Below are 72,089 nucleotides of genomic sequence, written 5' to 3' on the forward strand. Positions count from 1 at the left end.
TCACTTATTCTCACAATCGCTCACGCTTTCCATAGTTCCACGTGACTGGAAAATAGCTAACGTAATACCTGTTCACAAAACTGGTGATCGCCAACTAATAAGTAATTACCGTCCCATCACTCTCACTAGTGTTCTATCTAAGCTCATGGAGCATATACTTTACTCAAATATAATAAACTTTCTTGACTCTCATAACCTTCTTTTTGAACATCAGCACGGATTTCGTAAATCTTGCTGTTGTGAAACCCAGCTAACCGCCTTCCTTACTGATATTTTGCTCAAGCTTTGATTCGAATATTCAGACCGACGCCACTTTCATTGACTTCTCCAAAGCATTCGATAAAGTGCACCGCCAACGTCTATTAACAAAGCCTAACAATATTAATATTCATCCCTCTGTTGTTAAGTGGATTTCTGAATTCCTAATTAACCGTAAGCAATATTCCTCCGTTAACAACGTAAAATCTCCTACCTCTACCGTAACGTCAGGTGTCCCCCGGGGGACCGCACTGGGCCCCCTTCTGTTCCTAATCTATATTAATGATCTCCACCTTAATATCGCTTCTTCTGTGCGCCTGTTCGTCGACGATTGTGTCATTTACCGACCCATTCTTTCATACCATGATCATCATGCTCTCCAGGAAGACCTAGAGTCTGTAATCCATTGGTGTGAAAAATGGCAGATGACATTAAACTTTAATAAATGTAGATCCCTATCAATTTCCCGCAGTTCGCGTGCCACACCATTTTCGTATTACCTCTCTAACACTCAAGTAATAGCATGCGCATCTTAAGTACCTGGGTGTTCATCTCACCTCTAACCTATCATGGACTACTCACATAACTTCCGTTATTTCTGATACTAACCGTTCTCTCGAATACTTGCGCCGTAACCTTAAACTTGCTACACCCTCCGTAAAACGACTAGCGTATACTACTCTTATAAGATCGAAATTAGAATACGCCCCATCTATATGGTCCCCATGGCAGTCCTACCTTGAAAATAATCTAGAATCCGTCCAAAACAGAGCCCTTCGTTTTATTTATAACAACTAATCACCCTATACCAGCATATCAGGATTACACCAATCAGCTAACCTTCATTCACTTTCCCTTCGCCGCCGAGTATCCCGAATTTCTCTCCTCCATCGAATTTTTAATCACAATAGCCACCTCAAAGAATCACTGCTACCACCTCCCCATCGTATTTTCCCGCGTCTAGATCACCTTTGTAAATTACGTCCAATTCGATCATCAACTGTTTCTCACCAGACTTCCACACTACCATTGGCCATCGAGGATTGGAATTCACTACCTCATAACATCGTTTCTATTAATGATACTATTAAATTTGTTGAATCCATTACCCTCTCTTTATCTAATTTAACTAGCTAGCTTACAGTGTTATAATTGTGCTTACTGTTCTATTTGTTTTTGTTCTATTGCCACCCCCTTGTATAATGCCCCACGGGCCCTCAAGGAAAATAAATGATGATGAATATTATCCGAAAGAACCCAGCCTTAGTCTAATACAGATGCTTTGGCCGGACAGAGACACAAAAGTCTGACACAATACCACTATAAAGACAGGAAATAGAGTGTATGTGAGGAATGAAATACACCATTCAAATAGGCAACAATCACTCACCTTGAAAACTTGCCATGAGCGGTAAAGACCCGCAATATGACGGAGGCTTATTGCGGAGAAGGCGCCGTGTAACCGAGCTTTCGGTTGCACGTCAAAAGATCCCCAGGTGGTCGAAAATAATCCTCAGTCCTCCGCTGGGGCGTGCCAGATGCCCGTTGTAGGTTTGGCACGTAAAACCCCCTAAATTTTTATGAGCGGCAAAGAGCAAACTTCTGGTTTTGATTCGCAGGTGTTTGCCACCAAGACCTTGCATGTATAAGAAAGAGCAAGTCTCAGTCAACGTTGGGTGTTTTTGCTGAAGAGAGACAACAAAATACTAATGTAAGACCACTACACATAGGAAATGGCATGCAATTGAGGAATGGAAAACAAAACTTATATAGGCGGGCCATAGCCCACCTTGAAAATACTTGCTCTTGGTGGCCGAGAATAAACTCGTATTCCTGATTGGCAGCCATTTGCTGCGAAGAATACCTGCACATATCCTAAAGAACCCGGTCTCATACTCCGTTTCAAACATAGCGTGCAACGTAGTCAAAGCTAGCGCGCCGGTTTGCACAGCCGACCGCAACTACGTTCGCCCCACAGAATAGTGCGGCCCCTGAAAATAAAAAAAAGTCGAAAAGTGTACATCTTTGTAGCTAATAACTAATAGTGGCGTTATGATTTTGAGGGAACAGTGATTCTTTTTCAATAAAAAGGAAAAAATAATGTAAACTACTCCAAATTATTTTCCGTTTTCGTTCCTGCGGCACTCGCACTCGCTTCGGGTTTTCGGGTTGTGCGGCTGCCTCTGCCTCGCCGGTTTCGTGAGGATGGCGTCTTACGCGGGAAGCTTTCTTTTCCTGCTCGGATATTTTCGAAGATTCGTTGTGTGAAGATCTCGCAAAAGTGCAAGCAGGTGATCGCCAACGTGTACGCGAGTTCAAGAACGTGTTTCCCGGAGACGTCGGTCCGTGAGGTCCTGGAGACGGTCAGTAACGACACCGGAGTGTCTGGCCAGGTGGCGTCCCCGAAGCGAAGACCTCGCAATGTGAAAGTTCCGAGCACGCGGACAGTGTTGTGAACTGCCACCTGTTATTTCTGGTGTTGCAATCGGCCTTATGGCTTCAAAGTGAAACAAGCCTCAAGAAGGAACTGTGTCGGTGATGAATCGTGCCTACGGCTCCGTCTGCTTGCGGGACCTTACAGCAGGCGGTGCCCGTGATTGCATTCCGAAGCGTCTGGGTTCTTCTGCCTGCGGGACCGTAACCTTGGTCGGCTCCGTCTGCCTGAGGCACCTTAACTTTAGTCGGATAAGTAAACGACGCACATGCCCGTGCCTGTATTCTGAGGCCCCTGCTTTCCTCGAAAAGGAAACAACACTCGATCCTGATCTCGAGTGCCGTGTGTTGTGTACGCGTCTATTGTGAATCACTCCCGGTTCATGGGGGCGCCGGCACCAGAGCACCGAGATACTGCCGTCTGGATGACTTCTTCCAATACACCGGCGAGTATTCCGACTCTGAAGGAAACTTCCATGAAGTCACATCACGTGAGGGAATGCCAAGCCGTCTGACCAAGGGCAGTGCGGTCCCCTAATCACAGTATTCGTTATATAAAGGACCGTCCACCACACTCTCAAGGTACTCTCTGATTTTCACGCTACCATGTAAATAAACGGCTTTAAATAGAGACGCCCTGGATCTCGACCGTTCTTCCGTTTTGACGAGGCCGGTGCAAGTTCAAGCGGAACACCAGCCGCTAGTCTACCTTCTTATAAATAAAAATCAACAAGAAAAATTTAAATATGCACTTCAGCAATACGCACAATCTTGCACAAAAAATAGGTCGAATAAAAAAAAAAAAACCTTTGCGCTCTAAGTGGATTCGAACCACCGCCACCGAGACGCCGGCATCGCCAGAGCAGCGCCTTGTACCGCTCGTCCACGAAATCTCGCGGAGTAATACATTTTTTTATGTTTTTTCATGCGCACTACTTCAGTAGCTTTCCCAGCGTTGCACGCGATGTTTGAAACGGAGTATAGTCTAACACAGATGCTTTGGCCGGACAGAGACACAAAAGTCAGATACAAACCAGAAAAAGCAGGAAATAGTGTCTGCGAGAGATGAAAACAGACCCAGGTGGAGAGGCTCGTTCTGTTTCATCTTAGTGAAATAGTGTATCTCATTTTTCTGACACAATGCATATTTGCTAAAAAAACAGTGCAATATATATTTGGCCTCAATTAGCAGAGTTTACTGCCCAGGGTATCTGCACACCAGAACAAATCAAACTTAGTCACAGTTTTTTTTTTTTTTTTTTTTGATGAGCAACAACAGAATTCTAAACGGGTGATGAAACAAAATATGAGCCCAGCGAGACAGGTTAGGTGCCTTGATGCAAGCACAGCGCCGCGGCCAACAAATGAAGTTCTATTCTTGGTCACTTTCCATATTTGGTAGGTATAATAAAGTAAATATTTGATTTTTTTTTCATAATTTATACGCTAATTCACCTTTAGAAGCGTTTTAATTGTACTCCGCGGCTTCCTAGTGCTCGTAATAGATTATCAGTAAGAGCGGCTTTAAATTTTTTTTCTTGCTCTTGCTACTGCTTGCTTTCTCACCTTTAAAATGTTGACAATTCGACACAAAAGTAATAAAAAATATGTTTCAAATGTGATGAACATCAGCATTTCCAAGTCATACCCCTGCTTCATGCCCCGACCATGCAACCCTACCATACCTCGGTGCAGCGTCGAATGGTCCCAGGTCAGTGACCCGACCGTATATGGCCTTACGATGTGGTGCGACTCATGCAACACCTATGCTTCGTGATGGAGCCAGTGAGCGAGGTGCGACCTGCTATAGCTGTGCAAGTCACAGCTGTACAACCTGCAAAGGGTGGGAAGAAGCCTTTCCCTTTGCAGAGCTTGAAATAGCTCACCATGAAGATATCGCAAGCACTGGGGAGCAACAAAGTGTGAATAAGCAATTCTGAATGGTGAATCAGTTTGTAAATTAAGCGTCTATACGTTAAAACTAAACAATATATATATATATATATATGCGTACTAAAAAAAGGCCTAAAAAAACGTCTCCACGTGGGCTGGAACCCAGAGTTCCACTGCTCTTGATTTCCGTTCCCTAAGGCCCGCTTCAGAAGGGGCAACTTTTCCAGTAATTTGGAGGTTGCTGGCGGCTTGTTCCAAAGGTTTTTCCAGATCAACACGAATAGCTCAGATCGGGTTCGGCTCGAAACTGACGAGCAACTCGAACAACTAGAAGACGTGTGAAGCGGCAGCAGCCAATCAGGACGCGATATTTTCACGTGACACCCCTGTGGTGGTGATGATGACTGCTAAAAACCTGGCTCTGGTTTGAAGTGTATCGTTTTTGGAAATGAACTGTATAAAAAAGATGAGTTATTATTCTCAGCACAATTTCAGGATATAAAACACCCAGCCAACAAGGCCCGCTTCAGACGGAGCTATTTCACCCAGCAACTTGACGTCACAACACCAACAACACGGGCCGCCCGTGTACATACGCGGCAACCGAATTGCTGCGACTTGCCATCATCGCCATGAAATTTTATTTTTCTCGCACTATTTAGGTGCACAGTTATATATATAAAAACATGTTTTTATACCTTTAAATTGTGCTGCGAATACTAACTCATCATCTTGAAACAGTTCATTTCCAAAAACAATCCATTTCAAACCACAACTAAGTTTTCAGTTGTCATCATCACCACCACAGGGGTCTCGTGTGAAAATATCACATTCCTGATTGGCTGCTGCTGCTGCAAACGTTGCTCGTCCGCTTCGAGCCGGACCCGATCTTAGCAATCCGTGTCGATCTAGGGAAAGCTAGAGAACAACCCGCCAGCAACCCCGAAATAGCTGGAAAAGTTGCATCATTTGAAGCGGGCCTAAGACACCCTATTGCCTGGTACAGAGACCATTTAGGAACGTTCGGGTGTTTTAACGTTGTGCTAACCTTTTTTTATAGAAACAAACAAACAAACAACAGCAGAAAAACACATTGCAGAGGGAAAAGTTGAGGAAGGGATTGTACCATTATGTTCAGTGAAGTTTGGTGACAAGACTCTGGACTCGAGCAGGAAATGCCGTTATCATTGGTGTAACCCTAAGATATTGTCTTGCTGCCTTTGCTGGGATTTATCGAACTGAAGTACCTGTACAAAAAGTAGAAGAAACATAAGTGAATAACACTCATTATTCACAAGAAAACTTGTCAACATCCAAAATGACCCATGGAGAAAATTATGCGAGAAATCTTTCGGCCACGTTGGCCGAGTCACCTTTCGTGGCCAATGTTTAATAGCAACTTTAATTGTAAGGAACAGTTATAGGGTATATTACAAACTTAGCGCAGTTTCGTTTTGTACGAAACTACAACACAGAAAACAGCACTCTAATACAGTATGTTGAAATAGCTCTGAACAAATTCCAGGGTTTCATGGTACCTCCATCAGATACCTGATGTTGAACATGAAATAAGTGCAGCAAGGAGTCAGCAAGCAGTGCCTTCCAATTATTCTCAAGCACCAGCGACATGTTGACAAGAAGTGCAATGTGTAGAAGGTCGCCAAAAATTGTGCAGCCAAGATGAAAAAGCAAGATATAGCGATATCAGAATAAGATCACACCAAAAAGGCTCCGTTGTAGTGAGACAATCTACAATCTACGCACAGTAATGAGTCGACCGAAGAACAGCCGCGATTCACTTTGTGTTGATTGAGGTGAAACATGGCCAACAGAAAAATAAAAAACGCGTTCTTTTTTTTTTTTTTTTTTTTTTTTACACCGGTTGCCTTGCGCAGTTGATAGCAGGGCAGCTGGGCGGCGTCACAAAAATCTGACCCACTCACTTGTGTTTCTCAACTTCGTTCGGCGCCAGTCGGCACCACAGATCAGGGGTCGGCATTCATGGTCTTTCCGGGAGGAAAAAAGTACGCGCTCAGAGCCGAGTGTCGATCGCGACTTTCCTGAAGAGAAGCTCCGGTAACACTTCGGCGACTCGTCAGCTTCAAACAACGCCTCTTCGAACGAGCCCGCGAATCCAATGCGTGAAACGGTCGCGGCAGAAAGCACGCCGGAAGGAAAGGGGCTGGTGGCTGAGTATCCGAAAGAGACGCGGCGCTGGTTTCTACGTCTATTTCGAACATGAGATAACAAGATAGCGAAGCTAGCCGAGTGTGAACACTGAGTGACGTTACGTTAGAGTACACGCAGCCGAAATGACGCCTGCAACAGAGCACAGCTAGAGGTTTTCAACAGGGGACACGTGTGTTCAAATAAGCTGCGATTTCAAAACTTCATGTCTCCTTTCTGTCCTTCGGTGTTTACGTTGATCCGTGTATACCAGGGGTGGCCCGACTGACCCGGCCTAAGAGCAGCAAACAAAACCACGAAACTTCCAAGAGCTGCGGGGGGGGGGGGAGGGGAAAGCAAACTTTTGTTTAGAGTAATAAACGAAACTTTAACAACTCTAAATGTATCCGGGTCAAACCAGTCAACTGTACGTAACGTAGCAGTAGCAGAAGACGACTGAACAGCATCCTGTCTTTCGATTTCAAACGCGTTCTATTTCTCGAGTGTGCGAGTGTGTGTGTGCGTGTGCCCGGGGGGGGGGGGGGGGGGGGGAAGGGAGGGAGGTGGAAGTTGGGGATTTGCGAGCCGCGTTTTAACACGCGAAGAGCCGCATGCGGCTCGCGAGCCGCACCTTGGCCACCAAAGCACTCAATGCTGCAAGTAATAAAGTCGTGTATCCACGAACTCATCTCTGTTACGTCACGCCGCGGTGATGGCGCGTCGGACGCACTTCCGGTCCGGGGCTGTGGGCGGAAGTGCCCATGTGAGACGTGTATTCGTGCGTTGTTTTGAAAGGAACCGGACAAAAACCTGCCTTTTCGTCAAAATGCTGCGACTGGGGCTGTACCAAAAGTGTCTAGAAAGATTTGAGGGATCAGTTTTCACGCGCTCGGTTCGTCCGAGAACGCGGATATGTGCCGTGAATAGGGAAAACCAGACGCCGTCGGACCACTATTGCTTGGGCGTGAAGCATTTTGGGTTGAATTCACGGATACTACTGGCCATCAAATTTATTTGTATTGTTCCAAAATGAACGCCGGAAAACCGTCAAGTTGTACGGACCACCTGCGGACTACGTTCAGTGCGTCTTCAAGTTCAAACGGCCGCCTGATCGTTCGAACTGTCGTCTGCTGTTTCAAACGTTTCTGCTTGTCGTCTGGTCTTTTAGAGGACACCGCCCCGTAGATCAAACGTGGGCCCGGTACTTGCGATAAGAAGTTATTGCAGGCCTCAAAAGACTTAAGTTTGAAGGTTGGTAAGCAGGCTGGACGTAAACAGTAGATACAAGGAGATGTTGATCATTGTTACCAGTGGCCATCACCGACTTGTTATGCCTGATTCACTTGGTTAGATCCTGCTTGCAATTTTCAGTATCAACGTCGACATCTCAGCTACGGTTCACGCTTTTGCAGTCCGAGCGACGTCGCTACTAAAAATTGCGAGCGAAATCTCATCATGTGAATCAGGCTTTAGCGTACATTCTGCGGCGTCCACGCTGAATGAATCGCCGCATGTCAGATGATTCACGCGAAGTTTTGCGGTGTCACGAGCCTCGGTAATTTCGCTGACGCCGCTCAAGTAGTCAGACATCGTTAGGAGGACGTAGAATTAACAATTTCAACGCCAAAAAGAGCGCGGGGATTCGCACCGACGCCGACAACATCGCATTTCAATGGTTTGTTCATGGGCGACGGCGAGCTTCTTGCCCACACCCCCAGCGCGCATGCGCGGCGCCGTTGGCGGCCGCTAAGGGCGCTCCGGGCGCTCCGGTTTGTTTGTGAACATGAGTTGGTGTATACGTATGTACCTTTCAAAGCGATTGAAAGTCCGTTGGCTTCGCTTGGTGCCCACGAGCAAAGAGCGCGACGAGCTGTAATCCGTCGGTCGCGCCGGCGGCGCCGGGTTGCGCGACTGACGTCCGGCCGCGGCGCAGTGCGGATGCTCGGCGGCTCGGCTGGGTGGCTCTCTCGGTCGCAATCGGTTGGCCGCTCGGCTGGCTCGGCTACAGCAGGCTACAGCGCAGGCTCGCTCCCTTCGAACTGCATGCGGAACGTGAGCTGGCGCGCGCGCGGGTTGACGATGGAAATTTATCTCGAAAAACGGGACTGTAACGTATCGTTTGATCGCGCAAATGCACATATTTTTCACGTCCTTTGTTATACAGTGTGTGAATTTCGCAAAACAGGCGACGAAGAGTGGTGGGTGTAATGTGCTCGCATGTTGTCGTGGATTTTGTGCACGACGTAGGATTACCCAGAATGGTGGGTCAATATCAATAAATGCGCGCGTAAAACGCAACTACATGCACGAAACCTGTCAAACCTATTCAGGCTCATTATTTTATCGTGCGAACCGACATTGTTGCGTATCACGTTCGATTTGGGTCGCAACACCGGTAACCTAGAATTATATATCGTGTTCGATGTTGTATATCCCACCGTCGGTAACTTTGTATTGATATCGTATTCGATGTTGTGTCCCGAAACCGCTAGTTTCTTGTAGCATTGCGATGTTGTGTTGCAACATCGAATTGTTTTGCGGTACGTTGAGTTTATCGTTATGCGATCAACCTTTGTTGCATTGCAACAACTGCAATAAACGTTTGTTGGAAAACGATCACTCCAGTAAGCACGTCGTTACTGGGTTTTTTCATTCAAGGTAGGTCGCGGGTGTTCCAGCTAGGTTATTCTGAATGGTTTGCGGGTTGTCTAGCATTTTAAGCGCGTGAGGCTGTGTGTACTGTGTACCGTACCAACAGCTCTACATACTTGTACTGTCGATCAATGGTAATGGTTTCGCAACGTAGAACGTTTGTGTTCCGTGTGTATCCACACCCAATATCTTTCTCTCGCGTATTGCCGTATGGCAACTCGTGCTGTTTTACGATATCATTCACGCGATGTCGTATATGTGGGCATACCGATATCCCCATGTTGCTTCACGAAAGCTCAATATCGTGTTACGTTTCCTCTTAGTCCGTGGTATATGCCGACGTAATTCATATTGGTAACTTGGCATCCGTTCTGAGATATATGCACGCAATATCATATTGCATTTCCTTTGGGCCCGTGGTCGGCAACCGATATTTATATATCGTGTGGCCGTACAGTATGTCTATGTCAGCCACCAATATGCATGCGATGTCGTATTCTATTCCAATAACCGCGCGTTATATTGGGGTCTTGTGCTACAATATCGTGTTGTACACCAATAACCGCAAGTTCTATCGGGATATTGTGCTCCGATATCGTGCTGTATACCAATAATTGCAAGTTATATCGCGATATTGTGCTCCGATATTAATTCCCATCGTGCGTATTGGTTTAATCGGATAAGACTAAGTTTTTATTGATTTCCATCAACTCCATTGGAATGCAATATTTTCAATAAGCCGAGTTCATATTGGCCTTTTTCAATAGGGTATGGAGTGCCCACGCGATGTTCGTGTTCAATGCTTGTGACGACGACGATAATTCTTGCGAAGGAGACAGAAATAAAAAGAAAAGTCCGCTGTTACTCTTAAAAAATATAACAATATCAAAAGTCCGTCGAACAACATTGGTGGTCGCGATTGCCCGCCTGGTGGTGATAGGGGGAACACATTGGTCTTAAAAGAGTGGGAGGAATCATATTTTTTTTCAGACTTAAGCTAGGTGGCGCAAGCTACCGCCCGTTACATAGGTTATACACCAACTCATGTTTCCGAACAAACCGGAGCGCCCTTAGCGGACGCCACCGGCGGCGCGCGAGCGCGATGGGGGTGTGGGCAAGAAGCTCGCCGTCGCCCATAAACAAACCATTGGAATGCGATGTTGTCGGCGTCGGTGTGAGTCCCCCTGCCCTTTTTTCACGTTCGAATTGTTGATTCTACGTCTTCCTGACGATGTCTCACTATTTTAGTGGCGTCAGCGAAATTACCGAGGCTCGTTACACCACAAAACTTCGCGTGAATAATGTGACATGTGGCCTGATTCGCATGATGGGATTTCGCTCGCAATTTTCAGTCGCGACGCCGCTCGGGGCTGCAAAAGCGTGAACCGTAGCTAAGATAGTCAACTTAGATACTGAAAATCGCAAGCAGAATCGGACCAAGTGAATTAGGGATAAGTCGGTAATGGTCACTGGTAACAATGATAAAAAATCTCATTGTATCTATTGTTACATCGAGCCTGCTTACCAACCTTCAAATTTACGTCTTTTGAGGCCTGCACATCGTAAGTACCGGGCCAACATTTGGTCTACGGGCCGGCGTCGTCTAAGAGAGCAGACGACAAGCAGAAACGTTTGAAAGAGCAGACGACAGTTCGAACGATCAGGCGGCCGTTTGAACTTGAAGACCCACTCAACGTAGTCCTCAGGTGGTCCGCACAACTTGACGGTTTTCTGGCATTCATGTTGGAACAAAACAAACAAATCTGATCACCAGAATTATCTGTGAATTCAACCCAAAGTGCTTCCCGCCCAAGCAATCGTTGTCCGACGGCGTCTGTTTTTCCCTTTTCACGGCCCATATCCAGATTCTTGGACGAACCGAGCGCGTGAAAACTGACCTTCACACCTTTCTCGACACTTTTGGTACGGCCCGAGTCTCGGCGTTTTGACGAGTTGAGTTCGTGTATAGGCTTTAACATCCATCCAACATCCATGGACACGTGGCTCGTGATTAGATTGGAATATTTACCAAACGCTAACGCGGTGCTTGTGTTCAGTACAGGCTAAACGTTTGTGAGCACGCGATAGCAGACAGCCGTTGGCGCGGACTTTCAAAAAAGTTCCATCACACCCCGACAAAGAAGCGTCTTGGTCAGTGGCATTGCGTGTAAGCACACTTGGGTCGCACTAGACTCACTGAATGTTTCCGGAGTATCGCAGGCGACAGCGTCCGTTGTGACCATTCTATTTTAGCGTCGATCGGCCACTCGGTCGCCGCAACATATATGGTGGAGGGGATTTCACGGATGCCAGCCTCCGTCTCCCAGGCGGATGCAACGCGAATTACCGCCAAACTTAGGACGCGCCTAGGTTAGGACGCGCTACCTTAAATCACCGGTGAGGCTGGTGGTATAAAAACAATATTAATTGTGTCGCAAATCCTTGTAAACTAGAATTTCATGAAAACATCACGCTCTTGTTATACTATACTATTCTCCAATAAACCAATAAATGTTCCTACAAAAAGAATCGCTTGCCGTTTGTTTTTGCGCAAAAACACGCTTTCTAAACGCTATTGGTGACCACAATAAAAACAGGATTGAGCCTCCGTTTCGGTGCCATCGAGCCTGGGAGTTTTGGTACTCTGGGAACATTCAGTGACTCTAGGTCGCACGAGTTCCAGTGAGATTGTGTAAAGTGAGAAAACAATCCAGTGGAGTAATGTTGCACGGCTCATTTAAGCAGATAAGATTAAATAAAACGCAATTACATAGTCCCGCCATGCATTTGTATAATTGTTGCAATCATTATTAGCTACGTTTATGCATAATTGTTTGCTACTGTTTATGTCGCTTGAACCAAACGTTGCAGGCTTGCAAACAAATATTATTGCCAAACTAATTTAGACTGTACAAAACAAACACTAGTTCCGTGAATTGATTTTGATGCTTATCATTTACGCATTTTACCGTAATCTCAAAAGAAATGCCCCACCACCGAAAGATGGCCCATCCCTATTTTTTGGCCTAATTTGCTATTATTTTTTAAACACCGAAAGAGAGCCCACTTCTAGTTATCATAGTGTTCGGGTCGATGACGGTCCTGCCGTAAGTGCGGCTAGTTTGCTATGGCGGGGTGTAAGCGAACGTTGCTGACTGGGAAGTGAAGTCATTTTTGCTTCATTGAACCTCGCCGTGATAACAAGATTATCAAGGACACATGATATAACAAGATATTTTCTTGTTACCTTCCTTGATCGCAAACCGAAAGTTACCAAGCTCGTTATTTTCACGCTATTTGCTTTCAAGTTTAGGTGCACTATATCTCGGGATATTACGGTAGTTTCCCCCACTGCATGTGCATTTTATTAAACCACAATCCGCAATTGTTAAAAAAAATTTCCAACTTATGTTACATTATAGCCGCTGTCAGCTAATGAAATGCCGGATGTAGCGATATCCGAGTCACTTATTATGGCTTTACATCCTATTCAATTGCGGCATTCGCCAATAAGAACGTCGAGGAGCGAATCACAAAGGAAGTGTAAACGTATTATGACTTTTGAAGTTTCACAGAGATCACTGCAATATTTTTATTACGCTGTAGACGTGCAAAATGTTTATTTTAGTAGTTTATCTTAGTGTTTATTTTAATCCGAACATATCTTAAAAAAAGAGTGGTAAGATCTAGACGGGTGCCGTCTTCACCATGCATTTATCAGACTGGGCGTATATGAAATAAGATAAGCCGTCATGTTAAGTAATGTCCCTGTCAGACTTGCAGTTTCATGTCAATTTTATTGAATAACGCTTGAGTGATTGGCCTATCAGGGCGCGGCACTCCGAGCGCAGCGCATTCTACGCGCGACAGATCGCGAGCCGATTCTTCGATCGCACAAATGTCGTTCGATGAACCTGACGTTAACTTTTCCATGTAGAAGATGTATTAGGCAATCTATTGAAATAAGTTAAATAGTTTTGTCTAATCGCTCGTTTTATAGTCATGTTGCAACTGCGGCATTGAGTGCCCTTACGATTGATGGCTGAACAGAGATAAATCAATATTACGATTCCAGTGGACTTCCAGACATTTAGTGCTCGGTTTTTGCCGTTTTTTGTCGCGTGATTCTTAAACCATAATCACTAAAAGCTTGGACTATACTAGGTCTCACCTAAGCATGAACTAACCACGAATGTTGTGCTAGCAGCAGCGGCTAGCCTTGATTACTTGGAGCACTCGCTGCACGAGCGCTCGTGCAGCCGCCGAGGCTTCATTCAAAGTAACTAGCTCGCGCTTTTAGCACGCGCGGCTAATAATAGTCCATACCAACGTGAGACGAAGTATAGAACGGGAGGGAAGAGTTTCGCTTGTTTCACCTACCGCGCGAGCTTCCCCCCTCAAACAATACTTGGGAGTATCATTTGCTTGGAGCGTTCACGCGCAGTGCGTGCACGGTGGCAGTTACGAACGCATGAGAAACAGGCGCCCTGCTGTTCTCAATCAGCGCAGGAACCTACGGCCACGATGATGCATAGAAGGCTGACGTTGTCATTTCTTTTCGCACAATGTCATCATCTCTGCATAGTGTCTTTTTCTCTGAAGGCCGATGCAACACCACCAATGCGACAAGGTCTGCTCAGATGACGTCATTGTAAGTGGGTCCCCGACCTGCCCCACATGGCAAACACGCCGAAAGCTTGGCGACCGTATCCCACAGAGCGGCAGACGCGTGCGCCTGCCGTCGCCGCGTGTTAGCGTCTCGCTCGTTGTGAAGCGAAAGACGACGCGCTCACGGCGACGCTGACGGCGACGAGGACGCGAGCTAGATGGCGCTGCCCGGCTTCCCAAATGATGCCGCTAATGGGGTATCCACACGAGGGAGAAATCCGCCTCTTTCCTCCGCGGAGCGCGCATCACGTGAGACATACGTCATTCCTTTTTTGACGCCTCGCGGCGCCGTTCTCCTCCGTGGCGCAGGCGCGGAGGCTTCGTGCTGTCAGCACGAAAGCCCCAGGTGCACGCGGCAGAGCCGGAGACGGAGTTTCCCGGGGTGTTGACGTCACGACATCCGTCCGCTGAGTTCTCCTTCGTGTGGATACCGCTTTAAGGGGTATCCACACGAAGAACTCCGCGGTAAACCTTCTCTTACCTCTCTTCACGAAGGAGAACTCCGCGGTACACCTTCTCTTATCTCTCTTCACCTTGGCTGTGGGACACCTTGGCTGTGTCCCACAGCCAAGGTGAAGAGAGATAAGAGAGGGTTTACCGAAGTGTTTCAATATCATCTGTTAGGCTAGTTGGTTAGACATGATCAGATAAAATTACCGCAAACGACAAGAGAAGAGAAAGGTAGGACAGGACAGGACAGAGCGCTCTGTCCTGTCCTGTCCTACCTTTCGCTTCTCTTGTCGTTTGCGCTAATTTTATCTGATCATTACCGAAGTGTCATTGTCCTCTTGTCATATGTGTTTTTTTTTTTTTTTGTTTTTTTTTTTGTAGAGGCGGCGTTGGAGATGGGGTATATAAAGCGTGTTCGAAATAAACTTTGCAGCTGAGTTTGAGACGTTGCCTCCTCTTTTACTACCTTCTGTCGTGTTCTCTTCCTGCCCCAGTCTCAGGTTTACAATCATGTTCTGTTATATTTGCTCAAAATTGTTCATTTTTTGCGTTTCTCGAATGAAGCATTAATGCTCTCTTAATATTTTGGATGCCTTTCAACAAAACCTGAGAACCACGCACCTCGCCCTTTTCACCTCAAGCGTCACTTCTCTTTTCCGGGTTGTTGTGTCCATAATATGTCAAGTAAATATAAAAATGCAAAAAATAGCGATAACTACCTTCTATCCTTCCAATCAGAGCCAATCAGAACTGGGCGTCGTTCAGACGTCAAGGCAACCCCAGCGCAAGAAGCAGGCGACTAGCTTGCTCTCTTCATTCAATTTGCCATTCATTGCCTAAAAACTGAAAAGTTAATAAAATAACCCCTAGATCCTTTTTTACTCACACCGCTAGTGTGCGCATACAGTTTGTTCCTTGCATCACCTTGCTTTTTCCAGGTGTGGTGCCATACTTGTCGGCGCACACCGCAGTTGTTCCAATACTTTATGCAGCATTTGGCGACAGTTCAAATCTTCAGCGACTAAATTCACATGCGTTGCAGAAACTTCTGTTTTACAATGCAGAATTTTACACGTTCGACGTCACTTCGAAATTCCAATAACCTTACAGTCCAATAGTTCATAAACAAACAGGCTACAACCCATCTTTCCCTGAATATGTGTACGTACTTTCCTGTGCCCGTTTAGTATGTGACTTTGGAAGCGCATTGGCGCATTCAAGCACAAATCAATTCCAAGTGCGGTCCGAATTTCCCGCCGTAACAGGGTACTTCAGCAGACCGTTTTCACTGTCGGCTCCTCTCGGAGGGTGTCAAACTGTATGCGCGGAACGCTTCGCCGGAATTGAGAGCGGAGCTTCAGGAAAAGTTTCTAGTATACCGTTTTTCTTCAGCGTAAAGCCGCGTTCACACTGGCGTTAGAAATGCAATTGCGAAGCGGATCCGCTTGATTTTATCATCAAAGGCGCGTGAATTTCTACCGCGTTCGCAACCGCTTTGCGAATGCGGTTCAGCTGCCAGGGTAAATGTGGCGTTATGGTGTGTTCCCACTGGAAGCAAATCCGCAAACGCGAAGCGCATACGCGCTCTCTCAACCGCAAAGCGGCTGAGATCGAGCGGTTGGAGCGCGTTTTTGCCAACCGCTTTGGGACCGATTTGCCCCAGCTGCTTTCGCGAACTGCGAAACGGAAACCAATCGCAACGCGACGCTGACGTGATGTCGGTGGCTCTCGAAGTAAGGTGGCATCTTTCGCTGGTGAGGCGTCCAAGGCCTTGTGGTCCTAGCGTTACTGCAGGCAAATCAACGGAGAAACGTGATGTTCACGTCCGTCACTTTAATCCGCCGCGAAAAGAATTGACTCGTAATCTTGACGTGTTCCATACCGTTGATGTGGTTCGGGTAAGAGCTTGTTTATTGTTTTGGGTGCCAAAGCCCGAAGCTCGCTGCCTTGTTAGTCTTTGCCCGTAGAACGTCGAAACCCGCCCTTGATGAACCTAAATGTCAGCTTTTGTACCCACTAAGGCAGTCGCGTGAACTATTGAAAGCTTTCGACACCGTGCTTGACCACTGCGGAGGCCAATGTAAACGTCGTGAGCCTGATTACGCAGCCAACGCGCTACCGCGGAGCTGGCACGGTACCTGTGCTAGCGCGACCTGTAACGTTTACTACTTTGAAAATCAATAAAGGAAATATGTTCAAGATATAAAGTGTACGTACCAGACGATGAAGAGGTAATTCATACGGCGTTTATTTGAGATTAATGCCATACAAACAATCGACTCGATCGACGTGTGAGTACGAGAGGAAAGTCCGTCACCAACGAAGCCACGACCGGCTAGCACCGAATGTCAAGAGCAAACAATGATGGGGGAAAACTGGCATTCTATCCCGAAAACAAGGTCGGGGGCATAATAGCAATTCATGAGGGAAAGGTTCACTTCGAAGAAAAGGTCGGGGGCATAATCGCAGGAGTGTTTTGTGGTCCATACCTCTTTTTTTGCTTCCTGGAATGGTAATGCGTGCGAACATCCAGAAGAAAAATCTTCAGAGCGCCGAAATATCAAAATTGTTGGCTTTGACTGTGGATTAAATCGGATTTAGGATTGTAAAACAAGGTTGCAAACGCAAGCCTCAAAAGATCACGCGTGATCGCCGAGAAACCGTCAACCGCGTCTCGATGTGTCTGAACGGGGTCGCTCGCGAACCGTATCCGCAACCGCTTCGCAAACGCAGCTCAACCGCCAGTGTGAACGCGCCATTAGAGCGTTTTGAGAGCGTTTGAAAAAGCGGCGTGCGCTGGCCCGCACGCGGGAGTGGCCCATACGCAGGAGTTTATGGTACTAGTGAGACAAAGGGATGTTTCATGAACACCAAGAAATTAAAAGGGAATGAGTGTGTAAAGCATTATCGGATATGAGCAAAAATTGCGTCCCAATGCGCCGGCGCGCGGCACTGACGCTATGACATGGCAAAATGCCGCGCCGCCGAGTAACAGTGTCAGTAACGGTTGTCATGGTTACGCCACTCAACGGCGCGACGCGACGCAACGCCATTTGTGCTCACCTGTGTTTCATGATTAAAGGTGGTAAAGAAGAAGGCAAGAATGATAAACAAAACACAAGGTAAGGCATACGCTCACCGACTCTTAACGGGCACTGAAGTAATTTTTGAAAAAATGGTCGTTTTTAATATTATATTCTTTAAAAAGTGTTAATTTTCGCATATACCAAGTCGTATGTCACAAAACTGCCTATTCCTGTCAGGGCAATAGAAAAACACGTGGACTCTTTTTTCTCGCGGACTACATTGTGTGGACCAATCAAAGCCCTACAATACGCGCAGATCCCGAAATATTTTGTTATAACTCGTTTCGAAGAGAGTCTGGTAGGTACGCATTCGGATAAGACTCCTCGTTGTCACCGCGAGCGTAGCCATCGCTTGCAACTCGCCGACAAGCGCCCTTCGTCGACCACTTCACTCGGAAGAAAATTATTTCCCAAAAGGTAATGTCGCGATCTTTGGAAACGCTTTTAACGAGAAAAAAAGCTACACACGATTGTGATTTAAGGCTTGTTGGGATGCTTAGAGCGCCTAGATTGAGTTGTCATCACAAAAGACGATCTCAGAATCGACTTCAGTGCCCCTTTAAGCAATAAAGAAAGAACAAATATTGGTCTCATTTTGTGCGCGAGCAAAGCCAAATGTGCAAGCACGAGCATCTTAGTATAAACCATAGCCTCCTGTATACTAACAGAGCCTTACAGATCACCACAAGACACGGTTGCCGAAATCGAAAAGGTGGAGGGGACGACAACGTATGAGGGAAAAGCCATGTGACGGGCGCCCCACTGTGGAGAGACGCCGAAAGACACTTCTCCCGAGCGGGCTCGTGCTCCTAGCGTATCTCGCGCAACCGCTTCTCGTCGGGTTTGAAAACCACGTTTCGGGTCCTCGCCGCTGTAAAAGCTGTGCGCTGCCTCCCAGGTTCCCCGAGAAATGCTCTGCGACTGGTCACTCTGACTCCGTCGTCGAACTGCCAGGCTATGTGGGTATAGAAGTGGCTTTGTCGAAACGATGCCTGTCATACACGAGCGCGCGTATTTGGCAGGAACGCTGTGTGGCCGGAGCTTGCTCTTGTAGGTTCTGCAATGCTCGACTAAAAGGCATTATTACAGCTGATTTATTCAAGGCAAAAGGACGAGAAAAAAAAATGAAGATAGTTGGCGCATTGTGAGGTACGAGAACAGTGTTGCATAAGGCTAGCAAGGCACCTGTACGATGAAGGGCTGCAGTTATACAAAAAGTAATCTTCTAGCCGTCACCTGAGGCACCACCACCTCCATCATCGTCGACGGACGGTGGGACGGGACAGGGGGTGATCCCATTCTCCCCCATCTCGCCCGAAAGCAAAACTGCTGGGCCGATTTCAATAAAGTTTATTCTCTCTCTCTCTACCGGCAAGGTTGAGCTGGCAGAAAATCGAATCTGTGACTTGCCTCACGAATGCCAGAAAGCGCCACAATATTCGTTCCGAACGCTGGCTGCTTGACAAAACCAACATGGGAGGATAATAGTCATTTCCGTTTTTACAAGAAGGACCTGGGCTGAAAGTGGGGCTCAAGATACCGGCAACCGTCATATCGGTGCAAAAGGTTGGTGTGCACGGTGACGAGCTGCGGCAACTTCGTCGACAAGACTACCCCAACGCAGTATTCCACATCCAACGATTCTCTTTCCCTGTGGCAATACTTCCAAAGTAAGTAATGCTAGAAAACAGGCTTTTTTGGAATGAAACTACATATGACCTGAAAATTTTACTTTAGTTTAACGTAGCATATGTTTTTGCAGGCCAGCTGCGCATGAGTGGATTGCAACAGAATACAAAAAGGCTCGTGTGGGATCATTCTCACGAAATATATGGTGTCCGCCCACCCCTTGCCCGGACACTTCTATAGCTATGCTCACGCCAGCCGAGGTTGATGTTAATAAGGCAATGAACAACGCACGCCAGGCTGTTTCGTAGAAATTCAAGAAAGCCGTCGCCAAGTACCTTCCCAGACTTAAAAAAAAAACGCCTCTTTTTCAACCAGTGCAACTGGTGTACAAAGTTGCAACTCTACACGCAAACAGTTCAATTGGATTTACGGCAGTCAGAGAGCAGAGAATTTTTATGCTCATCAGACGCCATTGAACGAATGCATGCAGATTACAGAAGCCAGTAGTCTGACCAGTCCAGTAAGTGTGTTGAGCTTCAAAGTGTTTAAGCAAACCTGTCTAATTTCAGTTGTCACTCGAACTAAAAAAAGGTCTTAATCATTTAATCCCAAATTGTTATTGAAAGCTTCCCATTTTTTTTTTTTCTGGACGAGCATGCTCTTACGTATTTAATGCGACATGATGCACGTCAAAGCCACCAGATTAGCAGGGTCCATGAGTCGGTATTGGGATACGTTGGGGAAGCAGCTTGCGGTCGTTCCTGAAACCATCTGTGACTGAGACACAAGATGCCGTTTCAAGAAAATTAAATTCTTGTGCCTAAACCACCTCAGAGGAAATTCGACTTTTGGGGAATTTGTAATAATTGTTATGGATGGAAATTTATATTCACCAACACGAGCATAGTATTTAGAGGAACGGATATAAATATTATTTCATCTGAAGCGAATAGTTTCCACATACCTTGTAGTTTACTCACTGTGGTTAGTTCGTGGGCACTGGTAAATCCGTTAAATATCAATAGCAATAAAACAAATGTCGTTCTATTTCGCTCTAAATATTTTCTGTGTCAAATAGATATACCATATAAGCTAGATACATCCACCATACAAGTTGCTCTAACTTTAAAACTAACAGTGGTGTTCTTTAACAAATACATGAGTTGGAACGAATACATAGAACGTGTTATTTCTCAGTGATCAAACATAAGGGCTGTGTTCCAAATCTTACCCAAATGGATCCGAATTACTCCGGCGGGTCGTATCACGGGACAGCACAGATTGAAAAACGGTGGACGAGGGCAGGTTTTAGAACGCCAAGGGTACAAAACCCTTACCCTGGAGTAAGATCGAGTAACTTTTGGAACACGGCCAAGGTGTGGTATCTATAAACGTCGTTTTTAGTTACCAGAAAGTTTCAAGATTATTTTATATACCTCATTGTTTGCCAGGTTGTGTGTAACAATAATAAACAACTAAACCTAGACAGATTATACATTGCACAAAAAAAAATGTCTTTCGATTAGTATTCAATGTACCATATACCGTATTTACTCGAGTAAGAGCCACCCTGCCTACCTGAGGGTTCTCTTTTCAGCGGAGCACCCGCGGATTTCCAATCACCGTGATTGACAGCATGATTCCAGCGGTTTACAGGAGAGATAACGTCTTCGCCCAAAGATACTTTCTGTGAATATTGCATTTGTATAGAGAATCGTAATCTCCATCTAGTTATTCGCTATGTTGTTTATGCGTAACGCGATGATTGGCTGTATATGTGCCTAGTAGGAAAGTATAGACGCAGGTACATAGTTCATAAATAGTGCGCCATTACTCGAGTACATACGGTAACAGTCATGCCGGTATTTTATTTTCAAAACTTAAAGTTATGCGTGGTTTTTACTTATACGCACAGACATTAATCCAGAAATATTCAGATAGCAATTATTACAATAACAAATCATTCCTTCACACAGCTTTGCTGGTTGAAAACTCTTCGTTTTTTCTTACGCGTAGTCCAGAGCACTGGAGAGTGCAAAATCCCAGGATCAATTGCGGATTTCAAATGCTCCAGTATATTGTACTATCTAACGTTAATGAACTTTTTAAAAAGAATAATAAAATAAAAATATATTAAATAAGCAAATTAGAAAACTGTATTTTAACAACAATTGAAATTGTACAAGTAATGTTCTGTTCGGTTTCACTGCAAGCGCATAGGAGTCGTAAGCGACGAATATGAGTACTTCATGAAGACTGGTTCCAGTACATACAAGTGCAAATCTTGCACGAAACGCAATGGCTCCGACGAAGTAAGTGTTACCGCTGGGAACCACTCCTCGGAACAAGACGACGCAACAACGGCGAGCGCCTCAAGTAGCCGCAGCGCGTGCGGCTGTGTGAACAATCTCCTTCAGGCACTGCACGACAAGTTTGATTCACTAATAAGAGAAGTGGCCTCTGTCAGGGCTGATAACGCGTCCCTGCACTTGCATCTGGCCCGGAATACGTAGCTAGTACGTCGCTTCACCGCCCAAGCCGCACTGCCACCCCCGATTACAACACCGCTTCAAGTGCCCAGCCCTGAACCAGCGACCTTCGCGTCGGCCTTTGGCAGAAACTCTCGGACCGACGGCGGCAAGGCGACGCCTGGAAGCACTCGTTCTACTATCCACAATTCTTCGTCGAAACCTGCCGTGACTGTGGTTTCCTCCGCAATACCGGTCCAGGTGACGGGCGAGGTAGCGCCGAAAGAAGCTGATGAATTTACGCTCGTCCAACGGAAGAAACACGTCAAGCCTTTGTCTGGAACCTGTGCAAGCAGTAAGCTATCGTCAGTCCCTATACCACCGAGGCTTAAGGCACTTTTTGTTCCCGCCTTAGTCCGGAAACCTCGTGCGATGATGTAGGAGCCGCTCTTACTGCCTTTCTGAAAAAGAAACCTTTCACCTGCATCAAGTTGAAAACAAAACATGATAGTTATTCTTCTTTCCACATAACTGTGAACGAGGAAGACTTCAACAAAATTAATGTGGCGGACGTCTGGCCAATGGGATTTCTTTTCAGACCATTTTTTGGAGCTGTACGGGGTAATGATGATTCTGAAGCAATTACGACAAATTAGATCACACCATGAATTGTTCACTCTTTTACCAAAATGTACGCGGGTTGCGCACAAAAGCTAATATATTTTTTAACAACGGCGTCTTAAGTGATTTCGATATTATTTCCCTAACCGAAATTTGGTTAAACAGCTCCTTCGCAACAAATGATTACTCCCCCCCCCCCCCCCCCCCCCCCCCGAATACACAGCCTTCCGCCGGGACAGAGAATATGTAAATTTAACTGTAAACTTCGGTGGCGGAGTCCTCATTGCAGTTAAAAATAACTTGCAAGAGGTTCGCAGGTTTGCTCTTGAGTCAGACTGCGAATCCGTTTGGATTGAAATACCTCTCCGTGACAACACTATAGCCTTCTATGGGTACGTTTTATTTTCCTCCTTACTTTAATGCATCTATGCTTTCTGATCAGTTAGGCATAGTGGGAGATAAGTTAGATGTAGACCGACACAGTATACTCATACTTGGCGACTTCAACATTCCTGATATAAATTGGAGTCCAGAACACTCAGCTCTGCCCACTCGTAATGCCTCACCAAAGGCAAATATTCTTTTGTCTTTTGTAACTTTCAGGGACTTAACCAATGGAATAGTCTTCAAAACCATGCGGGAAATGTCCTAGATCTTGCTCTATCTAACTTTGTCATCAACAGCCTAGTGTATGTCCTTAACCCATTGGTATCACCCGATGTTTGGCACGTCCCATTTCTTGTCCCCTTTCAGCTTTTCGTGGGGAACGTGAAGCAAAAAACAAGTCCTGAGTCATTCTCCTTTTCAAGAGGCGATTACTTTGGTTGATTTCAATGTTTAGATAACGTAAACTGGGCACACATATATAACATGACTGATGTAAACTGTGCGGTAGCAGCGTTTACTAAACATATCGGATCTGCAATTGAGCGCTTCGTTCCTAAGAAACGTCCTCAAACAACTGGTTATCTTCACTGGTATTTTTCGAGCTGAGATCAAGTTTTCAGATTCATATTGCGATATCATAGGAAATATAAGGCGTCTAACTCAGCCGGTCTGGTACATCGAATTTCCCGAATCACGCGAGCAGGCAAAGTCTTTGTTGCAGCACGATAAGAAAGTGCACCATGAGTCAGCAGAGCGCAGTTTATATCGTGACCCATTGCAGTTCTGGAGGTACGTCAAAACCGTAAAGCCACAACTTCATCGACAACAGACAGTGCAGACTCGTCTGGAATTCCGATTAGTAAACCCGAAGATGTAGTGAACGCTTTTGCGAGCTATTTCGCCTCTGTGTATTCTTGCAGCCGGAATGGTTTATTTGCGCCCGACGTTGCTGACAATAGCAGCGATTGCCTATCAATTCCATTCTTTGAAAACGCTGACGTGAAACTTGCATTCCAAAAACTAAAAACCTAAGTTATCGGTCGCGTTTGACAGTATCTCGAATTCTCTCTCTTTCATTTTCACATTCATTCTAGCGCATATTTTTAACCTTTCCTTATCGACCTGCACTTTTCCTTCGATTTGGAAAAATGCGATAACCGTGCCGATACATAAGAAAGGAAGGACAGATGATCCAAAAAAAACTATAGACCCATTTCATTATTATGTTCATTTGCAAAGGTTGACGAAATAGTACGTTTGGAACATATTTCGAGCTTTTTTAAACAAAAGATTCTCCCCTCACAACATGGTTTTGTGCGCGGAAGATGAGTGGAATCAAACTTGGTGTCCTTTCTTAATTTCGTTTCGCCTGTCGTGTGTGTCAGCGGGGTCAGGTTGACACTGAATATCTTGATACGTGTAAGGCATTCGATTTGGTTGACCACTCGTTACTTTTACAAAAGCTGAAATCGTACGGTGTGAGTACTACACTATGCACATTGCTTCACAATTATTTATCTGATAGACACAACTTTGAACGTATCCTTGGTCATCTCTCCCGGCCTTTTGTCACCCTCTCTGGTATTCCCCAGGGGTCCATTCTTGGGCCAATTCTTTTTAATGTTTTCATAAACGACCTTAGTTGATGTGTTCTACATTCAGAAATCCTGCAATACGCCGATGACATCAAGTTATTTAGGCATATGATATCTGTAGAGGACTGTATGAAACTAATGGATGATGTCAAATCAGTGAGTAATTGGTGTAGTCTCAACAGGCTGACACTGAATTTCACTAAGACTGTTGTTATGTCATTTGCTAAGAAACTAAGGCTTTTTCATTTCTGTTACCAACTCGGCAATGCCCCACTGCAAAGGGTTGATTGCACTCGTTATCTTGGAGTTTATACAGACTCTTCTCTGTCACTTTATACGCATGTCAATAACATTCTCAACGCCTCTTTCCGTATGTTAGCTGTCATATCCAGAATTACACGTGAGTTTTCCATGTCGGCCTGTATTATGCAGTTATACTTTTCATTAATTAGGTCTAAGCTAGAGTTTTCCTCAGTTGTGTAGAATTATATTTGGCGTACGCACCAATATTCGATTAAATATGTCCAGAAACGTTTTTTTTTTTTGTTTTTTTTACGATTGCTTTGTTGGTTGCACTGTTTACTTTGAATATAGAAGACCTTTAGAACGACACAATATTTCTACTTTGAATGCCATACGACGCGACAGAGATCTCATATTTTTGTTCAAATGCCTTCACGGAGTCATTGATTGCCCTGACCTAACTTCAGCGATAAATATTCATGTTCCGAGAAGATTTTTGCGAATTTCTCTTCCATTTTATGTTAATCACTTCTTCCAAACCTGCCCCCGTGACACGCATTCAGACCTTGTATTATACTTTTGATGATTTCTGCATTGACATTTTTAACCCATCCTTTGCAGCGTTCAAGTTGTCTCTTATAAATCTATAAATTTTAACCTATATTTTGTAGCGTTAAAGTTTTCTCTTGTCAATTTCTAGAATTCTTTTTGCTGTAGGTTACTTGTGCATCATTACAAAGGCGAAAGTTGTTCATGAGCACAAAAAATAAACAAATGAATGAATGAATGAATGATATCGCTCACAAAGACTAATAATCTTCAGGGGCATCCCAGAATGAACACCATGAGAGGGTTTGTCACTGGTAACCAAGGTTGATAGCACAGTGGATGCAATGTTTGGTTTTGGCCTTCATGCAGGTGCTGTGTTCTGCCTTATACCCAGCTTCAAGACTCTAGCCACGTGACCCTGACCGGAGACACGATTGGCCTGAAACACGCATAGCGTACCCTGCTTTCAATACTGAGTGAAGAGAACAGCTTCATGAAGGCCAGTGTTTGAACTTCCAAAGAAATTGTCTAACCCAAACGTGACCCAAAACACGTCAAGGTTGAAGATACCATATTTTACGCTGTATAACCCACATTATAATTTAAAATGAAGAACTCAGTGCGACTATTTTTTGATCAAGATGTCCACAAATAAATAAATGAATATAAATGTATGTATATTTGTTTTACCAATAAATTTAAATGATATGTACACTGTAAGATTCGCGGTGTTAAACTTCAAATTTTTTACAAAAAAAGGTATGCATAAAAGACTACACGGACAACACTTTTTCCTACTTTCAACACACGATGAACCGCCGACGCTCGCAGACAGAAGGTTGCGATGCTGCGCGGACGTTTTTGAAAGATGCTGCGTAGGGTACGCCGGGCGCAACGGCTGGCTTAGCAACCGTTCGAAGGGCAAAGGATTCGCGACGACAAAGTAGCGTCTTGTATCTTCAGTAAGCTAAAGGTGCTCGAGCGTCCAACGCTCACACTTCCGCAGAGTAAGAGCGGCCGGCCAGACTGAGGCGCAGTCGGTTCTCGAGTCGCGATTGCTACTTCGTTGATGTGCCTACATTAATGACATGAGCCCTGGCAGTCGAAGCAGCTGGCCCTCTCGAGACTTCATTGGAGTTCAATAGGCGACTTTATAGCGATAGACTGTCGTGACAGGAGTAGAACTCATTTTGGTAGCGGCGTAAGCAGCGGCTTTATGTTCTTTGACGCGTGCGTCTAGAACGACGAAACATGCGCAGAACCATTAAATATTAAAAAAAACACAGCACGCAGAAAGAAATACAAACATGGCTGGAACACGGACAAACTAGAAGACGTTAACGCTACAAAATACATATACTTAAAAAATCGACTGGAAGAGTCATAGATAATCGAACCTAAAAAAACTGAAGATGGAGATGACGTCAACGCCAAGCTAAGGCGTCAATACCGACGGGAGAGCAGCCTGCAAAAACTGCAATAGTCCTATAGGTAGCTGAGGACGCTTTCGTGATCGCAGTTATAAGGCGCCGGTGACGTACGCCCCGTTAGGTTGGCTAAATAAAATTATGGCCCCGAGCGAGTGCATGAATGACTCTCTTCCACTTTCCTACCTCTCCAGTGAAAACAAAAAGGTCGAGGGTCTATAGCCTAGGTGACATAAAACACCATTGAGCTAGCTAAAATAATGGGATGGTCGCAAGTCTATAGCTCGAGAGAAATACATCCCTTTATAGCGGGCTAAAGCACATTGAAAGTTTGGAGGCATATAACTTTGGTAGCATAAAGCACAATTGAGTCGCCTAAAAAAAATCAATGGTCGGGAATCTATATATTAAGGAACGTACACCACTCTATAGCCGGCTAAGGCGCATTAAATAGTCGCGGAAATATAGCATTAAGGACATACGTTTTTCTAAAGCTCGCTAAAGGAAATTGAACAGTCGCGAGTTTATAGCTTCATAGGCACATATTATTCTGTAGCCAGCTATAGAAATTTGAAAGGTCGAGATTTTATAGCTTTGAAGGCAGATCGTTTTGTAGGTAGCTTTAGCGCGTTTGATGGTTTCTTATGGTTGACGATAGAGGGCTATATACGGTGATGGCTTACCATAACATTTTCCATAGACGTCCATAGACCATTTCCGCATGGGATTGGCTCCGACAGCCCAATGTTGGGCAGCTTATACCTGTGTATATCCAATATTAATCAGCCATTGGCTATGGCAGTACACTGTTTACCAGCCTATGCCACCACATCACCAATATTGGAAAACTCTTGACTTTGACAGTTCAATGTTAACCAGCTTAGACCAGCATACATATCCAATATTGGAAAGCCATTGGCTCTGACAGTCTAATATTGTACAGGTCATACCGGTGTATATCCAATATTGGAAAGCTATTGGCTTTGACAGTCCAATATCGGGCAACTTATGCCGGCGTATAGCCAATATGAAAGCCATTGGCTCCGACAGTCCTATATCGGTCAGTTTTTGCCGCCGTATATTCAATATTTAAAAACCATCGGCTTTGACAGTTCAAAGTTGGTTGGTTGGTTGGTTGGTTGTATTGTTCGCCAGACGTGACATTTGCCTCACTCACGGTGGGCACGTTTCACGGGCCTGGGTTATTGTAGGTTGATGAGGGTGAATGCGGGGAAAGGGAAGGGAAAATATGGTGATGAAGGGGTCCGGGGATGACGAGGGAAGCGTTACCAAAATAATGACTAAACAAAGTTGGATAGCTTATGCCGGTGTATATCTAATATCGGAAAGTCATTGTCTTTGACAGTCCAATATTGGACAGTTCATGCCGGCATATATCCAATATTGGAAAACCAGTGACTTTGACAGTCCAATGTTGACCATCCAATGCCAACGTATCACCAGTATTGTAAAACCATTTGCTCTGATAGTCCACTATTAGCCAATGTGATTCCAATATTGGTAAACATGTGGCTCAGTTGGGCCATTGCTGGGCCATTACCTGCCACATCAAATCCAGTGTTTGTCCAATACTGTGTGCTGCCTGGGATCCGTCGAGTGATAGGTTGTTGAGGAAGGCACACGGTCCTAGTGACGCAGTTCTTGTGTCCAATGCGTGAGGTCGGGTCGGCTGACATGTTTGGGGTACCGCGGATGTAGCGTACTAAAATACCAGAGGTTTCGGAGGAAATGAGATGCAAAATAGTCCACTAAATCCTAAAATGTTTGTACCAAAATGCAGGTTTATGACTTTTACCCTCCTTCTTGTTTGCTCACTGAACGATATGTAGGTAGTAAATTATCATTCTCAAATCGTTTATCAAAGCTCAAAATTTATTTTATATCCCCCTTATTGTTTACATATTTTGTTATTCGTACGGCCTTTGTGTTAACTCTAACTTTAATGCGCAACATTTTAATTTTTGACAAGTCAATACTTGTGGCAATGTGCGGCATCTGTGCTATACGCCTCGCAAGTGGGCTCATTTTCGTCTTCTGCGCATGAGAAAGGAAGTAGCGGTGACGTCAGAACGCCGAGCCCTGATTGGCTGATCGCGACACCCTATCTCAGCGTCGTCTGCTCTCCTTTGCAACGTCGTCTGCTCGCAACATCGTCTGCGTCTGTCTTACCTTTCCTGCGACTTTCGGAAGTGCAGGTCTTTACGAGCGAGCTCGACTTCACCTTTCAGAGAGGGCAGACGAAATAACTTGAGCGGTACGTTTTTGTCTAACAACTAGCAGACACGCATCAAGGAGGGAAGTCAAAGGACTCACTGGCGAGGTGTCCCGAGGCGCCGGGGTTTGTTTGCTAAGAACCGAGAGGTGGATGTGTTAGTGTCCGCAAGTTCCCTCCCAAATACTTTTTCCCTCCTTTTGTGTGCGGCGAGACTCCTCACTTTTTAACGGCGTCGGCGGGTTCGTGCGGTTGGCGCAGTTAACGTCGTCTGCTTTAAGTCTGCTAGTCAAAGCGACGGTTGCTATGCCTTTCCTGCGTCTGTCGGAGATTCACCGCTTTTTCACCGGCGAGAGTCACCGTTGCCTCGGGAAACAAGGAGATAACAAGAGGAAGAAATTGACCTCTTAATCTAAAACTGACGTCAGCGATCAAAGTATAATACGGGAAGGGTTCACAAGGGTCGCTCGGGCATATTCCATTCAGCACACCAGCCGGTCGTGGGCAGACGGTCGCCGAGTCGCGGAAAGCCTGCTAGGCCTAACTTCCGTGCTCGCTTGGTCGCGTTCGGTGGAATCGTGACCGTTGGAGCTTTTCCCGGGTGTTTGTGGATCCAGCGTTTTTGTTCGTCGTGGTCTGTTTCAAGTAATTTTTACTTTTTCTTGCTGCTTGAAGTCGGGACGCGTGAGAAGCGCACGTAGAAAAATGAACGTCCGTGGGTCGTCGCGACCGCGACGCTGTCGGCCATGCTGATTTGATCGTAAGAAGTGCGTAAGACAGCTTCGGAGCTGTCGTAGGATTTCGTCGTAACCTGCGCAAAACTTACGGAAATTTTATTTCGTGAAAAGTTATGTCTTACGCACATTTTTGGCGTAAGATCGTATCGTGAATCTGGCCCCTGCACTTCCGAAAGTCGCAGGAAAGGTAAGACAGACGCAGACGACGTTGCGAGCAGACGACGTTGCAAAGGAGCAGACGACGCTCAGATAGGGGGGGTCGCGAGCAGACGACGTTGCAAAGGAGCAGACGACGCTCAGATAGGGGGGTCGCGAGCAGACGACGTTGCAAAGGAGCAGATGACGCTCAAGGTGCATACGCACATTCGCGTTTGAACGCGTTTGAGTGCGTTGCGGAGTCCTTGCGGCCAGGCGCGGCCGCTTGCAGAGCGACGCGCGCCTCCCCGCAACGCTCGGTAGCGCGACGCAAGCGAGTAGAGACTTGTTCAACTTTCCGGAGCGTTGCGGTGCGTTCGGGTGCGTTCGACCAATCAGAAGCCGAAAGAGGAGAGAGGGTGACGTGTTCGCTCGCCCCACCCGGCCGACTCGGCGAGACGTCTGGAGACGTATCCGGTTCGCCGGTCGCAGAGCTTGCTTTTTCGTTTTGGGGAGCGGTGGGGACTGTATTTTCCAAGGCTGCGATGGTTCAAGCTTGACAAAACATCGGGGAAGCCGGCGAGATTGTCCCAAGATCGAACACTTCGACGCTGTCGCTGTGCGCCGCCATGTTGCCTTGGATTTCGCTTACTATTGGTGAGCCACTAGCGACGATAGCGCGTTCTGATTGGCTCTTGACTGCGGTTGACTGCGTGTCAACGCAACTGTGCGTACAAGTTTGGCGCAAGCGGTCTTCGCAACGCAACGCGTCCGCTTGCCGCAACGGAACGCACCGCGCTCAAACGCGAATGTGCGTATGGGCCTTCAGATAGGGGGGTCGCGATCAGCCTATCAGGGCTCGGCGTTCTGACGTCACCGCTACCCCCTGCGCAAGAAGCAGACGAACTTGCCCTCCGCATACTTGCGATTATTGAAAAACTTTAATTGACACGATAAAAATTCATTCCAGGTGGAGCGTCTTACGGAGTGTATCGTGAAAATTCTTGATTTGGATACTAAACTGGTGAGAGGCGCCAAATGTTTCATGCAGTTATTAAAAAAAAAATAAGAAAAAGGAAAAATTTTAATTTGTTACTTACGCGCACTAGCCTTCCGGTAGTGTGACTGCTCATACTTAATTACATGATACCATGAAGGCATCGGGTAATTGTGATCTAGATAATATACAGCACGCGACCACACACTCAAAGCATAACCTGGCCAGCTAGCCATGAAATTGGTAGCTATATAAAGTTAATGAAACAGACACATTCACACTAAGCGGTTTATCGAGATAAGCAGACGACACAGGTTTGTGACTGAATGGCCGCTTGTAGTCTAGGCAGAATGGCAGCTGCTCTTTCGTTCACTCTATGGTACCATCTTCACCCAATAAATTAAACTGGTCATTCCCGGGCCTTTCTGCCATTTTAAGTCGCTTGTTGACTAGATCGGCTGAGTGATGAATAAAAACAAGATTCCAACGGTTATAAGATTATTAGAATATATTTGCTGGTTTGAAGCATTGCGTGAAATTAAAACAGGGTTTACGAAACACACAATTTCGTCCCAGGGTTCGCTAAAAAGTGTTTTAGAGGTCTGCATTACATGAATTTATTTTCTCCGCTTAAACTTGTCAAGTCTCACTTCACATGATGTATGACACGTCTTCCCTTTGATGTGGATTCTTCGTCCAGTTATCTGATAATAGAATGTAATACAATCATAATTAGTATATTTACGTAAACGGAACTACACGAAAAAAATATATAGACCGTAACGCAGCAAACATTAGTGTAGTTATTTCGTTCGTTAGTTATCTCTTCAGATAGCTAGCTAGCTCGCTGGCTGGTTGGTTATTTGTTCATTTATATGATGAATAATTTATTTATTTAAATGGTTAGTATGTTAGTCAGTTCGCATGTTTGTTTTCAGTGTACTTACTAACTTTTGTATCAATTATATTCCCGTTTATTTGGTAATTGTTGATCGATCACTTTTGATATATTTCTTTTTTTTACCGATGACTTTACATTTTCCTGGGACATAAAACACACAAAAAGAAACAAGTGTTGTAAAACATAACGGCATAAAGGCATCAAAAATTGAAATGCAATTCAATATATGTCAATCTTTATACGGATACTTATACGAAAACTGTAATTGGCCTATAACAAAATCTGCCTCATCTGGAGAAAACCAAGAGGGGCCTATTATATTGCGTGTTATCGGTTCAGTCTCCCGATATAAAAATGAGGTGCCGGTTTCTTCATAGATGCAACGGATGTTAGTCTAAACGAGAAAAATATCCCTACTAAAATTGGTGATACGAAAAAAAAGGTCCCTGCTGTGTCAAAAAAAAAAAAAGAAGGAAACTGCGGCGAAAGCCGAGATGCTGAGCACTCTGATGCGCGCACTTACTCCAGTTAATTTAGCGCAACATTTTTTTTTTAGTTAAGCTTTCCCGAAGAATACAGGTGTTTTCGTAGATCTGTTTTCCCGCTCCGCTGCGCCCTCTGCAGCGAGGGAAACCCTACTGCGCATGCGCGCCGTTAATCTCGCCTGCGCAGACCGTTGCTGGACGGCAGAGACTATCGGAGAAATTCCCCATTTTCGCTCAAAATATGGCGCTAAATTTAGTGGAGAAACCTTTTTATTTTTTTTTTTTCGCTAAATGCAGAAATCAAAATTAACAAAGAAAAAAACTTTCCGCGAATCTTTTTGGTCGTGGCGGGCAAATATACGAGGCATTTCTAAGCTAAATTTAACGAGTAAAATTTTCACGATAACATTATCGGTAATTTTTCTCGCTAAATTTAGTGCGAAAAGTTTCTCCGCCTGATGTCACGCGACATCAAGATGAGATTCGAAACTATGGCGGCACGTGATACTCGGATGTTACGTGTCGCGGGGTGTCACGTGTTATCAAGACGTTACACGCATGACGCTTAGACATCACGTCACGTGACGCTGTGACGTTACTTGAGGTGACGTCACGACGGTGTGGGACATAACGACGTCGCACAGTATTATGACGTCAGTGAAAATTTTACGTCATGTGACAGTGACGCCGCACCCACGACCTTCATACATGAAACACCTGTCAATGATTCACCGCGAAATCTCGCCGATAAACACGCTTGAGGTAAATTACCAGCTAGCCTTCTAGAATAGAAATAGCATTGAAATCTCTCGCTGCCCTAGCTATGTCACATCAATCTTGTTAAAAACAATGACCTTGCCGGCTACGAGTTCGTAGGATAGTGCAAAATTGGTTTGGAAAGTCTGGATAATCGGCGGATCCTATTAAATAAAAACTACAAAAAAATAATTTTGAGCTACCACTTGCAGGGGAATAATTATATATCCTCTCTACTTCTATGCAACACTTTTTCCAGGTTGATGATGTTTTTCTTTCTTTCTTTCTTTTTTTTCGCAAACAGCACCTGTATAAGCTTTAAAAAAAAGCTACTATTTCGCAGAAACAGCTACCTGAAAACTAATCTTTCTATCCATCTATTTTCTTTATTTTAACAGCTTCCTGTGGACATGGCGGACATTAGGCTTCAGATGGACTACTACGAGGTTCGTACATTTTAGCGAATCCTTCATTAGCTTGTTGAATTAGAATTCTGAGTTTCGCCCACACCCTACTAAGAAAATCAAGGGGCTTAGGGACTGAGACAACACATTTATATTTGAATTTGATCTCTACTTTTACTATTTGGGGCTCTATAGCAATTAGCCCCTCTCTTAGCAGGACGCGAGTAAAGTGACCGGAAGTCCGATGCTTGTCCCGAAAGTCTAGCATCTGTTGGGGTTCCGTCCGAGTCAGCTGTTTCTCTTTGTCAATTATGTCCGTGTCAGTTGTTTGTATCTGTCGCCTTAAGGCCCTGTCACACTGCGGAAACAGTCGCAGAACTTTGTCCTTCAACACGAGGAAAACATGTTTTCGGGGACCCTGTCACATTGCGGAAACAGCAACAGTCCGGAAACATGTTGCTGTCGTCCGAAAACCATGTTTCCCAACTTGTTCTCCGACACTCGGGGAACATCCTGTCACACCGAGAAAGTGTGTTGGAAGAACACAAATTGGCCTCCTCTCCTGCTCGCTGCCTCCCTCTCTCTCTCGCCCTCGTCTGCCCGGCCGGCTAAGCTAAGCTACAAGCGCGAGCTCCGGGCTTTCAGCATCCCTGCCAAGCACGCGCGCTCGTGCAGTGCAAGCACTGTTCTGGGCCAGATGCACGCGCTTGTAGCATCGGCTGCGTATGGACCGAAGCTGAAACGAAGTATAGGCGGCTAGGCTCAGATCCGCTGGCTCCGCTCGCCCCTTGAATCGTTGCCATTTCGGATCGCCGTCTCATCGACGTCGCTCTATTGTAGTCGATTCATCAGCCGCGCGAACCATCTCGTGCTTTCTGGATTTGGCGGTTGCGTTTTGCTACAGGGCTAGACCCTTGCACGATGGCACACGCGCCGGCCACAGCAGCAGCTTCTGCTTTGGTGCTTCTTTGTGCAATCGATTCAGGTGATTCTGACGATCAGCTGCCGCCGCGCAAGAAGCCGCGTACAAAATGGCCCTTCACGCTTGACGTTGGCCCTGTCACATTGAGGAAACACGGCGGAAACATCAACAAAACATGTTTCTCAACAGTCGGGAAACATGTCGGCTGTCGGCTCTGTTGCCCGACAACCCTGTCACATTGAGGAAACAGCAACACAACATGAACGACAGCGACAGTGTTGTCTCGGTGTGACAGCTTTTGGCAACGGAAACCTCGGCAACTTGTGTCGGACGACACGTGTTGCCCATTTCGGTGGCTGAGCGAATTTGTTTCCAGCGACACGGCAACATCTATATTTTTCAGTACAGATAGTCGCACGAGAATACTTTAATAATTGACAGCTCCCCATTTCTAAGCAGCCTCATCGCTATTGCAATTAGCACATCACTTCTTGCACTGTGTGGTTTGTCAGAGCGGTCGAGTTTATTCGAGCAGTTCAGTGTTTCGCTCGAGATGCCGCCGAACCCTTCAACTGTGCCGTTCCCTTCGACTGAGGAGTTGAAAATGATCACGATGGTCGAGGAACGTCGATTTTTGTGGGACGTGCGAGATGAGCGATATCACCGACGTGATCTTAAAGACAAAGGGTACAGCGACATCGCAGAAGCGTTGGGGCCCCAGTTTACAGGTATGTATGAATGATCCGGCCCGGGATTTGCTTTAGGCCGCTCTTGGAGTGAAAAGACAAACTACTTCGCTAATATTTTCGCCTTCACTTGAGCAAAATATGTCTGCGCCCTGCCTTGTTGAGTGCATTTGGTATCAAGCCTCGAGATCCCCTCGTGAGCGAGGGTTTTATCTGGTTTTATATTTTGTTGCGACGTATTGCGCAAGCGAGTAACATTGACACTCCCGTCGCCCATGCGCTCGTGCAAGGGAAGCAGGATCAAGCAGCCAGAGCTCGCGCTTGGGGCCTTTGCACTTAGTTCAAGTGAAGGTGACACGAAAGTATGTGTGCTTAATAGAGCTTTCACCTAATTATCAAAGCCACAAAGAGCGAGTGTAGTTACACGCGCTGCAAGTGCCGATGTCCGCAGCAGTGATTTTTTGGAAGCAACCATATAAATCGAACGGCATTTCGCACGCGCATTCGTCGAAGCCTTTTGTCGCAATTTGCTCCGACTATTTTAGAAAAGGCCAGCGCACGGAGTGTGCATAACTGCGTTCTCTTATGCTCCTTGATGGTTGGGTAATTTCGTAAAAGGTCTATTGTTGCCTTTTTCGGAAGTAATTTTGTGGACTATACGGTATACCTACCTTGCTTTGCTTGTCCAATCACTCTCACACCTGAAATGAGCCAGCATTTATATTCCACACTCGAATCTGATCTAAAGGGAGGGGCACATAGTCAGTTTGCGCCATATATGGCACCCTTGAATGACTTATTTTACGATCATGCCCCTACGTAACATACAATGATTTTTGTTTCAAGCAGCGGCAGATGTCAAATCCAAGTTTTCCAATCTACGGTCACAGTTCCAACGAGAAAACCGAAAGGTTAAGGCAAGCAACAAATCGGGGACAGGCCCCGATGACGTTTACGTACCCCGATGGGGGCACTACAGGGAACTACTGTTCCTGTTGAGTTCATGCCCCCGACACGAAAGCCAATCGAATATGTCTGACTCCGATGTAAGTGACAAACAAGAGTAGCGACTACAGGTGCACATTTATTTGCACATATGGCAACACTTTCTTCACATGCATGTCATCTCAATCAGTAGAATGCAATGAACTTTCGACGCCACATTCATGCCGAGTGTGCCACACAGCATATAATTTCGAGGCTCCATAATTATCTTCACAAGCATGTAACGTAAACAATCCCAATGTTAACAGTACCCGATACTCCCTGTTGTTAGTGTTAATCGGTGGATGTCAAAAATAAAACATGGCATTGGGGCCAATGTCTTCAATCTAAGCCGAAACATAATTTATTGGTTGAATTCTCTCTCTCTCAATGTGGTTTCCCGTTATCATAAATCCTTGAACAACAAAAATTGCTCTACCCAAGAGAACAAAATTAACAGGATTGACAAACAGCAAAAACAGATGTCCTGCAAATGAAATAAAAATGATTTCGTCATGCACATAACGTTGCTTTCCATTTCACAGTCGCAGACTCAATCACAAGCTGAATCACAGGCTGAACCAGATACAGGGGCTGGTGATAGTCCTTGGGGACACTTGGACGGCAGCGACGTAGTGGACCCCACAAACTTTGGGTTGGAAGATGAGGCCTGCAGCCTGAGTCAAGATCCCAACAGTGGTGTGACTCATACTCCCCGTGGAATGTACGACGGTGCGAGCTCCAGTAGTAGTGGGAGCAGCACTGCGCTATCCAACAGGCCTGGAAAAAGGAGACAAGAAGAAAACTGTGCTGACCAGAAGCGGCAGCTTTTGGAGACTGCTGTGCACGCTCTTAAAAAAATCAGTTAAAGCGACTAAGTCGAGAGATGAATGCGATGATTTTGGCGTTACAATTGCACACGCACTCCGGCGAGTGCCAGAAGGCCCACAGAGGCAACTGGCCAGCATGTTGGCATATCAGGCAGTTGTGAAGTGCTCTCTTAATCTAAACGATCAGGTCGAGATTGTACAGGCAGCACCTGATCAATGAAGACCCTGGCCAGCAGTTATTTCTCCTCTATTCAAACATTGCGCACTTTATATTTTCAGTTTTCCTTTCTTGATCATTAGGAACGGACGTAGATTTCTTGATCGCATGTTTGCAGCTCAAGTTCGAAGTTGTATTCGTGTATTGCAATCACTGCCGCAAATCAAACCATATGTAACAGTGAAATGGTTAAATGCCTACCTGAATGTTATTTTGTTTTAAAGTTTCAACTACTGTTCCAAGAGGTGATACTGCTACTCTTGGTGTTTATCATAGTTCACTTTAATGCTTTTACATTTCCTTTTTTGTGTGTGCTTATACGCAGTATTGTATTCAAATAATTTATTTTTGTTCCAACTTTTCCTGTAATGACCCACAGGATAACAGTATTGGATAATAAATAAAATGAAAGTATAACCAGAATGTTAGGGCGAAAACGAGCTGGTGATGATTGAACATGGTGAACTGAACCCCGAGGCTCGGGAAAAAGAAGGGCGACGAAAGAGAGGGAGAAAAGTCGCAACAGACTTCTGTTCTTCCTCTCTTTAGTAATACTTGTTTTTTCCGCAGTGTCTCAGGGTTTAGTTCACCATGTGGAAGTATAGTTATGAAAAAAAGACTGTCAAATTACTTCTTTAAAGTGTGTCATACACTTCGAGCTGCTATACCAAATATTTGATTCCGCCATACTTTAGGGATACACTCTAGGCACCGAGTGCCCACATAACGTCAATCGGGGCTTACTGACAACTCCGACAAACCAATATTGAGTGGTGCCGGGTGGAGCAAGAAGTCCAATATCAAATGGCAGAACAGGTGAGCTGGCGTATTGTTTACAAACCAGGGGCAGAAAGAGATTGACACAGGCTAGCACAGGAAATTTACAGCATGAAACCACACCCAGAGCACAGCTAACAAAAGTCTTTATCTTTAGCAAGTCTTGTGAACAATTTTTAAGATGTTGTCTTCAGCTGTTAATTGTCCGTGTAAATTTTCCTGCTTCCAGTACAACCATATATATAATCCAAGTAATACTTACGAGCTAGTATAATAAATGCAGTTACTTCCAGACACAGCACATTGATTCCGTGTAGTACCTGTTTAAGTGATCATTCGCCACTGCCAGATCACTTGTCCCTCGTTGACGAAGTAGTTCGTGTAGAGGTTCCGCACTGTCTTAGCATAGTCACTGCAGTTGCTCCCACCTCTCCGGAACTGCCGCATTGCTCCAGCTGGGCTCACACCCTGTCTCCATGAGCAATTGCGCACATTCCCTGTAGGTCATCAAAAATATTGTTGAAGCACGCACATTTCAATTCAATGCGTTTATGAACCTGGTCCCTCTTTATTACTACCAACCTTTATTGACCCTCAATAGTAACTGATTTCTCACAATTACCAGTGTGACTCGCACTTTTCTGCTCAGGCAGCGGAAGCATCTGACAATTATTTTAGCAGGTCGCCAAAATGGAAGATGCCAGTAACCAGACGATTATTCTCTACTCTGTGCTTTTACCTCATCGGGAGCATACAGGACCTTGTCTGGGCCGTCATTCACCTGCTATAAGTTTCGTAGAAAGATTAGAAAGAGTTCTTGGTAAAATTAAAGCTGCAAAGTTTGTACTAAGAATCCGTCCCGTGGTCAGGTCAAGAATAATTGACTATACCGAAACCAGCTTCACATTGGTAAACAAGGAGTAGCTAATTGAAAGACATGGCATGTTTAGCCTCAGTTTCTTTCACTAGATTTCATGTTGGTGATAGACCAAATTTAGCAGGTCACTATTGCGTTCTCATCATAGGCGACGGCCCTCCTATGCTATCGAGAACATAACTACCCTATGGGGGCTGCGGCACGTTGATGTGGTGGTCAGTTCTTTGCCAGAGCTCGACTCTGCTATCACGCCGACATTGACTCCCGCGGCGCTCTATTATTTTCTTATGTCTTCCTGCTTAGTTATTTGCTTTTGGACACAGTTCGCCCCCATTTAACGTTTATTTAATTATGTTTATGTATTGTTTCTTTTGTCATAATGTGTGAAAATATAGTGTGCCGCTGGATTTCTCGGCCAGTACGTAGGTACCAACATGTAAGATGTCTGACCTTTGGACCATGTCATGATACTGTTGTATCTAGGAGACCTGGGCTGGTCGTGGCCGCCTCGTCTGATGATGAGGACTTACGCGCTTGGGCTACCTCGCGTGGGTTATGGCGTAGTCCAAAGCTGGGACCCGCCGGTGAAGGAAACAACGTCTCTCTCAAGCGTGTTTCACATGCAGCAATTTTGGCCCAAAAGCGGCGCGATTTCTGCCGTCGCGGCGCTCGTGTCGCTCAATTGCTGGTGCTGGCCAGAGCGCCGCGACGGCAGAAATCGCGCCGCTCTAGGGCCAAAACCGCTGCATGTGAACTAGGCTTCAGTCGGGCTCAGAACAAGACTACTTCGTCTTTCTCTTTATCTGGTATCCCATGCACAGGATGGACGGCTCCTATCACGAGCTCGCCGCCCACATACGCGATACGGTAAATTTTATTCACAACATTCTTCCCTCCTTAGAAAATTAGAAAGACGAAATGATAATAAAAAAAACATACGCACACATCCTGTCTCCCTCCTTACTACTGGTATAAATCCAAAAGGCGAAAAAATACAAATATACACATTTTCTTCCCTCCTTAATAAGTCTACAAAGAGGAAAGAACAACACCCCGATCACAATCACAAAATACAACGGCGGACCAAAAGATCGCTCCCTAGATACATAATGAGAAAAAAAATAATTACGTTCATCAAAGCACTGTCACAGTTCGTGGCCCATTGTCAAAATAGTTTGATGCGTCCTGAGCAAAAATTATGTCACGTAGATACATAACGAAACAAAAAACACACATACACCGTCCCTGATGTTAGTCTAAAAGTCTTTTTAGGTTAGGGCTTGACTCACACAAAAGCAAAACGTAATCTTTAAAACGTTCTGGCAACCGTTTGGTTCGGGTCGGGCGACGCTGAAGCACTGGGGTAGCAGGGTCTCGTCGAGAAATTCCTGGCTCGGGCGAAGATTGTTGGCTTGTCAGAGGCTGGCCAAGCTGAAGAAAAGCCTCGGACGCCACCTCCACGTCTCTCGATGCCGAACTGCGGTGTGGTAGCGAAAAATTAGAAATCGCAGTCTCCGTGCAACTCGACGCCGGACTGAAGGGAGGCGTGACTATGGGAGTTGCGGCCTCGGAGATGTCCTGGGGAACTGGACACGGGACTGACTTTGGCCCACGAGCATCCTTTGTGCTCTGTTCTGGATCATCTGGAGCAGCATGCTCGGGACTGGGAGGGTCTGGTATGATGGAGGTCGGTTTTCGGGGACCTGTCACTGCAGGTTCGGGTACAGGAGGTGGAATAATTCAAGGAATGTTTACTGGAACTGGGGTAGGAATCATAGGAAACAGCTCGTCTTCTTTAGACCACGATGACCTGGCCTTTTGAGTATGCAACGTTGTATGTGTTAATTTTTCTGCGTTCCAACTTGTCCCATCGTCCAACTTATACGTTGCCGGACCAACTTGCCGGTGAATCCTTTGTGGCGATGAGTACTTCATTTGAAGTTTTCCTTTGTGTCTTGGCTTAAAGACCTTCACTGTGTGTCCAGGGGTAAAAGATGGTCGTTTCACGGCACGCCGTGAGTCGGAATACTTTTTCATCTTCTCCTGGTAGTTCTTAACCAACGTAGGGAGCTGTTGTTGAACTGTGGTTCTATGATGACGAGGTTCGGGAGTTAATCGACCTGTGAGATGCAGGCGTGTACGGTGATTTCGACCGTGCAAAAGTAACGCAGGAGTTTCTCCTGTAGCAGCATGGCGTGTGGTACGGTAGACACCCAAATACTCAACGACGGCGTCGTGTAAACGACGATGTTGTACCAAAGCTAGCTGAACGATTGACTTCAGAACGCGGTTAAATCTTTCTACCTGCCCATTCGCCTGAGGGTGGTAGAGGGACGACTTCACATGCCTTATGCCATCTGTTTTCAAGAACTCTGCAAACTCCCTTGAAGTAAACTGTGGACATTGTCCGTGGTAATTTCTTCTGGAAGTCCCTCCCGGCCGAAGATGGACCGCAGAAAATCAATCATTGAAGCAGTTGTTACGCTCTGAACCGCAGCCACCTCCGGCCACTTGCTGTGGTAGTCAATCAAAGTTATAAAAAAACGTTCGTCAGGCGGAGTACATTTGAAAGGGCCAACGATGTCCATTCCCAACTTCGTCCATGGACGAGAGGGAAACTCGACAGGCTGCAGGGATGCAGGGGATGCCTTGGCAGGCTTGTCCGTCGCTTGACAAACTGTACAATTCTGAACGAATTGTTTGATGTGCTGATTGATGTGAGGCTACCAGTAGAGGTCCTTAATGAGGCTCGTGGTCCTCGTTATCCCTTGGTGAGTCTCATGGCCAATCTCGATGACGTGGTCGCGCAAGCTAGACGGAACGACAATCCTTTCTCCTTGGAACAAAAGTCCGTCGATCTCGGAAAGCTGATCACGAACAACGTAGAACTGCTTGAATTCGGAAGGCAACTGGTTCTCAGAGGGCCATGTAGAGGAGATGTAGGTCATGACCCTTGAGAGCACCGGATCTCTTGACGTAGCCTCTTGGAAATCCTTCTGGTTGAGGGAGGCACAAACAACCGAAACAACCTCTTCCTTGAACGTCGTGCCATCTTCAGTGTCGGACACAGGTAGACGAGAGAGAGCGTCTGCGATGAGGTTGTCACTGCCTTTGCGATATTCTATAAGAAGATTGTAGTTGAAAAGCCACGCCGTCCATCGGCTGATACGGTGTGGACGGACTCCTGTCCCTTGAGTAGACATTAGGGCTACAAGAGCTTGGTGGTCGGTGCGGATGGTAAATTGACGACCCCAGAGGTATACGTGCCATTTTTCGCAAGCAAATAGGATGGCGAGAGCTTCTTTTTCGCCCGTTGAGTACTTGCGCTCTGTCTCAGTGAGAGAACGAGACGCAAACGCGACAGTCTTCAGATGTTGTCCATGCTGTTGCTGAAGAACAGCTCCCAAGCCATAGTTAGAAGCGTCCGTTGAAACGACAAGCGGAAGTGTGGGGTCGAACATTGACAAAATGGGTGCTTGCCGCAGGCAAGTCTTGGCCTTCTGGAAGCTGGCCTCCACATCTGAGGACCAGAGAAACGAAACGCCTTTGCGCAAGAGACGGCGCATATAGGTTCGACAACCGTCGCACACTGGGGAATAAACTTACTGTAGTATTCCACTAAGCCAAGGAATGCCTTCAACTGGGAAGGTTCTGTTGGTACGGGAAAATTTAACACCGCGTCAATCTTGGACGGAAGGGGCGCAACGCCTTCCGCTGACAGACGATGGCCAAGAAAGGATAGCTCAGAAACCTTGAAGACGGCCTTCTTGTTCAGCTTCATTCCTGCTTGCATGATTCTCTTGAGGATTTCACGCAAATTCTGGTCATGCTCTTGTGGCGATGACCCGTACACTATGACGTCGTCCAAGTAAAATTGAACCCCTAGACTAGACTACACCCTACACCCTAGACTAGATAACTGCAGACTGTGAATGAGTTATGCTCCTAAAAACCTAAGTGAGTAAGTGCTTTTGCTTTGGAACTTTCGAAGTGAAAATGGCATTAAAAACAGTCAGGATGTTGCACGATATATTTGCATTGCTTTCGCCTGTAACTTTACAGAGGAAACTATTAGGCTCTTTAAACGTGAACTACTGTAGCTCTAGCCATATTTAAAGCTTAAGCAGATTTTAAAGGTAAGGGCCATTTACATGATGCAAGGGTGGTACACTACATGCTCACCGGTCAGGATGTCCTCGACATCCAAGCTGTCTGAAGGTGTGTAGAGCTGTCGCGTCGTCCTTTTCGACCGGAGAAAGTTGTGGAGTGCCACAGTGGCCAGCACAATGTCGGTGGCTCGCTTAGGATCATGACGCAAGGGAGACCTACATATCTGCCATCGATTGGCGAGCACGCCAAATGCGTTCTCCGATCTGCGTCGAGCACGTGACAGCCTGAAATAAATTGCAATTATAGCAAGATATTATCAAATACAGTGCCAGTATGCTGGTATGCTTCTCTATATCTACGAAATTGGTCACTGATGTTGCCTAATATGTAAATCTTGGTCTTATTTGTCAGCTATGGGAAAAGCAGTACCGCAATAAGATTTAATTAAAAATGATGTGAAATGCGCCAGTCAAGTTAATGTATATGGCTTAAAGCTTTGGCATAATCTCCAAGGCCTGTTTTTCTTGCTGCCACAACATAAAATGCATATTCACATATTTCTGTACACTTCTCTACCATCCTATGCTGACCTAAATATCCATACTAAAAGTTTTAAACTAGATTTGTACACCTCGTACGTTTGTCCTGTTTGAAAATTCCGAATGGTTTGTGTTCTCCCAATAGCGTGCACAACAAACTGCATTTGCAGTAAGCGTGCGAATAACCAGGCGGGATATTAAAAAAAAAAATACAATTCAAAGTGACAAATACACTATGTACTGCATGGACCCCCTACCTGTAGTTGAACAACCGCTTTTCTGTAGTGAGCTCTGCAGCAGGGTGTGGCCTCATTAGGTATGGCTTCAGGCCAAAACCTTCATCCCCCACAATCACATAGGGTACTGCTTGTGTTGATCGTGGAAGCACTTGAGCATCAGGAAGGATGGATGGCTCCTTCTCCAATGCCTCTTTCGAGCTTGCAGGCGCCCCAGATGCCACTGTCGTTCATTCGGCCCTTGCGGCCCACATCCACAAAGACGAAGTTCAGCTCCGCATCCACCAGTGCCATCAACACAATGCTAAAAAAGCCCTTGTAGTTCCGGAACTCAGCTCCGGAGTCGTGAGGTGGCATCAGGGCAACATGTTTCCCATCTAACGCCCCAACGCAGTGAGGGAACTGCGAGAGGTCTTCGTACTTCTGTACGATCTGTTTCCATTCAGCACGAGTGCTGGGTACCTGCAATAAGTTGTTTGCAGATTTAATACAGGTGTGTTCCACACCAGCTGCCACATAAATGCCCATTCACAAATTTCCGTTCGAGTGTAATGCACTAGGTGCCAGGTGTGGATGCACCATGCTGTGGGGCCTATGCCCACTGTAGCACTGAAATGCAGTCGGCTGCAGCCAAGAACCAATACGAACGCACTCCTGCCACTCACAATTCTCTAATTGCAAGCACTATCCGTGCAAACATTATGGTATCTGGCACCAGCATCAATATGACTTTGTCATAGCGCTTTTCCGCTAGCCAGATCTCGCAACTCCTGGAGTGCTTGCATTTCCTCAATCTGAAAACAATACATTCTAGAACACAGACTGATGCCAAGCAAGCAAGATTCCATCCCCGAATAAGCAACCAGGAGCTCGATTCTGAGGTGCACGGACACCTATGCCGCACTCTTCTCTCTACGGCCTCCGACCGGCTTGAAGCTGAAATATGCAAGATTTTTGCGCGCGAAGTTACAGCCCTACCCAAGTTCCTTGTGCGGTGCAGTATGACAGTTGCTAGGCGTAATGCTTCTCTACATGACCGCAACCTTGCTGCACCACACTCATATGCTGCAGAGGTTGCTTTTGCTACTACATTTATTGTGTAGATATGGTATACACTATGCTTTCCTCTGGTTTTCTGGCTCTTCGATTTATGATATCAACTGCAACAACCAATCCTGTATAAAGTACAAAACGAGCGTGTTGGTAACGGTAATTAGACATGAGGAAGATAGATAGAAAGGGGGTACGGACAACGAAGACCTCGTTGTCCGTCCCCCCTTTCTATGTATCTTCCTCATGTCTAATCCTGTATAGTTTTCTTTTCTTCCAATGATATTCATTATTGTATAAAGTTATGCAGTGAATGCTACTTTTATTTTAAAACTAGATGTAATTTAGGTCATTTATAATAAGATCAATGAAACCACTATTAAACTGGAAATTGGAAAATAATAGTATCGTCTGATGTTCTGAAACTTTAGAGCTTCGATCTCTGCAATATTAGAACTTTTTGAACTTTGCGCGGGACCGAAAATTCGAAAATTGAGCTTTCCAAAACTAGAAACAAACTCAAAAGTAGAAAATTAGATCTTCGTTTCAATCCCGAAGTTGCAACGTTGGGAGTTCGAGCCTCAGCAAGGATTTTCAAAACAGAAACTTGAAACCCACGAGGTTCGCGACACCTTTATAAATACTCTCTATATGTCGGTACTGCTGGTGGCTTCAGGTCGGAGCAGAGGTGCTCAAGTTCGCAGCCACTGGGCACAGGGTATGTATGTTTGTATACAGGCAATCACACTATCCCCACGAGACTTGTCTTTGGCTAAGAATTTGTTCCTATTTAGATTAATTTGAGTTCGTCACTCAGCATCACATGGGGCCAGCCACCAACAAAATTCTAGGATGCCATTTTCAATCTCGCAGCATAACAAGAAATTTAAGAAAACAACAACTAAGGTATGTTCCCGAATTTGACAATTATTATCGCAGGTCTCTAGTAAATGAAAGCCTGGAACACACTGGGACGGAGATGAAGAGACCTGGTTATGGTTTTCTCACTGTGAGTTCCAATGTGGCGATGCAAGTGAGTTGGTTCACCGTTACAAACTAGATACAGCGCGCCAATAAACGCGGACGGAGGAAAGAACTGGACAGGTACGTCGAGTGCGCCAGTTGGGGGTATTTATCGTATCCCATTAAGCTGCGGTCGTGCATACATCGGCCATACTGGCCGATGTGTCAATGAACGGGCAGATGAGCACGCACTTTTGCTGCGCTCAACCTCGGGAGGCCACCTTCCTGTTCACCGAGTCACCTGCTTGTGTGTGCCGAAATCTGAAAGCATCATGGTTTTGGGGAGGGCAGCCGATAGGATTGCACGCGAACTGCTGGAAGCCTATGAGATTGGAAAGGCAGGTTCCCAATGCACCAGTCAAACCTCAATATATTTACATGAAAAAGAAATAGCTTTTTTGAGCACGTGTTGATTAGTGACGGTCTGGTGATTTGGCATTTTTTCTTGTTTGTTTTCCTTCATTAATCGTTCAGTTGAAGTCCAGCGCTTGTCCTGTCCAGTTCTTCCCTCCATCCGGGTTTGTTTGCACGCTGTAACCAGTGTGTAGGCTCCACTCTTATTACCTGGAAGTTTGATTATGTCGTATCGTTATTACCTTCAGGAAGTCGTCCTTCATAGCACTGTAGATGGCTAGGCAGATCTCGTGCACGATAGTGGAAATGGTGTTGTGTGCTCTCCGGAAATGAAACTGGAGTGACACCTGGCTGTCCCCTGAAAACAGTTGAAGACACAGTGAAGGGACCAGTACAGCTTGGCTAAATATGTGTTCCCTCGTTTTTGTAATCAGCGAATAACTGCAAGATAGCAAGGTAGAATTGGGGAAAAAAAGGGAAATATTGGGGTTTTACGTTAAAAAGCAACTGAGGCTATGTGCGACGCCCCAATGACTTGTTGGGAAAGGGAGTGCCCAGAGTTTGAACTTTGATCCCGCCCTTTGCGCTCCTAAGGCCAAAACCGAACATTTACGCCACAGAGATGGTGAGATAGAGAATTCTTTCCGATGTATGGGTGGCAAGAATGGGTCGCTTAGCTCAAGCCAACAGGAAAAAATGGTGCCTGCGTGTAACAAAGATTTTCAATGGGGGATTTTTCCCTGTAAGGTTGCAAGACGTCGCTCAGCTAGGTTATGAAGACGTACACTTATCTCACAATGATGCAGAAACGTGCACACACATGCAGGGCTGACACTTACCCGTGGCAAGGTACCGCAACGTGATGGCCAGTCGCTCTCCAGCCGGGACACATAGCCGGAAATTTGTGTCCCTTTTTTCGATGCGCGATTTCACCCTTGCTAGGAGATCCTCAAAGGAGCCGGTGTCCATCCGAATCCAACGCCGGTAGGCCTCGGAATCTTCCAGAGCCAGCTCCCGCATGAAATTCTCATAGGCACCTTGTTGATGCACTCTTGCGAGCCACTCGCTGGTCCATTTTGAACGCGGCTTCTTGCGCGTCGGCAGCTGATCGTCAGAATCATCTGAGTCGGTGGCACAAAGAAGCACCAAAGCAGAAGCTGCTGCTGTGGCCGGCGCGTATGCCATCCTGCAAGGGTCTAGCCCTGTAGCAGAACGCAACCGCTAAATCCAGAAAGCACGAGATGGTTCGCGCGGCTGATGAATCGATACGGTAGAGCGACGGCGATGAGACGGCGATCCGAAATGGCAACGATTCAAGGGGCGAGCGGAGCCAGCGGATCTGAGCCTAGCCGCCTATAGACGCTTTGCAGCAGCTGTGCATGGACGCCGCCATAACTGACCTTCAGTTTTCGTTTCCTCTTATTTCGTTTATTTCACTTCATCATTACTATAGCAGGCAGGGTTATTGCCATATTAGATTCAACTGTGTCCTTTTCTAAACCATCGGCCTTTGTAGAGGATCGTCAACTACAAGAGAAGAGAAGGTCAGCAATGGCGGCTGTGATTTGGCGCGTGTGTAAAGCGTCTATACTTCGTTTCAGCTTTGGTCCAGACGCAGCCGATGCTACAAGCGCGAGCATCTGGCCCAGAACAGTGCTTGCACTGCACGAGCGCGCGCGCTTGGCAGGGATGCTGAAAGCCCGGAGCTCGCGCTTGTAGCTTAGCCGAGCCGGCCGGGCAGACGAGGGCGAGAGAGAGAGAGAAAGGGAGGCAGCGCGCAGGAGAGGAGGCAAGTTGTGTTCTTCCAACACGCTTTCCCGGTGTGACAGGATGTTCCCCAAATGTCGGAGAACAAGTTGGGAAACATGGTTTTCGAGCGACAGCAACATGTTTCCGGACTGTTGCTGTTTCCGCAATGTGACAGGGTCCCCGAAAACGTGTTTTCCTCGTATTGAAGGACAACGTTCTCCGACTGTTTCCGCAGTGTGACAGGGGCTAGTTGTCAATTATTGAAGTATTCTCGTGCGACTATCTGTACAGAAAAATATAGATGTTGCCGTGTTGCTGTAAAAAAATTCACTCAGCCACCGAAATGGGCAACACGGGTCGTCCGACACAAGTTGTCGAGGTTTCCGTTGCCAAAAGCTGTCACACCGAGACAACATTGTCGCTGTCGTCCATGTCGTGTTGCTGTTTCCTCATTGTGACAGGGTTGTCAGGCAACAGAGCCGACAGCCGACATGTTTCCCGACTGTTGAGAAACATGTTTTGTTCATGTTTCCGCCGTGTTTCCTCAATGTGACAGGGCCTTGTAGAGCGACAAAGAGAACCCCCGACACCGACAAGCTACATGCACGTGCTGTATGCACGTGAGGGTACAATTAGAAGGTTGTACTGCAGTCTCTTGGTACTCGGAAAGTAAGCGCGAGTGATTGCAAGCCTGCCGAAGATATCTTCGCGTGTTTTCTGCTCGTACTTGCTGCTTGCTGGTGTCGGTAGGCCGCTGCCATGTCTTTTCACGTGCGGTCAAGCACATGCAATTGCACGTTTGTCAAGGCCATGTTCACGCGCACGCTTCTCGTGCTGATGCCTATGGGGCACCCGTCGGGACGGCACGCCGAGATGAGGAGTACCTTCTCTCCAACCACGACGTTCGCTGCTTGTCGTACAGCGTTATCAGGCGTCTCTTGTTGAAGTAGACAAAACTGACTGCTGAGTAATTCATAAAATCCATCGGGTCATGCCGAACCCCAAGGTGTGACTCACGTTTGACCCTCGCCGATTTTTAGAAAACAATGCACATAGTTCATACTAAGCCCAGTAGTCACGCATAAATGTTTGTGGTAAAATGTTTTTTCTCTTTAAGTCAGAACTATTTGAAGTTTTCAAAAAAGCGCGAGACATGGTACAAGTAGTACTAGTAGATTCGGTTTTTATGGCGCAAAAACAACTAAGGCTATGATGCGCCAAGTTATGAACGTGAAAAGTGTATAGCAAATGAGCAGGACCTTGCAGTATAAGGCTACAATTTGCGTAAAATATCAATACTTTCCAAAAACTTAGTAACGTGGGTAGGTGGGAGTAGTGGCTCATTTCCAAGTAACACAAATAGGTGTTAAAGGACACATGCAAAGGAAAAAAAAACTTTTTTTTTAAACAACTTCGATGGAAAAAGGATGTCATGAAACTGTTTTACAACGAAGAAAAAAATTTAGAGCTATATCTACGGCGCAATACGAGTTTGTAGTTGCGGAAAAGTGGCCTTTGTTTATCACGTGACTGGCCCTTATTTATCACGTGGTGCTTGAGCTCTTTCGGAAGCTTCCTTTGGCCTCTAAAAGTAACTTATTCATCTTTGTTTGAAGTATAACAAAAAAACTAAGATTAAATAGTAACTTTTGGAGCCCAAAGGAAACTCCTGAAAAAGCGCAAGCAGACGTGATAGACTTGTACGCCGGTCAGATGACGGCGCCGGCGCCCCGAAGCAAACGAACTTGTGCGGCGGCGGCAACGGCGGCGTGGAGAAATGTGTTGAAGCGACTTCGCAAAACGCTCAGCGTGCGGCGGCGGCGTGACTTTACGGCGGCGGCGTGCTTTGCGCCGGCGGCGACGCAGCGTGGCGGCGCGCGGGCCTACCACGTGACCAGCGGCGGCTCCCGCGGGCGCCAACTATGAATTCGTTTTGCGCCGTAAATATAGCTCTAATTTTTTTCTTTCTTCGTTGTAAATTCGTTTTATAATATTCTTTCTTCATCTAACCTGTTAAAAAAAAACTTTTTTTCCTTTGCATGCGTCCTTTAAGAGACATGCTCTTTGTAAAGCTGGGAGAAGTAGTGGGGGCGTTTATCGTCATAAGCAGAACATTCGAGAAGGATATGTAAGACACTCAAAAATTCCTGGCAATGTTCACATTCAGGAGGGTCCTCCCCACGCAGGAGATGTCCATGCGTGAGCCGTGTGAGGCCAATGCGTAGACGACCGACGCCTACATTATAAAACCTGTGTCTGTGCCTAGCACTCTCCCATTCGCTAAGAAAGGGCTTAATCATATGCAGTTTGTTAGACATTTGTAGCCCCCATTCTGCTTGCCACTGAGTTCTAACATGATATTTTATTAGGGCACAGTAATCTCTGATGGGATTCTAATAATGTCTACAGCACGGGTGCCACAAGTGTCCGCTGCACGATCTACATCTTCATTCTCTGGGATTCCGACATGACTCGGTACCCAGCAGTGTATAACATTACATCCTTTCCTGGTCACTGTTACTATTTTGTCTTGTAATAAAACAACAAGGGCATTCCTTGGACTTTCAAGTCACGTCAGAGCTCGTAAGGTCCTCAGCAAATCTGTATATAATAATAATAATAATAACAGTAATAATAATAATATTAATAATAAAATTTATTCAGTAGTGCAGGTATAGCCAGTTGAGTGTCGGGTCCGATCAAATCCATCAGGGACTTGTGGGACCACACCCTTCACTTTACGAAAAAGGAAGTCCGCACGAAATAACATCACGTGCAGGAAAAAAACAAAAAAAAAAACAAGCAAATAACATTCAGATGATTGACTTCACAGGATGTAGTCTGAAAGTTTGTGTCAGAGATTTGGTTGAAGCAATGAAGGTGAAACTATAGCAAACGTTGTATTGTCTTGATCACTGTGCGAATTACAGTCATTAACGTCATAAAAGTACAAGAAACCACTCATGCATGAGTATTTTTAAAACACTGTATGAATATATTCGAAGACACAGTTCTTGAATTCATGAGTCTTTCTCTCGAATATTACATACGTTCAGCAAAAAAAAAAAAAGACACAAAAAAACACTTATTAGTAGAAAGAAAATCAGTCAATCAACGGGTCAAAGACAACGGAGCTTCACGCAATAAATGCAGTTGTCATTTGGCATGTCCAGCGATTGCAACAAAAAGCACGCACAGCACCATATTACAATAAAAAATGGAAATAACGACATGGGGAAAAAGTCACTATCTAGCCACATTGGAGAGAATGTTTCTCAGAAAAGTTTTCAACATTTTGTTTGAGGTAATGGCAAGCGGAGCAGCTGGAACGTCGTTAAAAACTTTTGGTAGATAAAAAGAACGCATGCTTTCGCCATATTGAATTCTCACTCGAGGTGATTGAAAACGCAAGGCAGATCTAAGTTCGCGAGATGGACTGGCCGAGACCTTAAACTCACTCTCCCATAAGTGTCGCCGAATTACTGTTTGAACAAAGAGTGAGTGAAAACACGGTAATTTAAGGCCACGGTCCCACTGAATGTGGCAGTTTAGGTACTTTTTGGCAGGTAATTACTAAACTCCTTTTAAATGCTGTTTTGTGGGATTGATGTCATTCGAAAGGCAATGCAATCCTCTTTCATTTGATAATATGTGTGTGTTGGTTTTTACTGTACATGCGCATTTGTAGCATTACGAATATATGGCGCGGACCCTCACTTGCTCCGATAGTTCATATTTTATGAACGATCCATTAAAGATAACACAGTTCCAATATAGCAGTTTTGTTAAGATGATGTCGGAGCAGAATGTAACGATACACTTTTTTGGTATTTGCACTACTTTGTTTTTTTCATCCCTACAAATATTGCCCCAAAATTGACATTTTACAGCACAAATAAGTTTTGAATGACAAGCGATAGGGCAATGAAATTAGCTACAGATGTAGTGCTTTTAATTGGTAATATGCAGAAAAAAATTTAATGTTGTGTAAAATTTTTTTGTTTAGATATTTTATATCAAACGTAGCACTTTTTTGTGTTTCGAGTCATGGTACTTCAAATGCCGCTGAGGAAATAATTCAACTAAGATAAAATCTTTTATAACACTTAGAGCTACAATGGTTGCCCAAGAGGTGAACGATGGCTTTTTTTCATTTTCAAAGTCATAACGCTCCAAGAGCCCTTCCAACTTACCTGTTTTTGAATCATATCTTTTTTGGACATCAAACAGACTTATTGGCATCTAATAACATTTATTGGTTGGAATAGATATACATCGCGATGTATTACATTTTCACAATGATCTTGCTTTGGTTTCTTAATAGGTGTAGAGCTTAGCTAATTTTAAAAACAATTAAAAACTGTTTGGGTGTTTTGTTGCGCTACCTGGCGGATGGCAGACAAACTGCTGATTTCTAATGTTCAAAACATTTCCGAGGGCGGCGTTGGCGTCTGTATCATCATCAATCCCTGTGTCTTTTTACCTTCACATTTAAAAAATATATTGAAAGATTTACTATTGATAAATGAATGGCTTAAGGCTGCGGTCCCACGGCAGCCATCTTGAACAAGGCGTTAGTTCAACCAATAGATGGCGACACGCACCCGTGGGGTAGCCGAAACATTGGTTCACAGTGGGATGGCTCGAGCACCATCACGTTCCCCTCGTGGCCTTGCTCGCGCCGCTGCCAGCTGTGCTTAGCTAGCTCAAGTAGCGTGGCCCAGCAAACGGATGTATGCGAGAATGTCAGGCTGGGTATAAATTGTTCTCTGATATAGGGAGATGCGGTTCGGCGGTTGTAACGGGCTTTCGCAATAAATCCTACCAAGAAGGAATCAAATGTTGATTGACGTGTCAATATTCTATCAATGAAAATTTCTTCTGCAGGAATGCACGCTCAGTAGACTCAATCTTTCAAGACACCAGTTGGAGCGGACGTCAAGTAAACTGCTTCGCGATTTACGGTACTTACCTGACCATTTTAATGACGACTAAAATAAGGTCACGAAATATTGTGTTTCACGGGGTCCGGAACATGTTGTTAAGGTTGTTACATTATAGTTTTCAGAAACTTACTGGAAAGACTCGAAGTCTTCCTTCAGTCCAACGCCATCATGGGCAGTAACTGAAAACGATCCACTATTCAGTCGGTGGGTGGCGAAACGTATCCGCATCTGCGGAGTCATGGTCGATGCGTACTCTAAGTGGCTGGAAGTTTACACGATGCCTGCCACGACGTCCAAACACGTCATTGACGTTCTACGGTCTCTTTTACCTACTTTTGCCCTACCAAAAATACTTTTCTCGGATAACGCGCCAAATCTTGCTTCAAATAAAATAAACAAGTTTTTGAAAAAAAAATGAAAAAAAAAAACGGCATCAGGCATCACATTAGTGCACCATACACCCTGAAACTAACGGGCAAGCAGAACAGATGGTTTGCGAAACGAAAAAAAGCCCTTTTGATGCTTACGGAAGAAGCAGTTCAGTGAAAAATCGCCAGGTTCTTGTTCCAGGAGTACGCGACGGTCTCATATTACACGGCAAAAACACCCGCCGAAGAAATATTCGGCGGACAAAGAGCCACACCCCTCGATCTCATGATACTATGGCCTACGAACGAAGATTAAGAGATTCCCAGATTGGGAGTAATGGCAGTTAATTCGGTCGGACAACTCGTCTACGTGAGGAATTTCAGCGGAAGTCGGGCCTTCCATGTAAAACTTGAGTAGAAAAGGCTCTTTGTGGGTTGACCAGAAGGTGTCATCCCTCTGAATACGTTGGATATCAATGCCCTTGAGTGTAAATATAACTAAATCACAAAACTCTTTGTGTATTGTGTAACTGCCCCTGTATTCGATAGTAGGAGCTATGGTGGTGATTTGGACCTTTCACATCAGGCTCCTTTTTCTTATTTTTCGCCTCATACTCCTTTGCCGTTTAAGTATGCTTCAAGAATCTTTTGGAACGGTGACACTTTACGTCAACGAGGCCATTTAGTCAATCAGGAAATGCTGCTAGAAATCCGTCCCTCCTATTAACGAATAAGCCGCACTTCTGCACAGTGCAGTTTTCCTGTTCCACGTACAGTTGTAAAGCAGCATCCTGATTGATTCTACCATATTCTGTTGCGGGTGAGGAAAGTCTTTGGATACACGATACTTAAAACAAGTCTGGCGCTGTACGTTGTGGTTCGACACCCCCTAATGTCGTCGTCCTTATAGAGCCTCATCATTTGATAATTACCTCCTTACCTCATATTGCTCTTCATCAAAAGTAAGTACAATAGGCTACCGCCATATTACAATCCAAGAATTGAAAAATTTAGTCGTTCAGTCCTTCAACAAATTTATTATTTTTATAATGTTATTACGTTACATTATCTCGAGACGATCGACGTCCATCGTCGATCTTCAAATTATTATACCTGTATATAAATTAGACGCACAAGGGCGGGGGGTTAGACCTTGCACTCGGTGGCCGAATGCATGGTCTAGCGCACACCAGCTCGGAGCACTTGGAGCGAAAGCTCGCGCTGCAGAACTCACCTTGCCCTGCCCGTTTCGATCTGGAAGAGCATCGTACCGGCGTGCGGTCGTGTATCCGTACAGCGTGGTGCACGTTAAAAACCCCAGGTTTGCGGTTGTACCGCACTGGCTAAATTGCTCATCTACAGCTGAGACACCAGACGCCCACTAAGGCAGACTAACTTCCGACTGTATAAACATACACACAACAATTTGCAATTAGACGCATAATAACTAAGAACACAGCGTGCCGCCTCTTTTCTTTGGATGCCCTTTTTAAACCAGCGAAACATCGCGCGTTCTCTCTTTTGAGACGATTAGAACGGTCGCACATAAAACCCGCGTTCTCCTACCCGGCCGCTTCCTCCTCTCATTATGTGTAGTTGGTTATAACTAAATAAGCTATAAGAATGGTGTATTATTCATATTTACTGTCAGTTTCAGTCAGGGAAAAGGAGTTTCGCGGTAACTAGAGCCAATAAATGAGCTGCGCTTAGAGTATCGGCACTCTCTTCCCCGACAGTGCTGTGAACGCCGCCATTTTTGTGCTTGTGCAGAGCAGGCGCAACTGCCGATGGTCATGATTCAAAAGTGCGACATCCTCAGCATAAGATTCGGTGTTAGGAAGCTCATGTAATGTTGCTTTCCTTTGTCGCAAACTGTTTAAGTGGAGGACCGAAAAGCGTTTCTTGTGATTTCAGATAAAGCTTGAAATAACTGGCAACCATGATTTTAAGCCACAATATGGCCAAGTCTTGCTACTCTGAAGCGTAGCTTATTTAATGACACTATTCATGCTCTTGTTCAAGAGGCTTGTAATACCTGGAGGGGCCATGACGTAAGCCCCGTGGATTCCAGAAGCCACTACCTTTTGACACCTGCCTCTTCCTCATTGTTCCCGCTTGTGCCAGTAAACTAGCTACGGTTCAGAGTAAAGACTTGGACATATTGTGGCTTAAAATCATGGTTGCCAGTTATCTGAAGCTTTATCTAAAATCACAGGAAACGCTTTTCCGTCCCTCACTAATGTTTAAACAACCAGCGACAGAGCATTGCAATATTGCATCAGCTTCCTAGCACCGCATCTAATGAAGTCGTTCTTTTGGATCATGACGATCGGCAGTTGCGTTTGCTCTGAACAAGACCCAAAATGGCGGAGGCCAAAACAATTCTGGGGAACGGAGTGCCGATAATTTAAGCTCATTTAGTGACTCTATACTTCGTTTCAGCTTCGGTCCAGACGCAGCCGATGCTACAAGCGCGAGCATGTGGTCCAGAACAGTGGTTGCACTGCACGAGCGCGCGTGCTTGGCAGGGATGCTGAAAGCCCGGAGCTCGCGCTTGTAGCTTTGGCTGCGTCAGGACCGAAGCATAAACGAAGTATAGGCATGAACTCGGGTGTATTCTTTTCCTCTTCGTCTTTATTGCTTATTGATTTCAATCATATCGAATAATGAACACATTATATCACGCTACGCTTGTGTAATTATTTGTCTTAGATTTATTAACCTGACTTAGTACTTAAATCATTCACTTATCGATAGTAAATCTTCCAATATATCTTTTTAAATGTGGAGGCAAAAAGACACGGTGATTGATGATGATACAGACGCCCACGCCGCCCTCGGAAATTTTTTGAACATTAGAAATCAGCAGTTTGTCTGCCATCCGCCAGGTAGCGCAACAAAGCACCCAAACAGTTTTTAATTGTTTTAAAATTAACTAAGCTCTACACCTATTAAAAAACCAAAGCAAGATCATTGTGAAAATTTAATACATCGCAATGTTTATCTATTCAAAACAATAAATATTATTAGATGCCAATAAATCTGTTTGAAGTCAAAAAAGATATACGTCAAAAACGGGTAAGTTTGAAGGGCTCCAGGAGCGTTATGACTTTGAAAATGAAAAAAAGCCATCGTCCACCTCTTGGGCAACCATTGTAGCTCTAAATGTTATAAAAGATTTTATCATAGTTTAATTATTTCCTCAGTGGCATTTGAAGTACCATGACTCGAAGCACAAAAAAGTGCTACGTTTGATATAAAATATCTAAACAAAAAAAGTTTACACAACATTAAATTTTTTTCTGCATATTACCAATTATAAGCACTACATCTGTAGCTAATTTCATTGTCCTAGCGCTTGTCATTAAAAACATATTTGTGCTAAAAAATGTCAATTTTAGGGCAATATTTGGAGGGATGAAAAAAACAAAGTATTGCAAATACCAAAAAAGTGTATCGTTACATTCTGCTCGACATCATCTTAACAAAACTGCTATATTGGAACCGTGTTATCTTTAATGGATCGTTCATAAAACATGAACTAGGGGAGCAAGTGAGGGTCCGCGCCATATATTCGCAACGCTACAAATGCGCATGAACAGTAAAAACCAACACACACATAATATCAAATGAAAGAGGATCGCATTGCCTTTCGAATGACATCAATCCCACAAAACAGTATTTAAAAGGAGATGAGTAATGACCTGCCAAAAAGTACCCAAGCTGCCACATTCAGTGGGACCGTGGCCTTAAGTACTGGGTCAGGTTAATAAATCTGAGACAAATAATTACACAAGCGTAGCGTAATATAATGTGTTCATTATTCGATATGGTTGAAATCAATAAACAATAAAGACGAAGAGGAAAAGGATGCACAAGAGTTCACTTCATGCCTAGAGTCAATAAATGAGCTTTAAAGTATCGGCACTCCGTTCCCCAAAATTGTTTTGGGCGCCGCCATTTTGGGTCTTGTTCAGAGCAAACGCAACTGCCAATCGTCATGATCCAAAGGTACGACTGCCTCAGCATTACATGCGGTGCTATGAAGCTGATGCACTATTGCAATGCTCTGTCGCGGGTTGTTTAAACATTTGTGGGGGACGGAAAAGCGTTTTCTGTGGTTTTAGATATAGCTTCAATTAACAGGCAACCATAATTTTAAGCCACAATATGGCCAAGTGTCGTTACTCTGAACCGTAGCTAATTTACTGGCACAAGCGGGAACAATGAGGAAGAGGCAGGTGTCAAAAGGTAGTGGCTTGTTGAATCCACGGGGCTTACCTCATAGCCCCTACAGGTATTACAAGCCTCCTGAACAAGAGCATGAATAGAGTCATTAAATAAGCTACGCTTCAGAGTAGCGACACTTGGCCATATTGTGGCTTAAAATCATGGTTGCCAGTTATTTGAAGCTTTATCTGAAATCACAAGAAACGCTTTTCCGTCCTCCACTTTAAACTGTTTGCGACAAAGCAAAGCAACGTTACATGAGCTTCCTAACACCGAATCTAATGCTGAGGATGCCGCACTTTTGAATCATGACGATCGGCAGTTGCGCCTGCTCTGCACAAGCACCAAAATGGCGGCGTTCACAACACTGTCGGGAAGAGAGTGCCGATACTCTAAGTGCAGCTCATTTAATAGAGAGTTTTAATAGATCGTTCCCATAACTCCGATAACGATACCCGATACTCCGCCACCGCCTCCCTTGCGCATGCATAGTATCGTTATCGGGGCTATCGGAGGTATCGGAACGATCTACTAAAACTCTCTATTGGCTTTAGTTCCCGCGAAACTCCTTTTCCCTGGCTGAAACGGAAAGTAAATATGAATAATACACCATTATTATAGCGTGTTTAGTTATAACCAACTACACATAATGAGAGGAGGAAGCGGCTGGGTAGGAGAAACGTGGGTTTTATGGGCGACCGTTCTAACCGTCTCAAAAGAGAGAACGCGCGAGCTTGCGCTGTTGTTTTTTTTCGTTTTTTTTTTTTTTTTTTTTTTAAAGCATTCAAAGAAAGGAGGCCTCACGCTGTGTTCTTTGTTATTATGCGTCTAATTGCAAATTGTCGTGTGTATGTTTTACGTCCGGAAGCTAGTCTGCCTTAGTGGGCGCGTCTGGTGTCTCAGCTGTAGATGAGCAATTTAGCGAGTGCGGTACAACCGCAAACCTGGGGTCTTTAACGTGCACCACGCAGTAGTGGTACACGACCGCACGCCGTTACGATGCTCTTCCAGTTCGAAACGGGCAGGGGCGGGGTGGGTTCTGCAGCGCAAGCTTTCGCTCCACGTGCTCCAAGCTGGTCTGCGCTAGACCATGCACTCGGCCACCAACCCCCCCCCCCCCCCCCCCCCCCCGCCCCTTGTACGTCTAATTTATATACAGGTATGAGTATTTGAAGATCGACGATGGACATCGATCGTCTCAAAGTAATGTAACGTAATAACATTATATAAATAATAAACTTGTTGAAGGACTGAACGACTCTATTTTTCAATTCTTGGATTGTAAAATGGCGGTAGCCTATTGTACTTACTGTTAATGAAGAGCAATATGAGGTGACGAGGTAATGATTAAATGATGAGGCTCTATAAGGACGACGACATTAGTGGGTGTCGAACCACAACGTACAGTGCCAGACTTGTTTCAAGTATCGTGTACCCATAGACTTTCCTCACCCGCAACAGAATACGGTAGAATCAATGAGGATGCTGCTTTACAACTGTACCTGGAACAGGAAAACTGCACTGTGCAGAAGTGCGGCTTATTCTTTAATATGAGGGACGAATTTCTAGCAGCATTCCTTGACTGACTACTTGGAACAAATGGCCTCGTTGACGTAAAGTGTCCCCGTTCCAAAAGATTCTTGAAGCATACTTAAACCGCAAAGGAGTATGAGGCGAAAAATAAGAAAAATTAGCCTGGTGTGAAAGGTCCAGATTACCACTATAGCTTCTGCTATCAAATACAAGGACAGTTACACAATACACAAAGATAGTTTTGTGATTTAGTTATATTTGAACTCAAGGGCATTGATATCCAACGTATTCAGAGGGATGACACTTTCTGGTCAACCAACATAGAGCCTTTTCTACTCAAGTTTTACATGGAAGGCCCGACTTCCGCTGAAATTCCTCACGTAGACGAGTTGTCCGACCGAATAAACTGCCATTACTCCCGATCTGGGAATCTCTAGATCTTCGTTCGTAGGCCATAGTATCATGAGATCGAGTGGTGTGGCTCTTCGTTCGCCGAATATTGCTTCGGCGGGTGTTTTTACCGTGTAAGATGAGACCGTCGCGTGCCGCTGGAACAAGAACCTGGCGATTCTTCACTGAACTGCTCCTTCCGTAAGATTCAAAAGGGCTTTTCTTCGTTTCGCACACCATCTGTTCTGCTTGCCCGTTAGTTGCAGGATGCTATGATGCACTAATGTGATGCCTGATGCCGTTTTTGTTTTTGTTTTTTCTTAGAAAAATTGTTTATTTTATTTGAACCAAGATTTAGCGCGTTATCAGAGAAAAGTATTTTCGGTAGGGCAAAAGTAGGTAAAAGAGACCGTAGAACGTCAATGACGTGTTTGTACGTCGTGGCAGGCATCGTGTAAACTTCCAGCCACTTAGAGTACACATCTTCCATGACTCCGCAGTTGTGGATACGTTTCGCCACCCACCGACTGAATAGTGGATCGTTTTCAGTTACTGTTCATGATGGCGTTGGACTTAAGGAAGACTTCGAGTCTTTCCAGAAAGTTAGCCCAGGTACCAGGACTTTTGTCGAAAGTGTTGAGTGTTCGAAACGTCGACAACGTCGGTAGCCACGTGTTGTGCTTGACAGTGGACACTTCCCATTCGCTGAGAAGAAACTTGCTTGTTCGTCTGCCACGAAGCGTCCGATATCAGGTCATCACCGCAACACCATCTCCCGACAAAACTGGTCTTCAATGTCCGCATGCCCATAGTTAGCAATCACGTGAACTTATAAATTCCCGAACGCTCATAACTTGAAAAGAGTCAAAGTACAGGCTAGCTGGTGGAAGTCAACCATTTCGTTGTTTACCCTGAGAGTGTTTTTTTTTTAAAAGCAGAAGTAACAGAAAAACAGACCTGTCTGGTTTTTTTGTTACTTCTGCTCTTCAAAAAAAAACCAGTCTCAGGGTAAACGACGAAATGGCTCATAACTTGCCATCGCTAAACGCCGTTCATTCATAGCGTCTTCATTGCAAATAGACGTCTTCCTATTTCTTCTGATGGTTTTCATCATATTCCTCCTAAGCTGTACTTACAACATTATGTGTGTCGGTGCTTCCGAAAATATTGCAACGGCGTTTGTTTTCTGGGAACTATATAATGTAACAACCTTTACAACATCTTCCGGACCCCGTGAAACACAATATTTCGTGACGTTATTTTAGTCGTCATTAAAATGGTGAGGTATATATATATACGAAACGTATTTATTATATGTACAAAGGGGATTCGTCACATCCTCTTGAGTATCATCAACTGAAGTGACGTGGAGGGGAAAGGAAAGGGGAAAGGGGGTCATACATGCCTCGCCACCCCTGAAAGACGGAGAAAGTCCAACAGGGAGTCGAGGATCTGCTTCCTGTGCTGGTTTGCGAGGTCCGGAAGGGTCCACTCTTCATATGTTGTGGGTCTTCTTGCCTGTGGGGGAAGCTTCTTCCACGCTGCTTCGCGATACCGCGAACTTTCAGCGCAGTCCCACACGAGGTGGAAACATGTTGCCGGGACACCGCAGTATTCGCAGTTGGGGTCAATGCCAGGGTCGTTCTGGTCTGTAGGCTTACAAAATCTAGCCTGCCAGATGGGCGTGATGGCCGTATTTGTTTGGAGCCGCCTGATGCTCACCTCCTCCCACCGGTTGTATTCCGGCGGGATCGGATAAGAATCTGGCGGAAGAAGGGAGATGAGCCTGAGTTTTCGGGCAAGCCGCTCCTCTCTTTTTATCTCGTCTGGGTCAGGTGGTATGGCAGGCCTTTCGTCTTGTTCTTGAGGTGCGAGGAGAGGATCGTGGCCTTGTGAGGGCAGGGTACATGCGTTTAGCTGCGCCCTCGCGGCCTCGTTCGCTCTCTCGTTTTCCGGTATGCCTTCGTGGCCCGGAATCCAGTCTATAACGACGGTGACGTAGGGTTTTGATTGCTTAAAGGGACCATGAAGTGATTTTAAAATCGAGTTTCATCCACCGCACGTCGTAAAAGGTGTGAAAAGAAACACAAAAACACAAAAATAGGGAGGCAAAAAAAATTATTTGCTATAGAACTTTTAAAAGAAAACTGGACTCTTTTGCGCCTTCCTTCCTTCGCCTGTTCACTACGATGCATACGCAGAATCGGTGCACGTCAGCCGAATCCACATCGCCTATTGGGTAAGAGCCTACCTCACCAGCACCGCGATCGTAAACAATAAATAGCCGGCGAATGTTTCCTAAAAGTTTTGTTAAATAATATTCAGATCCACATTTTGTAGCATAATTAGAGATGTGTGGCGAAAATTGCCAAATTTGATAATGCTGAGAGCCAAGCGCCATCTATCGTGTGGTAAACGAAGCAACTACTGCGCGTGCGCAGTAGGGCAGGGCCGCCAGTTACTTGGGTGACGGCGACCGACGAACATTTATTTTCTTTGTTTTCCTTCCTCTCAAAACTCTGACTGACTGAACGTTTATTTTTCTACGTGTTCTTCCCGCGCGTGCCGACTTCAAGCAGCAAGAAAACAGTACTGAAAACAGACCACGACGAACAAGAACGCTGGATTCACCGACTCCGACGAAGCGTATAGGCCTAGCAGGCATTCCGACTCGGCGCTGCGTTGCTTCGTCGCAAGACCGGCTGCCTACGACCGGCTGGCGTGCTAAATGGAATAGGCCCGCGCGACCCTTGTGGACCCTTCCCGTATTATAGTTTGATCACTGACCTCAATTCTAGATTAAGAGGTGAGGAGGTCAATCTCTTCCCCTTGTTTTCCGAGGCAGTGTTGACGAACACTCGTCGAAAAGGGACTCTCGTCGATTCTATCTTCTTGTTTTGTGTGATATAGAGCTGAAATAAACGCCGTATGGATTGCCTTCGTAACACGGTATGTACACTTTGTTATTGGTATGCCATTTTTATTCTGACAGACTGCACGTCACTGTCGACCCCGGTCCAACCTTTCTTTGCCGAGTGTCGCGTCAGTATCGAGTTGCAATCGTAAAAGAACGGTCCCGAAGCGCTTACCAACAGCGCGAATACAAGACTTCCATCAAGCGCGCGCGTCCGCTCCGAGTGTAAACAGGTATTTACGTGGCTCTTGCTGACACTCCTAGTTCAAACGTATCTTTTTTAACGTCGGCTCGCTCCTGCATCTCCGAGGCCGCGAAAAACGCCATCTACGTCGCTTTGCAAACGATTGACACGGGCCGGCCCTTCTGCCAACAATGACGGGGTGGTGACAAGACTCGCTGCACTTCCCAACAGGCATACCGGCGTATGGGACTATACTCCGTTCCACCTTCGCTCCGAGCGCAGTGGACGCCACGAGCCATCCCAGCCGATCCAGCGCCGGGAGAAAGTCGCGTGACCTGCAGGTGGGGCGGGTCGACACAGGGAGCTCAAGGTCGCATGACACTCCCTCAACGCCGCATTGGCTGGGATGGCTCCTAGCGTCCGCTGTGCTCGGACGGAAGGTGAAACGGAGTATAGTCCCATGCTGTCGCTGTAGCGCAACATATCTCATTGAATTTCGCTCAGCTGCGATGCGGCGATGAGAGGCGCCGATTCAGGAAATACGTCGGTGGCATCAGCGCAGTAAAACCTACCGGCGCACCCCAACTCGTTGCCGCTAACACTCTCATTCTCCTACTGCCGAGAGAACTTCCGGTTCCGGAAACGGTCTACGTCACGGCTTCTTTTGCGGTCAGTTGGAGAGAATGAAAAAGTCGATATTTCAATAATTTTGTGTGTAAAAGTTAATAAACCGAGACGAAAACGGATGCCTGTTCGGCATTCAGTGAACATTGACGGTTTAATGTAAAAGTTATCTGGAAAAAGTAAAAAGGTCATTTCATGGTCCCTTTAACAACGCTTCGTATTTGGAGCGCGATGCCATTCTGCGAGCGGCATCGTTTGCATTCACGGAGTGCTTCTTGTGAATCTCTGTAAATAATTACATTGGCTCGTTGGGGATTGTCTGTTAAAATGGTGAGGTAAGTACCGTAAATCGCGAAGCAATTTAGTTGACGTCCGCTTCCACTGGTGTCTCGGAAGATTGAGTCTACTGAGCGTGCATTCCTGCAAAAGAATTTTTTATTGATAGAATATTGACACGTCAATCAACATTTGATTCCTTCTTGGTAAAGCGTGTTTCACATGCAGCGGTTTTGGCCCTAGAGCGGCGCGATTTCTGCCGTCGCGGCGACGAGCGCCGCGACGGCAGAAATCGCGCCGCTCTAGGGTCAAAATCGCTGCATGTGAAACACGCTTAAGATTTATTGCGAAAGTCCGTTACAACTGCGGAACCGCATCTCCCTATATCAGAGAACAATTTATACCCAGCCTGACATTCTCGCATACATGCGTTTGCTGGGCCGCTACTTGAGCCAGCTGAGCACAGCTGGCAGCGGCGCGAGCAAGGCCACGAGGGGAACGTGATGGTACTCGAGCCATCCCACCGTCAACCAATGTTTCGACCACTCCACGGGTGCGTGTCGCCATCTATTGGTTGAACTAACGCCATGTTCAAGATGGCTGCCGTGGGACCGCAGCCTTAAGCGGAGCAAACAAACTCGCACTATATAGATGAAATGTGTGTGTTGTATGCTACGCACTTCAGAATTCCCTTTACCGTACGATCGATTCTTGAGTGCCAAAGTAGTCGACAGTTAAAAAATACGCTTATGCCATACCTTAGCGTACTATGGGCTAACGCGTGCATAATGTTTTTTTTTTTCTAAGTGACAACTGTAGAAATGATTTGATATTGTAAAGTAGACAAAAGACAGTTCTCAATCGTTGGCATATATATCACATGAGAGAGTTCCATGAGGGATCACTGTCAAAGTGAAGGCCTAAATACTTTACGGAGCTAACATATTGAACAGGTGCACAGTTAGAGCATGAAAAATTGGAGTTGTGAAAAAATAGCTGCGATGTCAAGCTTACATTTTTAAAGGGCTATGAAAGCAGACCAGCTTCGCTTTTGAAGCATTTACCCGAAGCTTGTTGGCGAAAAACCAGTCCATTGTTTTAGCGACATCGATCTGAAGCATTTCAATTGCGCGCTCGTACACTAGATGTCGAGAAAATACAAGGGTGTCATTGGCATAATGAAATATTTTGGAAGTTGGGATGGAAGTTGAAATATGATTTACGTAGATGTTAAAAAATAATGGAGACAAATTAGAGCCATTTGTAACTCCGGAAGTTAAGAAAGCGAGGGAGTTGCGTACGTTACCTACTGAAACAGCTTCGGTACGATTTATTAGAAAACTTTTTAACAATGCATAAAATGAGCCACGAATGCCCACTCTGCAGAGCTTGTCTAAGAGGATGTTATGGTTTACGGCATCGAACGCCTTAGTAACGTCGATAAAGATTCCGCACACAAACGTTATTGTCAGAGGAAGAGTGTAGAATGCCCTAAAATGCTTCAAGAAGATTAATGGTGCCACGACCAGTGACGAAACAGTGTTGATGTCTCAAAATTATACTGTATTTCTCCAGAAACCCAGACATAGCAACAAATATGTTTTTTCAAGATTTGTGAAATGCAGGACAATATTGAGATAGGCCTGTAGGATGAAACATGGTTTGGTAATCCACCCTTAAAGAGTGGAATAATCATGGCCTGCTTTATGTCATTTGCAACTTCTCCAGTTTCGAGAATGTTATTTATCATTACAAGGAGAACATTCTTCAAAAAGCCATCGTTTAGGCCTAAGTTACGCACTGTTCTTCCATCGACACCGGCCGACCTAAAGCGCTTGAAGGCAAATAGGTATGACCGCAGCTCTGGCTCTGAGAGAGGTAGAAGAAAAGCGGATTCAGAGATAGATAAAGTGCCGTCTGCCGGATCCTCATCACTATCTATCGAGAATGCGACTGAATTCGCGAAAAACACATTAAACGCATTGACAGTAGAGGTCCAGTTCGCCCCGAAATCTTTTTCAAAGTCTCAGTCGAGTCTTTTTTTTTATGTCCGCAAAGCTCATTAACAATTGATCAAGTTTTTCTGGAATCAGCACTTGCGTTTGCAATCCTTTTGGCATAAGATTTTCTTTTTGCTGATCGAATAAGAGCATTCACCTTATTTCTTTGTGTTTTACGTTCTATTTTGAGATTGGCATTGTTGGGAGAGCGCCGAAACTTCTTCCACAATTGTTCCTTCTTCGTTATACTGTTAAGATTATCTCAAGTAAGCCAATGCAGTCAGGGTTTACGTTTTTTAACATATAACGGTCATCGATAACTCCCGGAGATGTCTAATGACGTCTAGAAACATTGAGTACAAGTTCGTGCTGTTAACCGAGGATATGAATTCATTCTAATTCTATTCTTTAATTAGTCGATCAAAAGTGTTGAAGTCAACACACTCTAAACGACACGCACTCTAAAAAATATAACCTTTTCTGAAGGGAAAAACATAGTTGCATGTGACAAAATAATGATCTGCAAGCTTTTGTAAAATGACAGCGGAGAATATGGAAGCATCTGGAGCTCGGACGTTTACATGATCTAGGCAGGATGATACAAGATTTTCATTTAATACTTCTTCGCGGGTCGCACTGTGAATAGTAGGTATGATTCCATGCTCCGCAAGTGGTTATAAGTAATCACAAAAACAATTTTCGGCAGTTTTGAGGGTGTCAATGTTGATATCTCCCACCAAATATAAACGTGCTTCATTTGACAATTCTCTCAAATTTTCCCTCAGCTTTTTTAAGAACCCAGAGCAGTTGGACGAAGGAGGTCTGTAAAGTGCAAGCAAGCAAACCGTATAATTAGAATTAAAAACCTTTAGCATCAAGCTCTCCGAGTGTTGAAATGTGACATCAGCACGCACGCACGCACGCACGCACGCACGCACGCACGCACGCACGCACGCACGCACGCACGCACGCACGCAAACTTTATGTCATTGTCGTATCACAACGAAGTTTTACAATTGGTGACGTACTGAAGATTTCTTGCAGCGAGATAAAAAAAACGGAAAAAAAAAAGAATACTTGCACACACAGACACATGGCAATAAAAAACTGTACGTAGCTGGCCCTGAGGCGGTGACGAAGTCTCAAAGTTAGTCTATATACCTACTTTAGAACATGACGAGCATACTTACGCAATCATCTGTCCTATCATTGTAAGGCGCGTTAGATTGTAGTCAAAGTCGTTTGTTGTGATAAATTTGCGTGTTAATTATGTTGTACATTATTAGTAAAGCTTGATATTGGTCAACTTTCTCTCAAATTCCTCATCATAGTAGCCTTGAGTATACATTCTGGAAGCTTATTAAACATTAAAGGCATATAATGTGAACGTACTCGTCTACAATAGCGCGTAAAACATCGAGGGGTCATAAAATGGGCGGTTTGGCGACGGTTTGTTTTAGAAAGAAAGGGATGTTTAAAATCCTTACACCAAAAGTGGCGAAGGATGACAGTTTGCACAAAAAGATAATGAAAATTCGGCAGTTGTAGAGCTTCGAAAGCATCTATTTTGGGTGAAAATTCGATTTGGAATTCAACACGCTTCAATAGACTGTCCAAAATACGTTTAATCTTGCATTGCCACAGCTCTGCAGAATTCCTGAACAGTGTAATACAGTACCTCATCATGCTGTAGTCGAGGGCGTAAGCGATTGATCTTCTGATCACATATTACATCAATTTTTTTTATTGTAAAGTAAACAGCTAACGCTCCGGAGGTTTTTTGTTTTTTTTTACATATGTGTGACGGATGCTAGTTCGATGACACATCTGAATCGAAGGGTATGCCCCGGTACTTGACGTTATAACCCCATTCCAGAGGGAGACACTTACACTCAGTGCAGTCCCATCTGTCCAGAACAACGAACGAGAGTGTGTTCACATTTTTTAAAGAATTTCGGAAAAAACAAGTTTGCTTTTGGACATGTTAGTTTTACTTAGATTTTCGTCGAACCAGTCCATTACATGTGTCGCGTCTTGTGTCCATAGACGTACTGCACTCTAATAATTGACAAGACGAGAGACGAGTGGAGTATCGTCTGCGTATTGAAAAAGTTTGCAACTAGATATCCTGGCTGAAATATTGTTTACGTACAGGTTAAAAAGTAATGGTTGCAGGAAAGATCCTTGAGGAACTCCAGCTTTGATCATCACCCGCCTACTCTTGAAATTTCCGACACTCACAACTGGCGAACGATCTAAAAAGAAGTTTTCTCGCAAAACTAGGAAGATTAAGTTTTAGTACGTGTCCAGGAACGACCTTGCGGTCTTGGTACTGGCACACCGAAACATACACACTACAACAAAAGTGGAAAAAAACAAAATAATTCAAAGCATTGAGTAAAAGACATGATACGTATAACACATGCTGACACAAAGATAGGATTTACCCAACAAGCAAAGAACGGAACGCAGGGTCCAAACGCGGGGTAGAAGAGTACCACAAAAACGAATATACCATATTAAAATAAGATATAATAACGTCACAATTATGTCAGGCTCAGCGAAACTCATACGAGACTGAGAGATCTGACAAATTCAGTCACACAAAAAATATCAAGATGACTTGCAATGCAATTATATGCCTGAGACATACGAAACATGGGGCCAAAAATACTCAACGTCCAAGGAGAGTAAAAAGACGTCAAACGGGTCGCTGTCTCAGGAACTCGTAAAGACAGTTGTGAAAGGAGTTCTGAACAGTGGGTCACGCCATGAAGAACTTTGAAAAGGAAAACCAGATCTGCCTTTTCTCGACGGTGATATAAGCCGTTCATTAGTAGTCATCGCTGCTTCTCTGTGGTAAAGATGTGTCATAGCGCAGGTATCGATATCGATAAATAGATACAAATATGGTTTTTACTCGCTCCAGCCTTAGGAGGGTAGTTTTACAACCACCATTCCATACAGGAGATGCGTGTTCAAGTTGAGATCTTGTCAAAGAGCGGTACAGGGTTGCGGGGTTTCTGAATACTGTAGTCGTTCGACAGCAAACACCGAGCGCGCGCAAGGCGCAGTTACTTGTACGAGGCACATGGCTATCAAACCTCAGCGAGGAATCAAAAAGCACTCCCAAGTCCCGCATTTCACTAACACGGCACAATACGTCTGAGCGAACACTATAGGGGAAACACGTTGTTTGCGTTTTGCGACTATAGGATATGACCTTGGTTTTCGAGTTCTTGTTTCGAAGACCGTTCAGTGAACACCATTTACTGAATTAGTTTATGTCCTCTTATAGGAACTTTCAATCTGAGATATTTTTAAGTTTTCTAAATATCTTAATATCATCAGCATATTTCAAAAAATAAGAGTTTACAATCTTCTTAGACACATCGTTCACAAAAATAAAATAAAAAAGAAGCGGGCCAGGAGTGATCCCTGAGGTACCCCAGACGTGGCCGTGTACGTAAAAGAATACGCGCCGCTCGCACGAGCAACACAGGTTCTATTTGACAAATAATTCTGAAACCAGTCGTGTAGCCCTCCACAGACACAAATACCAGAAAGGTTTGATAAAATAATGCAATGGTCAACCACATCACAGGGCTTCGCAGACTACGTCAAGCTGGCCTCTCTGGCACACAGCTGTGGATGCGATGAACATAAATGAAATAAAATTTGTCGCTGTTGAGCGTCCTGCTACAAATCCGTGTTGAATGTAACTTAATATATTTTTGAAACAAAATGACGATGTTTTATGGACTACCATTTCGAAAAGCTTCGAAAATGTACACAGCAGAGACACTGGCCTGTAGTTTGACGCAGTGGTACGACTTCCAGACTTGCAGACTGTGACAACAACTGACTTCCTCCACATGCCAGGAAACACTCCTGCTCTTAAGTAGTTATTGAAAATGCCATAAAGGATAGGTGCGAAAATTTCGTGAAATAATTTTAGAAGTGTTGCTGGAATACCGTCGTGACCTGAGGACATGGTAGGCCTCAGTTTTCTTATGCATTCCTGAACCATTCTCTCATCTACAGGCAGGGAGCGAATACATCTGTTCACACCAGGGGATGGCGGCTGTTGATACCAACTCCTATTGTGTTTATTTTTTTATTTTTTTTTTTGGGGGGGGGGGTATTTTCCTTCATTTGGACTCTACTGACTCTACAGAGATGTCATGATCAATCCTCTAATCTTGCTTACAGAGACGTCTATAATGAATGAACTCAACCTCCCATCTGAGACTACCAGTCTTTTTAAATTTGCGGTGAGAGAAGTTTTTTTTTTCTTCAGCAACTTTTTTTTTTTAAATACAAAGAAAACCAGGAGAAAAACTATCACTTGGTTTGCTTCTTTAGAGGAATGTAATGATCCATCCCCTCCTGCAACGGTGTAGTGAATTGAAGAAGCTGAAAATTGACGGCAGATGATTGCAGGATAGGGGACCAGACGAACGTAGGAAAGTGGTTATATAATCCTCATAGTCACCAGCAGCGAAGTTATTCAGTTTGTCTGAATAAGTGAGACTAGCAACCGGTATATGGCTGACAGGTACATTGAAGGCTATAGCCACCTCAAATGCAGGATGATATTTGTGTGTCGGTACCAGAGTAAATCCAGTCTAACTAACGGAAACGTTATCAATGTCTGAGAAACAAAGAACAAGGATAGCGCCTTTATTACTTTTATCCTGCAAAACTGATTCAGGCCCATGAAAGAGGCAAAGTCAACAAGATGATTGCCCTTCTTTGTACCGTAATAATTACTTGAAATAACACTGAGTTTCCCAGCATACAACTGGTGCATTAAAAACGACAATTACTAATAGTTTGCATTCACCCAGTTTGTCTGCTATATCCTTAATTCTAAGGAGACAATCATTAAACTCCTCAGGTTCCATGTACGGAGCAAAATAAGAAGTATTTATCAGAACGCGTTCTTTGTTATCACACTCCAGCTTTACCAACACAGATTCCGAATAAGTCTCAAGATCGGCGCGCCTGCTGCACCTCAACGGCCAATCTATTGCAATCAAGACACCGCCTTCCATTTTCGTTCCGCGAGATAAGTCACGATCACTGCGATGTACAAGAAAATTCGACGAAAAATACTCCCCAGACAGTATTTCTGGGCATAGCCAGGCTTCCGTGATAAAAAAGATAGAAAAATTAGTACATGTAACATTACAAAAGAATTCACTGGCCTTAGAAAGAAGGCCGCGAACGTTCTAACAGTAAATGTGCGTGCGTGATAATAATAATAATAATAATAATAATTTATTCGCACTTTCGAAGGGTTGATCCAGGCGCACAGGGTCGCAAAAGGCAGTGATTCCCATACCACGGAGGCTTGCGGTCCGAACCTGGAGCCCATTACAGCTCACGCAGATGTGCAAAACTAAAGTTCAAAGAAAAAAAAACATAATACGCAAAAAAAAAAAAGATTGGGGCGAGAAATGTCAGAATCCATCATATGTGCTGCACGGCCTTCAGGATAGGTCCAAGGTCGTGGAAACCAGGGGGAAATGTATGCGCTAGTCTAGGGGGGGGGGGGGGGGGGGGGCAGCTGTCGCCACAGTGCTACAGCAGGAGGCAACCACGAAGAACCACGCCTTGCTGTTCAGGTGAGGAGGGGCTGGAAGCGGGCTGTGCGGTTGTTGAGGCGGGAAGCATCCGCTAGTCCTTGGTGATCAGGAGCCAGGAGTCGACAAAGCAGACGAATGGTGGCCGCCTGCACCCTCAATGCAAGGGGCTGCCATGAGGCAAATCGCAGCAAGACATCTAGCCGTTATAGCCTGTGTATATAAAAGGCGTAAAGCCAAAGGCGTGCAGCGGCATTATAATGTGCAGGCAGCACGCCGCTGCACGCTGGCGAGGCGAGCCTGGAGAGAAGCGGAGTAAGCAGCCAGATCGCAGAGCAGTACTCTAGGCAGGGTAGCACTATAGGGTGGTGTAGAGCTGCCGAAAAGCCATAGGTGGAATGCCAGTGGTGGTGCGAGCAACAAATACAAGCATGCGGCGGGACTCAGCGACTGTTCTGTGAACGTGGGTTGCGAACGACAGTCGTGCATCGAACGCGACACCGAGCACAGTCGCAGAGGACACACGCAGAATTTTCTTGTCCCCGAAAGTGAGTGCGAGTGCTCCAGGGGGACGGCACAGTCCAGTAAAAGTCCTTGCTCAAGACTTGTCAGCGTTGACGGGCAAGTTGTACTGCTTGGTCCATCGGTGACATATGTCAAAATCGGCTTGGAGGGAGACATTGTCAGCGGGCTTCGAATTGGCCGAAGTAAGGTCAGGTCGTCAGTACACATAAGCGGGACTCAGCTGATACTGCGGCTGATACTGTCGATATATATCTTAAAAAATGTTGGGCCGAGGACACCTGCTTCGGGTGTCCTCGGCCCAACGCTTGGACAGCTGTGTTCAAAGAAACTGCGCCACGGTATATCACGCGTTGAGTCCTGTCGCTGATGAAAGATGCAAGCCAGGAAAGCACAGCACCTGTGATGCCATTGAGCTCAATGCTACCAAGCAAAGCGGCGTGAGGGAGGCGGTCAAAAGCACGTGACCAGTCAAGCTGTACGAGTTCGCTTTGGATGCGCCAATCAAGGTGGGCACTGACGGTATGAACCAGGGCCCCGAGAGCAGTATCACAACTGCGGTTGTGGCGAAAATCATGCTGATCCGGGGACAATAGACCATGCTCCTCAAGATGGACATGGAGCTTTATGTTCAGGATGCGCTCAAAGGTGCGACAGGCAATTAAAATTGAGGCAATGGGCCGATATGATGACAACAGGTCTGTCCGGGCACCGTGGCCTATGTGAACCGGTGTGATGTATGCAATCTTCCACGCATGGGGTGTCATGTCGGAGTCCATAATTTTTTGGGACATAAAACAAAAGAAATGAGCCAGTGAGAAAAACTAAGATTTGAAGATCAAAGGATGGATGCCATCGGGACCCATACTTTGAAATGCATTAATGAGGGAGACAACTTTCATTACATCATCGACTGTTATTTTTAGAATGGGCAGCCTCGGAGAGAGTGGTACGGTGGTCGGACCATGGTCGTCTGCAGGTCTGTGG

At 45.2% G+C, this 72,089-nt stretch overlaps 1 pseudogene; it reads right to left on the bottom strand.

The window, feature by feature from the left end:
* Positions 1–37,913: 37,913 nt before the first annotated feature.
* On the bottom strand, positions 37,914–48,288 carry LOC120840374 (annotated as a pseudogene).
* Positions 48,289–72,089: the final 23,801 nt, after the last annotated feature.

The sequence above is a fragment of the Ixodes scapularis genome, unplaced genomic scaffold (assembly GCF_016920785.2).
Source record: "Ixodes scapularis isolate PalLabHiFi unplaced genomic scaffold, ASM1692078v2 ptg000380l_1___fragment_2___debris__unscaffolded, whole genome shotgun sequence".
Classification (NCBI taxonomy): domain Eukaryota; kingdom Metazoa; phylum Arthropoda; class Arachnida; order Ixodida; family Ixodidae; genus Ixodes; species Ixodes scapularis.